This window comes from Aegilops tauschii, chromosome 7, assembly GCF_002575655.3.
Source record: "Aegilops tauschii subsp. strangulata cultivar AL8/78 chromosome 7, Aet v6.0, whole genome shotgun sequence".
In the NCBI taxonomy this organism is placed as follows: domain Eukaryota; kingdom Viridiplantae; phylum Streptophyta; class Magnoliopsida; order Poales; family Poaceae; genus Aegilops; species Aegilops tauschii.
Window position 1 is genome coordinate 7,523,113 of NC_053041.3, and position 72,089 is coordinate 7,595,201.

General features: G+C 44.4%; 1 long non-coding RNA gene and 3 pseudogenes across 3 annotated transcripts; 3 read left to right on the top strand and 1 right to left on the bottom strand.

Annotated features, from left to right (window-relative positions):
• Nucleotides 1-11,161: 11,161 nt before the first annotated feature.
• On the bottom strand, nucleotides 11,162-19,106 carry LOC109765130 (uncharacterized). 3 transcript variants are annotated; one of them, XR_012189078.1, is made up of 7 exons: nucleotides 18,437-19,106; nucleotides 17,222-17,557; nucleotides 16,575-17,128; nucleotides 13,375-13,450; nucleotides 12,793-12,852; nucleotides 12,552-12,717; nucleotides 11,162-12,411 (listed from the first exon to the last, which is right to left on the bottom strand). It is a non-coding gene; the product is annotated as an uncharacterized lncRNA (long non-coding RNA). The 3 variants fall into 3 exon arrangements; XR_006666804.2 differs by having other exon boundaries at nucleotides 12,552-12,852; XR_005762954.3 differs by having other exon boundaries at nucleotides 12,552-13,450.
• On the top strand, nucleotides 13,447-16,580 carry LOC109765129 (putative disease resistance protein RGA3; annotated as a pseudogene).
• A 4,124-nt stretch (nucleotides 19,107-23,230) lies between the features above and the next one.
• Nucleotides 23,231-28,395, top strand: LOC109765136 (disease resistance protein RGA2-like; annotated as a pseudogene).
• A 779-nt stretch (nucleotides 28,396-29,174) lies between these two features.
• On the top strand, nucleotides 29,175-43,535 carry LOC109765135 (disease resistance protein RGA2-like; annotated as a pseudogene).
• The last annotated feature ends 28,554 nt before the right edge of the window (nucleotides 43,536-72,089 follow it).

Genomic DNA, 72,089 nt, shown 5'->3' on the forward strand with positions numbered 1-72,089 from the left:
ATTGGACTGAGGAATGTGAAGCTAGTTTCCAAGAGTTGAAGAAACGATTGGTTACATCACCAGTGTTGATTCTGCCAGATCAACGCAAGGATTATGAAGTCTATTGCGACGCTTCTCGTCGAGGACTTGGAGCAGTGCTTATGCAGGAAGGAAGAGTTGTTTCATATGCTTCACGACAACTTAAACCCCATGAGAAAAATTATGCTACACATGATTTGGAATTAGCAGCCGTGGTGCATGCGTTGAAGACATGGAGACATTTTCTCATCGGAAACCATTGTGAGGTGTATACGGATCACAGGAGTTTGAAGTATATTTTCACGCAGAAGGAGTTAAATCTCAGACAGAGGAGATGGTTGGAGCTCATCAAGGATTATGATATGAGATTGCATTATCACCCTGGAAAGGCTAACGTAGTAGCAAATGCGTTAAGCCGCAAGAGTCATGTCAACACCCTCATGACAGGAGAGTTACCTCAGGAGTTAGCCGAGGATCTACGCGAGCTATGTTTGGAGATAGTCCCGAGAGGCTATTTAGCGACATTGGAGATTCAGTCTACCCTGATGGAAAGGATCAGAGAAGCCCAGAAGTCAGACAAGGAGATTAAAGAGATAAAGGAGAAGATGAGCAAAGGAAAAGCCAAGGGTTTTCGTGAGGATGAACACGATACTTTATGGTTTGAGGACCGCGTATATGTGCCAAATGATCCGGAGATCAGAAAGTTGATTTTGCAAGAAGCCCACGATTCACCGTACTCGATTCACCCAGGGAATACCAAGATGTATTTGGATTTGAAGAATACTTTCTGGTGGACCGGAATGAAGAAGGATATTGCGGAGTATGTAGCAGTTTGTGATGTATGTCAGAGAGTGAAGGCAGAGCATCAGAAGCCAGCAGGATTGCTACAACCATTGCCGATACCCGAATGGAAGTGGGATAAAATAGGCATGGATTTTATCACAGGATTACCCAGGACTCGTTCAGGCTATGACTCAATATGGGTTGTAGTTGATCGATTGACGAAAGTAGCTCATTTCATTCCAGTGAAGACCACTTATACCAGTGCTAAGTTGGCCAAGATATACATGACCAGGATAGTATGTTTGCATGGAGTTCCGAGGACCATTGTATCAGACAGAGGAACTCAATTTACCTCGAAGTTTTGGAAGCAGCTACATGAAACATTGGGAACCAGGCTGGAATTTAGTACAGCATTTCACCCACAGACAGATGGACAGACCGAGAGAGTCAACCAGATTTTGGAGGACATGATAAGAGCATGTGCACTAGATTATGGATCTAGTTGGGACGACAATCTGCCATATGCGGAGTTTTCATATAACAACAGTTATCAAACCAGTTTGAAGATGGCCCCTTTCGAAGCTTTGTACGGAAGGAGGTGTAGAACACCGTTGTTGTGGGACGAAGTTGGAGACCGTCAGTTGTTTGGACCAGATTTGATTAAGGAGTCTGAACAGAAAGTAAGGTTGATTCGCGATAGGCTCAAGGTAGCCCAGTCCAGGCAGAAGAGTTATGCGGATTCTAAACGAAAGGAGACAGTTCACGAAGTCGGAGACCGAGTGTATCTTCGAGTATCACCCCTTCGAGGAGTGAAGCGCTTTGGAGTTAAGGGAAAGTTAGCGCCCCGTTTTATCGGACCATACAGAGTATTGGAACGTATGGAAGAAGTTGCTTACAAGCTGGAATTGCCCGAAGGATTATCTGAAGTACATGATGTATTTCATGTTTCGCAATTGAAGAAGTGCCACGCAGAGATGGCTGAGATACCACTGAGAGATACTGTGCCACTGGAAGCGATTCAGTTGGAAAGTGATTTGACTTATGAGGAGAAACCAGTTAAGATTCTCGAGTATGCCAGCCGAGTTACCCGCAGCAAGGTTATCAAGTTTTGCAAAGTTCAGTGGAGTCACCACACAGAAGATGAGGCCACCTGGGAGCGAGGGGAAGATCTACGGAAAAACCACTCCCACCTGTTTTCTAGCCAACCCGAATCTCAAGGGCGAGATTCATCTTAAGGGGGGTAGGTTTGTAACATCCCAAATTTCCAATTTGGTATGTTATACATAGATCATCTTTGCATATCATGTTTTATTGCATTTTGACAAATCCTCGATAAATCCTAAGCAACTCAAGGACCCTCGGAGAGAGTTGGGGATTTTCTCAAATTTTCATATTTGAAATTTTCAAACGAGGATTGAGATTTTAATTATTTTTCTCTCCAGAAGAAAATATTTCATTCTTGAAATAAAAGAGAGGAGAAAACATGACTTCTCCAAAATATTGAAATACTGGAGGAAAAATGTTAAAATCATTAATTGAATTTATTTGGATTTTATTGCATTTAAAAATATGCATGTTTTCAAAATATTTATTTTTGGTTTTAAAAATGTTCACCCTATTCTAGATTTTCTAACTAGACGGGAAAAATTTATTTCATATTTTTCTGATTTTTTTTTTATTTTTCTACGCATTTTTCTTTGCGGAACTTTTTTTTTTAAAAAAATAATATGCCCGCGCGCCGACTGGGCCAAAGGCCCAGCCGACGGCCCGCCTCGCGGCTTCCTCTTCCCGCACGGCCGCCGGAGTCCGGCCGAGCCACGACGCCGCCGCCGCCTCGGTTGCCCCTCCCCCAAGCCGCCCTCGCCCCCCCTCCATATATATAGCCCCCCCCCTCGCCTCTTCCCCGAACCCGCCGCCCCTCGCCCGCCGAGTCCCGAGCCCCGCACCCCGCCCCGCCAGAGCCCCTCGCCGGAGCAGCCCCGACGAGGTACTGCCTCACTGCCGTTGACCGGTTTTTTTGTAAAAAAAACCCTTCGTTTAAAAAAACCTAGATCGGTTTTTTTCGGTTTTCTTATTTTACGAGCGTTCACCGAACCGTTCGTTTTAACGAACGCGTTCGTCGGTTTTTCTCTGTTAACGAACATCCGTTCTTTAACCGTTCGACCGTTTTTCTTTTTCGGCGGATTTTCTCGTTATTTTCTCAGATTCGATTTCTGATCGAATCTTCGTTTCTGTTTATCTTTTCGCTCGTTTATCGGAATCAGGTGATTCAAGCGCCTAGAGTTTCGTCTCGAAATTCTTTTTCCGTTTAACCTACTCAAACAAGTTTTTGCTACAGTAAAATTTGACCTAGATCCAGATTAGCAAACGAAGTTTCTTTCTTTCGCCGTTTGATTTTCGTTGTTTCTTTCGAGTTGATTCTTTTTGCAAACCGGAGTTCTTAAGTTGAACTATCTGGTTGGATCTTTCATTCGAGTTTTACCTGTGCATTAGTTGAGTACTGATTGTATGCCTGTTTGTTTGCGATAGAGTACCCGGAGTGTGCCGCTTGTTACTTCGAATCGCTTGGTTTGCGGATCATCAGCAAGGCAAGTAACACTTTGATCATACCCCGTTCATACCCAGTTTTTATTGCATTAGATCTATTCCCCAAACACATTGCATGATTAGGATCTAATAAACTGTGGGTATTGGGAAGTAGTTGATGAGGTAGGAACCTATTACCTGTTTTATTTTATCAAACCCTTGGGAGTTACTTCTACGTTGCTTTTATTATTGCCATGCTATGCTCGTAGACGTGGATTGCGTTTGAGTGATATCCATGACAGATGTGAGATTGTTAATAATGGTTCAACTTAAGGTGGCAACTAAAACTCACATCTGGGTGGATTGAGGCACCTGGAGAACCCAGTGTTGTCTGTATGTATAAGGTCCGCCACCCAGGCTCAAAGGGATCATAAGATTATTCATGCTAGAAACTTCCGTGTGCAGCCACAAGCTATTATGGGCTCTAGCATAGCTGAGTAGGTTACAGGATCTCTTGAAGAGGTGGACTAGCAGATGTAGGGGAAAGTAGGTGTACCGGTCCATCCAGAGTAGAGAGTGATTGTTTCTGAAAGACTGTGTCTCGGTCATCCGTTTCTCAAACATCATGCAGTGCGAGAATCAAGCGGAGGCGATCGAGTCTTGTGGGTAAAAGTGCACAAACCTCTGCAGAGTGTACAAACTGATCATGATTAGCCGTGTCCCCGGTTATGGACAACTTGAGTATCTAGTACCTGGATTATCCCGTTGATCTCATCATGTTACTATTAATTAATTTTGTTGGGTAATGATGACACTTAATTGGGATTGAGTTGGAGGTACCTTCTCAATGTTTCAACCACCATGATAGTTAAATAAAAATTTATTCCTTTTGCAGTAGGGAAAAACTGGCTTTACGCAAAAACCTTGTAACCATAGAGCTTTCCACCAGCCATATATGCATGTAGTATAGCATTATCATTGTTCATTGCTCTCTATGTGTTACTTTGCCAGCATATTCTATGTGTTGACCCGTTTTCGGGCTGCAACGTTTCATGTTGCAGACTTTTCAGACGACGAGTAAGGTGCTTTAGGTCGTGGTCTTATACTCAGTGATGCCGCTGGAGTTGATGGACTCACATATCTTCCAAGTCTTCCGCTGTTATCGTTATTAGATGGCCTTAAGCCATGTTTATCATACTTAATCTCTTCGGAGATATTCGATGTAATAAGTGTGTGATTGCTACTCTGTTATAAATCCTCCATTTGTACTGTGCGTGTCAGCATTACTGATCCAGGGATGACACTGGTGCACAGAAGCACAGGCCATTTGAGGTCTGGTCGCTACAAAGCTCCGTCGGTGGATCCAATCATCGGGGGTTTCCCCCTCCCACGCGTCTTGATGGACGGCGGCAGCGACCTCAACATCATCTTCCCCGACACCCTGGCCAAGATCGGGATCTCCCAATCCTGCCTCCAGCCTTCAACCACCGGCTTCCAAGGTTTCATACCAGGCCGCCCCGTCCAACCCCTCGGGTAGATAGAGCTCGAAGTCTTCTTCTTCAGTGATGAGGAGAACTTCAGATTGGAAATAATCCAATTCGAGGTTGCTCCCTTCCGAAATGGCTACAATGTGATCCTCGGCAGGCCGACATATGCTCGGTTCATGGTAGTACGGTCATACGCGTACCTACAACTGAAGATGCCAGGCCAAACGGCACGATCACAGTTGGTGGCAGCCCTGAGAGAACACTTTTTTTTATCATCGTATGCACGATCACAGTCCGTTATATATTTTAGTTTTAAACATGCAAATGGTATCTATGTAAATGTAATTCCAACATTTGATCTTATAAATTAAGTAACTTTGCTGTGTAAGTACTCCCTCCGTCCGGGTTTATTGGACCCCTTCGTATATTGGGCCAAACTTTGACCAGCCACAAAACTACCTAAATATAAATTATGATACAAAATGTATATTGTTGGATTTGTATTGGAAAGAGGTTTTCATAGTATAAATTTTTGTGGCATATAGTTTACATTTTATTAGTTAATTAATTGGATCAAACTTTAGCCCAAACTAAGAGGGGGCCTAATAAACCTAGACGGAGGTAGTACTATGTTTGTCATGGCAAAAAAGGAAGTACTATGTTTTAATTAATCGAACACGACTTCGCACACAACAAATTTTGAAGGATCGTATGTGATAGTACAAATCATAGCATACGGTTAAGGAGAGCCAACCGTGTGCCGGTATCGCACACGATGCACCCCTCTAAACTGTGCGATGTTTCCCATCATCGCACTCGATTAGATTCCCGGAACCATTTTTTAAACTTCACACATGATTTGCTTTTGCCAATCGTGTCCGATGATGCCAGTCGTCGCACAAGCTTCGCGCAAGGAAAACATGTGCAACACGGTTCAGCTAAGCCAATCGATCGCGATGAGTAAGCGATCACACAGATTTCTTTTACGTGCACATGGTTCAAATTATATATCATGTGTGATGTCGTTGTTGCACACAATTTAACGCTAGGATTTGTGATTGGGGCTTAAGGGCATCTTAAGGACTCTCAAACCGTTCGTAACCGTCAGGATTGTGTGGTTCGCATGTGTTTTGCCCTCGAACGTGGTCTCCTATATTCGTCCGCTCGGCAGTTCGGACGCACTTTTTTCCCCGTAAACTAGAAACAAAGTGAGGGGTGGGAGGGGAGAGGCTTTGCGGGCGGCCCGACCGTTGCGCCCGCACTGGAGCCGGCAATGAAGTGGCGCGCTAGCCGAGAACGTCGCCCGCGCCGCTTCTCAGTGCACGTAACGTCTCTCTCCATTCAAACGGCACCAATTCGCCTGCCTCCCTCCATTAAATGTACACAGTTTCCGAGGAACATACTCCAGCACCATCCATCTGTCCTTCTGCCGTCCACCATTAAGGATCTCGCCGCATGGCCTGCCCTCCGCCCGCTATTTAAACCCCAGGCCGGCAACACAACTGCAACTATCCACCCTCCTCCGCTCTCTACCTCCTCTCCGCACCACACCCGCTTCCAAAGCCTTGTGGGATGGCCTCTTGTCTGAATGGAAGAAGGAGATCGCCACCATTGCTGACGAGCTCATCGGAGGCTGACGTTACCGTCCGCGCCGGCTAATACCGGCATCACCATGGGCGATGCCCGTGCTCACCACACCAACATTGTGGTGGAGGAGCAGGAGGCCACGTTCTGGTAGGTGCAGACCGACCAGCCTACAAGCTCCACCTTCTTGGCAAGCACCGGTGCATGGAGGAGCTACTCGCCGCCGGCATGGGAATCACTGCGGACGTGGAGGTGGAGAAGGAGGAGGTGCTGCTCCGGTCCTATCACTCCGCCCACGACATGTTGGGGAACGCAGTAATTTCAAAAAATTTACTACGCACACGCAAGATCCATCTAGGTGATGCATAGCAACGAGAGGGGAGAATGTTGTCCACATACCCTCATAGACCGAAAGCGGAAGCGTTATGACAACGCGGTTGATGTAGTCATACGTCTTCACGATCCGACCGATCCTAGTACCGAAAGTACGGCACCTCCACGGGCTGCACTCGTTCAGCTCAGTGACGTCCCACGAACTCTAGATCCAGCTGAGGCCGAGGGAGAGTTTCGTCAGCACGACGGCGTGATGACGGTGATGATGAAGTTACCGACGCAGGGCTTCGCCTAAGCACTACAACGATATATATGACCGAGGTAGAAATCTGTGAGGGGGGCACCGCACACGGCTAAACAATCAACTTGTGTGTTCTAGGGGTGCCCCCCTCCCCCCTATATAAAGGAGCAAGGGGAGGGGGTCGGTGGCCTCATAGGGTGCGCCCCAAGGGGGGGAATCCTACTCCTACTAGGAGTAGGTTCCCCCTTTCCATAGGAGGGAAAGGAAAGAGGAGGGGAGAAGGAAAGAGGGGGCCGGCCCCCAAAGCCCTAAACCAATTCGGTTTGGGCCTAGGGGGGCGCCCCACAGCTCGCTTGCTGCCCTCTATTTCCACTAAGGCCCATTGAGCCCCCGGGGGGTTCCGGTAACCTCCCGGTACTCCGGAAAAATGCCCGAACCATTCGGAACCTTTCCGGTGTTCAAACATAGCCTTCCAATATATCAATATTTATGTCTCAACCATTTCGAGACTCCTCGTCATGTCCGATCACATCCGGGACTCTGAACAACCTTCGGTACATCAAAACACATAAACACATAATACCGATCGTCATCGAACGTTAAGCGTGCGGACCCTATGGGTTCGAGAACTATATAGACATGACTAAGACACATCTCCGGTCAATAACCAATAGCGGAACCTGGATGCTGATATTGGCTCCTACATATTCTACGAAGATCTTTATCGTTCAAATCGCATAACAACATACGTTGTTCCCTTTGTCATCGGTATGTTACTTGCCCGAGATTCGGTCGTCGATATCACCATACCTAGTTCAATCTCGTTACCAGCAAGTCTCTTTACTCGTTCTGTAATGCATCATCCCGCAACTAACTCATTAGTCACATTGCTTGCAAGGCTTATAGTGATGTGCATTACCGAGAGGGTCCAGAGATACCTCTCCGATACACGGAGTGACAAATCCTAATCTTGATCTATGCCAGCCCAACAAACACCTTCGGAGACACCTGTAGAGCATCTTTTTTTAATCACCCAGTTACGTTGTGACGTTTGATAGCACACAAAGTGTTCCTTCGGTATTCGGGAGTTGCATAATCTCATAGTTAGAGGAACATGTATAAGTCATGAAGAAAGCAATAGCAATAAAACTTAACGATTATTATGCTAAGCTAACGATGGGTCTTGTCCATCATATCATTCTCCTAATGATGTGATCCCGTTCATCAAATGACAACACATGTCTATGGTCAGGAAACTTAACCATCTTTGATTAATGAGCTAGTCTAGTAGAGGCATACTAGGGACACTTTGTTTTGTCTATGTATTCACACATGTATCAAGTTTCCGGTTAATATAATTCTAGCATTAATAATAAACATTTATCATGATATAAGGAAATAAATAATAACTTTATTATTGCCTCTAGGGCATATTTACTTCACGACATCCATGTGACCGTTGGTGCTACCGCTAGTGTCAGGTGGATTTGGAGCCCTCCTACAAGGAGATCGACAAGGCGACGGATGAAGTTTACGGGCCCGATGACGACGACAGGGGAAAGCTTGGCAGCTCTGTGACGGCCACGGCATGGCGCCAGGACAACAACGTCGGCGCGTCCATAGGCGCTGCCGGCAGTGAGGAAGAGTAGTGCATGGTAGGTTGCCGACGCTCGGATCTCAGGAAGTCCACCCCTCCCGCCCAAGCTAAGATTGGCGGACTCATCCTCGTCGGTCGATTAGCCGCTTGCAGGCTGCGGAGGCGGAGTTGTAGACCGCCGAGGCGGAGCTGGAGCTTCACTTCACGGGGCGCAAGGCCGGCCGTACATGGGGAACGGACGCCGGCGGTCATTTAGACTAGGTTTAGAATAGGTTTTAGTTTAAAAAATATCTAATATTTAATGAATTTCGTCTGGATTATATGAAAATCTGTCGGCTTGCAAGAATTTCATGGTTAGTTGAAATACTTTTTGAAATGTATGCAGATAGCATTGATTGGCCGGTTCCACCTACTAGTCCCCGAACCACGGACGAATGCATTGTTCATTTTAAGCGTTGAACATGCTCCAATAGGACCGATATACTTTGAGATAGTTTGACCCTCCAACAAAGTTGGAAATACACTCTTTTAAGGACGAAGGGAATATGCAATAGTGTTAAAAAGTATTTATTACTACATGATGCAGCTTGGTCAGGGTGCAGCTTTCATGCTGTTTATTTTTTCCGATATCCTTTCGGGTGGGGCACGGCAAGGAGGGATACCGGGGAAAAGAGGTAAAAAGACATGACATGCAGGAAAAGAAGAGCCACAATATTTCAGTGGCAGAAAAATAAATAATAATAATACTTCAGTGGAAGAATTTTGGAGCACAGAAGAAAAACCGTGCGTTGCCGTACAAGGACCGTTATTGCATTAACTAACTACTTTATATACTAGGACATTGATATGTGATTATTACAAGGCTCATTCATTAGCGTAGTGTCTTTTTTTTGTGAGAAATTAGCGTAGTGTTATGGTAAAGACGATTTCGTTAGTTAACAACCCAGATCTTGGTCGACCAGATAATCAATATACTGAAAAACTTATGGATAGTTCACTACCTGTATGAGCTGAAAATCAATACTCGTTCCAACCTGTGTGAGCTGTAAATCAATAATCGTTCCAACTACTTGAGCAAGATGGTTCTCGGCCTCTCTAATGAATTGGTGCACTAGACTGAAAGCGATACCTCATGAGATGTGTGGCCTCACTTCTTTTAAGAAATTGTGGATTTGGAGTTGTCCAGCCATAGAGGAATTCCCGCATGGTCTCCTGGAGCGGTTGCCAGCCCTTGACATCTTAAGAGCAACTCCAATGCGCCGACCTAAACGGACACGTGTTTTGTTTGCTTTTTGTCTGTTTAGGTCAGCTCGTCCATCCCCTTATCTGTTTGGGTCGGCCGTGCGCCCAACGCGCGGATGCATTTTCTTCCTCACGGCCGGCTGGCGTACATGCTTGAGCTCATTTTGCAACATATGAGACAAATTCCAAACAAAATCTAAATAAATATCTCATAGCTTGACAACCAAATAAATATCTCATAGTTTACAAGCTAAATAAAAATCAAATCGTCTCAAATACATTTAAAAAGATAGCCGATACATCTATTGGTTGCCAACTTGAGCCCTTATATACTCAACCAAACCATCTTGCTGTTGAATGTGCGTTTCCCAATCACGCATTTGATGATGAAATGCATTGAGCTGTGCAAAGGTTGCCGCTCCTCCATGCTCAGGCACAACATTGTCACCCTGAAATTGAGAGCCCTGGTAGCAGATATCATCCGAATGCTCATCCTCTGTGATCATATTGTTCATGATCACCCAAGTAGTTATCATCTCCCACAAGTTCTTGTTGCTCCAAGTTCTAACAGTATACTGAACGATGCCCCATCGAGATTGAAGAACAGCAAAGGCACGCTCCACATCCTTTCTAGCACTCTCTTACTCTTGGGAAAATCTCGTCCTCTTCTCTCCTACAGGGCTGGGGTTTGTCTTCACAAGAGTAGTCCACTAAGGATAGGTACCATCAGCTAGGTAGTATCCTTTGTTGTAGTGGTGGCCATTGATCTCAATATTGACCTCCGGAAAGTTGCTTTCTGCAAGCCTAGCAAACACCAGAGAGTGCTGAAGCACGTTGATATCGTTGTGAGATCCGGCCATGCCGAAGAAAGAGTGCCAAATCCAGAGAACTTGTGAAGCCACGACCTCGACTATGATAGTGCTAGCTTTGACATGACTCCTATACCGCCCCTGCCCCTCTTGACTATTGCAGACAGGGGCGGGGCCGATGAGTGGTGGCGTCGACGTCGGGGGGCTGTTGCGATGGCAAAAAATAGTATACCAAATGCCGGAGTGTGGCCGTTGGGAGGTGGAGTGCTGCGGTGGGAGGTATGTGGGTGCGGACGGCTGGCCTGGACACCGGAATTGGGCGGCGGTGGGTGGGGCGGCCGGGTATGCAAGCTATCGATGGGAGGAAGAGGGAATGACCAATGCGCCACCGACTGGCGGGCCAAGGGGAGGACAAAGGCGGGCGTCGCGCGCCCGTTTCTTGTCCACGCTGACGCAAACACGACCTAAATTTGGGTCTGAAATGGGTCGCGCACGGACAAAAAACGGACGCTTGTCCGTTTGGGTCGTTGCGTTTGGCCGATTTTTTCTGTCTGTATCGATCCAAACAGACACGCGCGACAGTTTGGGTCGGCGGGTTGGAGTTGCTCTAAGGATAAGTGGTTGCCCGAAGTTGGTAAGACATGCATAGAAGGTGGGGAGTATTTCCACTTGCTCTCGTCTATCCCACGTAGATATGGTGAACTTGATTTCTGATGATGGCGTCATGGAGTATAAATCAGTATACACATGACATGTTTGCCCTGGTGAATAATTAATCTCCCTTTTGTCGAAATAAATGTTTCTCACATCAAATTCGGTAATAACATGCGATGAATCGGTAATAACATGCGATGGATCGATGTACCTGCAGACTGCAGCTCAGAATTTCTCTTCAGCACAACGGCAGTGCTGTACTGATGATGAGATTGTACCAATTCCTACAATGCCCATAGCAATTAATGGCAGGAATAGTCTGAGCTCGTGTCTGCTCCTTCCTTGAGTTGGAGCCTTTGGGAGCCTGACATGAAGCATCCTGATATTACTACTACAGAGTATCAGACTAGAGCAGATTTATTCATCTGTTGTCCACAACTAATCATCACCAAATTCAGTATTACTCCCTCTGTCCCATAATATAAGAGTGTTTTTTACACCACAATCTGGTGTAAAAAACGCTCTTTTGTGTAAAAAACGCGAGGGAGTAGATGGAATCAATGATAGTGTCAGTAATGTCTGCCTGCCTGCCTGATTGGAAGTGTTCACTGGAATGTACACACACTGATTACGTCCTGGATCATCAGAGCGTGGCTACGTATGCGTACTGGATTATCATCAAAGCGTGGATATGTATGCGTCGGTGAGCATCTTGCCGAGCCGGACATGGGCCTGGGTGGTGAGGTGCGTGATGTCGTTGGCAATGGGGAGTCCCATGGCGTCCTTGTTCAAATATGGTTGAACTAAACTTATGATCCGTCTCAGGGATTCCATAACTGTTCTGCCTTGCTAGGACCGGCTGATAATATCTCTGAAGTAAATATTCCTGTAAGTGCTTAGTGTTAAGCTTTTGACTGCGCATGTGTGAGGAGTTCTGAACATTTGCGACTAACTGAGACAGAGCAACACGCATGTATGCCTGAATTCTGATGCCACCGTCTGATACTGCAGATCCATCGAGACCATGAATGACTCGGTGTTTCAGGTAAAAAATTCTGACGACAACCTTGTACTTTCCTCTTGCATAGCATAACCCACCCTCATAGTTGATGGAAGCAAATCAACTGAGCACGGTTCCTGCATAAATAAATAAATACTGAAATCGCTAAAATGACACTGCTACTGAATCTGAAGCAACAAAATAAATATGTCCGGCAAACACATTCCGCGGATGATAAGTTAATAACATGGATCAGGTCAGCATAACTCTGGCTGACCTGCGGGCCCCAACTTCAGTATCTTTATCTTCTGATGATTGCTTCTCCGAAGCTGGCACTGCCCTGGTTGACGGAGCTTCAGTTTCTTCAGTTCCAACCACCTGTGTTGCCGTTCAGCTTCAGCATGATTGGCCAGCGCATGCGCACGTCGCTTCTCCCATTTCGGCTGCATCTTGGTAGTTTCATATACCAAGAAATATAATGTTGGCGAATCTAATCCAATTCAGATTGTGCATGATACCTTAAACGCAGCGTGCCAGTACTGCATCTCATCAGTTGTACCAGACTAATGAGACTTGCACTGCAGCTCCCCCAACATAAATAAAGCAAAAAATCTCTGATTAGATATGTATTGGCAACATGATTTTGTTGTGTGTCGAGTATTGATCTGCGCCTCAGCGAGAACAATAAATTTTGTTGCGTGTACCTTTTATTTGTTCAGAAACTTTTTTTTCCAAAATAGTTCAGACTTCAGGCCATTGTTTCACTAAAAAAAATGATGTGTTAAAACCGTTCTCATCCATATGTTTGCAACCAATGCGATTATGATGGTTGTGTCATCTGTTTTTCCTCATGGAGGTATGTCCAGCTTCTCAATTATTTATTATTCAACAATCATAACAGCAGAAATTAATCCTGTTGGTACGAAGAAAGCTGGTGCAAAAATCCTTTCCATGCATCGTGTATAATCTAACTTTTCTCAAATTCAAAAATATGATTATCTCATAACTCTGGGTTCACTGAACTAATTTACCATAGTATGATTTTTTGTTGTATAATCTACAATTGTATTGATGTATAGCAAAAAAAAAAAAGGGATTACCAAGTCCGTGTGCCGCGTCTCCCGTCTAGTACGCCATAGAATAAGTGACAGATCGAAAACAATTTCGTGCATATTCCTGCTGAACCGTTAGTGACACAAGTGAGGAAAGTCTTCACAGTAACTATTGCTTATTGTGCTATCTAGAAGTTGGAAAATGATCCATTCTACCCAGCGGTTCAACATTATTTGGTTGACATTTGTGATGATGGTACAGACAACTTTTTCTATGTGCAAGTTGCAGGAAAAACACGGAGCTTAGCTTGACTATCGACATCTGAATATTTATCGAGTGAAAAGGAAGTGTTGTCGGCTTATACAATATTTGCACACGAATATACCAAACCTCACACGCTTTCCATCTTTTTTTCCTTCCACTGCCCTTTTCTATACAGCTGTTGAATTCCTTGATCTTATCTCCAGCAACCTCACAATCTCATAGCATACGAGACCAACACAGAGGCGGTGACGCAACGAGCAGTAGTACTGTTGCTCTTTCACCCATTTGCACAAGATCAAATTTGAGTGTTGTTGAGGTGAATTCTCTGCTCAATCCTTGATTTCGTTTTGCTCCTCTTCGGTTGTTCTGTTTTTTAGTTGTCTAGTAGGGCAAAGGCCCACTGGAATTTTTATCTATATGTATCAAAAAGTATGTATAAGAGGGCTGAAAAAGAGCTATACAGGCTAAGCTAGTGTGGAACTAAGAAATAAAGTAAAATAAAAGGAGGATTATATGGTTGTCCGTCTTCTGTCAGTGCTTAACCTCTTTTTTTCTCTTTCATATATGCAGCAGTTTCTTGTTCCTCCGGCCTGCAAGAACATGGCAGAATCGCTGCTTCTCCCTCTAGTGCGTCGTGTGGCCGGCAAGGCTGCAGACGCACTCATCAAGACAGTGACCCGTATGTGTGGTCTCGACGAAGACCGCCGAACGTTGGAGCGCCAGCTGCCAAGCTGGCCGACGGCGAGGAGAGGAGCATGACAAATGGCTATGTCAAGAGCTGGATGAAGGAGCTCAAATCCATCGCCTACAAGGCCGATGACGTGCTCGACGACTTCCAGTACGAGGCGCTGCGCCGCCATTCTAAGAACGGCAGGTCCACTTCCCGGAAGGTACATGGCTATATCACGCGCCGCAGCCCGCTGCTCTTCCGTTTTGAAATGAGCAGGAAACTCAAGACCATCCTCGAGAAGACTAATAAGTTGCTTGAGGAGATGAACAAGTTTGGTCTGGAGAATTCTGTCCATCGGGAGGAGCCACAACATCCTTGGCGGCAGACACACTCAAAACTGGACGACTCTACCAAAATCTTTGGAAGAGAATATGATAAGGAGGTGGTGGTGAAGTTGTTGTTGGACCAGCAAGATCAGCATAAGGTGCAGGTGTTGCCCATCATTGGGATGGGAGGTCTTGGCAAGATGACTCTTGCTAAGATGGTGTATAATGACCAAGAGGTTCAGCAACATTTCCAGTTGAAGATGTGGCATTGTGTGTCAGACAACTTTGATCCAATTGCTCTTTTGAAATCCATCATTCAGTTGGCTGAAAATAAAAGATCTGACATGCCTGACACCATTGAGATGTTGCGAAAGCAACTTGAGGGACTCATTGGCCAAAAAAGGTTTATTCTATTTCTTGATGATGTGTGGAATGAGAACAAAAGGATATGGGAGGATGAACTGAAGCCTCTTTTGTGTTCTGTTGGTGGACCAGGAAGCATAATAGTCGTCACAACTCGAAGCCAGAAAGTGGCCTCTATAATGCAGACCCTTCGACCCCATCAGCTAGAATGTCTAAATGAGCAAGATTCATGGGAATTGTTTGCACATAAAGCATTTAGCAATGGTGTAGAGGAGCAAGCAGAGTTAGCCAGCATCGGAAGGCATATTGTCAATAAATGCGGGGGGTTGCTCTTGCTCTCAAGACAATGGGTGGATTGCTGAGTTCAAAGGAAAAAGTACAGGAATGGAAGGCCATCGAAGAAAGTAACATTGGGGATAGTGATGGAGGCAAATACGAGATCATGCCCATACTAAAGTTAAGCTACAAATACCTATCATCTGAAATGAAGCAATGCTTTGCATTCTGTGCAGTTTTCCCCAACTATGGATGGCAAATGGCTTTATTCAAGAAGAGGGAGCAATGGATTTAATATAGAAAGGAGAATTCATTTTTGATGAGTTGGTTCGGAGGTCCTTCCTCCAAGATAAGAAAGTGGTAGTTAAATATGTTGTCTATGATGGTAACACACCATATAAGACAATAGTATGTAAAATGCATGACTTAATGCATGATCTTGCAAAAAACGTCACAAATGAATGTGCAAGTATAGGAGAACTGACTCGGCAGAAAGCATTGTTAAAAGATGTTTGTCACATGCAAATGTCAAAGGCCGAACTGAAACAAATCAGTGGGTTATGCAAACACAAAAAATACCTCCGCACTTTGTTATCTCCTTCAGAATTACACGGGCATTATTATTTTTTAAACAGGTCACATAAGGATTTTAAAGAGTTTCTACAGATATCAGCATCACTAAGAGCATTGCATTGCCCCCCTTCTTCAATTGACATTTGCACAGCCATAAATGCGAAACATTTACGATATCTTGACCTCTCTCAGTCTAACATCGTTAGGTTGCCAGATTCAATATGCATGTTGTATAACTTGCAAACACTGATTCTCAATGGTTGCGAGGAGTTGCAACAGTTATCAAAAGACATGGAAAGACTGAGAAAGCTCATCAATCTTTATCTTTTTGGTTGTTTGAGTCTCAAAAGTATGTCTCCAAACTTTGGTCTACTGAACAACCTTCACATATTAACAAAATTTGTTGTGGATACTGGAGATGGACTTGGAATAGAGCAGCTCAAAGACTTGCAACACCTTAGAAATAGGTTGGAACTGTTGAATTTGAACAAGATAAAGAGTGGGGAAAATGCAAAAGAAGCCAATCTCAATCAGAAGCAAAATCTAAATGAGTTGTTGTTATGTTGGGACCAAGGAATAGATCATGATAAGCCTAAAAATATGGACTGCAATGCAGAAGAAGTGCTTGAGGGTTTAGAACCTCATAGTAATATCCAAAATTTGGAGATATGTGGGTATGGTGGCCTAGAAATATCACAATGGATGAGAAAACCTCAAATGTTTAACTGCTTGAGAGTACTTGAAATGTCTGACTGCCCAAGATGCAAGAGTATACCTGTAGTATGGTTCTCGGTCTCTCTAGAAATTTTGTCCTTGGAGAAGATGGATAACATGACCACATTATGTAATAACCTTGATGTGGAAGGTGGATGCATTACCCCTCTGCAAATTTTCCCTGGCTTGAAGAGGACGGAGTTGATTAAGTTACCAAGCCTGGAGATGTGTGCGGAAAATATTGTGGGAGAGCCTTGTGATAGCTTTGTAAAGTTCCCGATGCTTGAAGTGCTAAGGATCGAAAATTGCCCCAAGCTTGCAAGTATTCCATTGATCCCCATTGTCTCGGTGTGAGTTTCTGCAGTGGCCTGGAAGCGCTGCTTGATGGGATGTGTGGCCTCACTTCTCTTAGGGAATTGAGGATTTATGATTGTCCAGCTATGGAGGAATTCCCGCATGGTCTCCTGGAGCGGTTGCCAGCCGTCGAACGCTTAGGCATAGTTGGCTGCCCAGAGTTGGTAAGAAGATGCAGAGAAGGTGGGGGGTATTTCCACTTGGTCTCCTCTCTCCCACATAAGAGGATTGGTTTTTGATGAGGCGTCATGAAAATCCAAGCTGTGAAATAAATTGGTAAATAAAAATCAATCTCCCTTGTGTCAAAATAAATTATGTGACACCATGCAATGCTAACGCGATGGATCAATGTACCTGCAGGTCGGGATCTCTGAAAGCCTCCACAGCAAGAAATCAATGGTTGAACTGTAAGAGAAAGGAAGCCTTGCCTCGTCTCTCTCGTCCGCTCCCATCTTGCCGCAGGGCGCGGGGGGAAGCAAGCAATGATCGAACTGCAAGAGAGGCCTCTGTGCGCAGCAGTGGCTGAATGGACCAACCAGCAGAGGGTGGGTTCGAAGTCCTCTGGGATTACCAGACTGGGTCATTTGTTTGCTGCGTTCGTTGCTTTAATCTGCTCTATAGCATAAGCATGTATGACTCTAGTAGATTTCTCATGTAAGTTTGTTATGCGGCTTAGCTTGATAGCTATTCCTGAAAAATAAAAGGAAACAATGTGCCAGTTATTCCATGGGATTGTTTGAACTGTAAATGAATCGTTCCATCAGCAATGATCAAAGAACATATAGCTGGGAGTTTTAGCTTCTGCATTTCATTTATTATGGTATATAGCTAGCGGCACCACTTGCAAATTGTGATTCTTCGAAGAAGAGAATCATTGTGGAAAAAGAGTTTATGTTCAGTCTTTTTGATCAAGCAGCATGTTATTCTTATTCGTCAGTAAATTGCCCATAAGAAGAATTGTCACCGGAGCACCTCTTCAAAACTTTCTTGGCATAATATAGTTAATGCATTCCACACAGAAAATTCTTCCGGGTTATGAGATTTTGGTTGTTAAACCCCCTCAAAAAGAGTTTGGAATGGTAATTGTGCAGGCTTTTTTTGTGGACTGACTACTAGGGAATTTTTGGCTTTTTACTTTTCCTCTTGCATAGCATAAACCACCACCCTCATAATCAACTTGATTACTTATCCAGCAACCTGCTTAGGCGGGACAAGCACAAGTCACCAATTCTTCTTCAACCGAAAATTTGGAAGGGACGCTCAATTTATCCCGGCCCCGACAGTGCTCAAATCAACTGAGCACACAGATAGATGCCGAAATTGCTACAGTGACACCACTGCTTAATCGGAAACCACGAATCTTTTATTGGTTCGGCCATATTTAAATTTGTGTTTGCTTCTTTTCTAATGGCCAGATAGGATAAATGCTTATTCAGACTAGATAGATAGTGAGTTGCGCCTAAGTGCCCTGGTAAATCAATCAATCAATCTCCCTTGTAACAAAAATGTTGCCACATCAAACTCGGCGGATGAAGGAAGTTGATAACATGAATTGCTAACGCGACGTACCTGCAGGTCGGAATATCTGAAATCCTCCACATCACGAAGGAAGCAGTGTTCGAAGCTCCCGTCTTGCCGCTGTGCGCGCCGCGACCTGGAGGGGCCAACCGCTATCCTCCTCGCCAGAGTGCACGCCGGGAGGGTGGGGTGGGGCTGGGCTGCAGCGGTTCCACGGTGGACCGCGAAGTGGGGCGTGGAGGAGAGGGAGCGAGATGCGGCGTCAGTACAGAGACGAGGAAGGTGTGGGCCTTGACTCACGTATGCGCCATTATTTCGGCCTGCCTGTCCTCCTCAATGTCACATGGCCACAAGGCACACACAAACCCCGCGTGTTAGCCGAACGAACAAATGACAGAGAAGCAATTTTTAGTCCCACATGGCTTAGCTTAACATAAGCATACCAATTCATAAGAGCGCCAGGTTGTTTAGGGGTGTGCCTAAAAGAGAGCACATCCACCCCAACCTGTGCGGTCTGCACATCGAGCAACCCCAACGGAATATTGAAATTGAATCCCTGCAGCGTATGACACATACGCCTGGTAAATATTTTATTTTTCGCCAATTTGTTATTTTAAACAATCTCACACATTTTTTTTATGGCTACATGTACGCCCAATTTGTTATTTTAAACAATCTCATACATTTTTTTATATGGCTACATGTACGCCTGGTAAATCACTCCTTTTATGTTAGTATATATGGCTGTTAAATAATTACTTTTATGTCGTACACCTGGTAAATAATTATTTTTATTTCATTTCTCGTAAACGAGTACTATTTTAAATAGGCAAACGCTTACCATCACCCGGCGGATCACAGTGGACACGTCCGCCTCCTTCCCTTAAACGTATCCTCATGGACAATTTTGCAACCAAATCTCCGTTGCAAAAAAAAGTTCAACAAAACGACAGTTGCAAAAAAAAGTTCAACAAACCTGTGCGGTCTGGATATTGAAATTGAATTCCTGCAGCGTATGACACGTACGCCTGGTAATATTTTATTTTTTGCCAATTTGTTATTTTAAACAATCTCACACATTTTTTTTGTATGGCTTACATGTACGCCTGGTAAATCACTCCTTTTATGTTACTAGTATATACCGCTGTTAAATAATTTCTTTTATATCGTACACCTGGTAAATAATTATTTTTATTTCATTTCTCGTAAATGGGTACTATTTTAAATAGGGAAATACTTACCATCACCGCTTGCGACCCAGCTGATCTTTTAGCCCGCGGACGCGTAGCACGCCCCTTTTAACTAACCTCAAACATTTGTTTTGTATCTACCAGGTAAATGACCATGGGCTGCAACGGGGAATATATATTCTAGTGGTTCAACATCAATCATGTTGTATATGTGTGGTTAGGATTCTTGTGTGCATCAAACAACATCGTCGGCTTCTTTTACTTTCAAATCACATAGATTCTTATGTAGTATGGTTCTCGATCTCTCTAGAGATTTTGTCCTTATAGAGGACGGATAATCTGACCACATTGATGGATAAGTACTAACTTGGATACCAATTTGATGACAGTGTCGTGAAAATCTATGCCGCGGAGCGAATTGGTATACACATGAGTTCCTTGGTAAAATATCCAGCTAATTTTGTCACATCAAATTCGGTGGAATTTACAAACTGATAACTTGAATGCTAGCTAGCACAGTGATTCGGCGTATTTGCAGGCTGCAGGTAAACAGGTTGGGATCTCTAAAACTGAAAGCCTCCACGGCATGAAAAGAACAACGACCAAACTGTAAGAGGAAACTCGGCCTCTCTCGTCCGCCCCCATCTCGCCGCAACTTGGGGTGGCAAATGCAGTCCTCCCCGACAGAGCGCGCGCCGGGAGGGCAGGGGGAGTGGTGCGGCTGCGGCTCTTCGACGGTGGACCAAGAAGCACGAGGCGGGCGTGGAGGAGAGAGATGCGGTGATGGATGGGATGGACGGCATGGGCAGAGCCAATAGACCCTCCAATTTGGGGTTTTTCAGCCTTTTCAACATTTCTTGGACAAAGAGGTGAAAAATTATTAATAACGTGACCAAATGTTTGGAAATCGTAAATTTGTTCGAATATTCATTTTTTAAATGTGAACATTTTCTAAAATTGTGAACAAAATTTGAAAATCTGAACAATTTTTTTGAACTGTGAACAATTTGAAAATAATAATTTAGCATACTCACTGAACATTTTATTAGTATACCGTGAACATTATTGAAATACACACTGAACATTTTGAAAAATATATGATGAACTTTTTTCAAAAGCACTTGAGAAAACTTTCTATACAGAATGAACATTTTTTATATAAGAGTGAGAATTTTTTTTAAATGTACGGTGAACACTTTTCTTCAATACAGTGAACAAAAAAGGAATTCTGAATATATTTTGAAACATGAATTTTTTTGAAAACGTCAACAAAACATTAAAAATAAAATTTGGAATTTCAAACATTTTCTGAAAATTCAGTTTCTTCAGTTCCAACCACCTGTGCTGCCGTTCAGCTTCAGCACGATTGGCCAGGGCATGCGCACGTCCCTTCTCCCATTTCGGCTGCATCTGGGTGTTACACTCTCACTATTGTAGTTTCATGTACCAAAAAATTCCGATGGTGTTGGTGAATCTAATCCAGTTGAGATTGTGCATGATACGTTAAATGCAGCGAGCCAGTACTGAATGGCATCAGTGGTACCAGAGTAATGAGTCTTGCACTGCAGCACCCCATATACATAAAGCAAATAAACCTCTGATGAGATATGTGTGTTGGCTACATGATTCTGCCGTGTGTTGACTATTGATCTGCACCTCAGCGAAAACAATAGATGATGTAGTTCAGAAACCCTTTTTTTTCAGAAATAGTTTAGAAACTCCAGACTATTGTTTCACCAAAAAAATGATGTTTTTAAATTTGTCTCGTCTATATGTTTGCAACCTATGCGATTATGATGGTCGTGTCATCTGTTTTTGCTCATGGAGGTATGTCCAGCTTCTTGATTATTTATCATTCAACGATCATAACAGCAGAAATTAATACTGTTGAACCAACAAAGCTGGTGCAAAAATCCTTTCGATGCATCGTGTATAATCTAACTTTTCTCAAATTCAAAATTCTGTTTATAACATAACTCTGGGTTCACTGAACTAATTCACCATAATATGATTTTTTGTATAATCTACAATTGTACTGATATATAGCAGAAACAAAAATGGCTTACCAGGTCCGTGTGCCGCGCCTCCCGTCTAATACGCCATGGAACAAGTGACAAGTCGAAAACAACGCCTTGCCTATTGCTGCAGAACCGTTAGCGACACAAGCGAGCACAAGTCTTCACAGCAGATGCATGCATCTCTTGCTTATTGTCCTACCTGACAAGTTGCAAAAATAATGCATGCCCAAAGTTGGTTATTGTTCAGCATTAGTTGGTTGGAGTCACTTATGATGATGGTACAAAAAAATTGTTTGTATATGCAAGTTGCAGCATCAACTCAAAGCCTAGACTGAATATTGATATTTCAATATTTACCGAGTGAAAAGGAAGTGTTGTCGGCCTGTACAACATCTCCACATGAATATACCAGATCTCACGCGCTTTCCACCTTTTTTTCTTTGACTGCTTTTTTCCCTGAGCAAAATGTTTCCTTCCACAATTATTTGCAGCAACTGAACAATTAGTCATCATCTACACACTGGATGGTCTAAAGAAGGTTAAACGGAAAAAAGTACACTTCAACCCACTAACATGATGGCAAATGTTAAAACTATCTAAAAACAGTTGCGTACAGGTAAAACAGAGTATTTGGAAGTATATATAATTAAGGAAAATCTAGAAATATTCAACAATAGTGATATACAATTATAAATAAGTGAGGTACACATATTTAGGGTCTCCGGTAGTGAATTATGTCTCCTCGTACATACTCTTGTCTAGCGTTAGGGTCTCCGATCTTTCCTGGTGCAGTGGCAATTGTTTATTGTCCTATCGACAAGTAGGAAAATCAAGTGGCAATTGTTTGTTTATGCAAGTTGCAGAACAAACTCAAAGCACTTGAATATCGGTATTCCAGTATTTATTGAGTGAAAGGGAAGTGTTGTCGACCTAAATATAACATCTCGACGCCCTTTCCATCTTTATTCCCTTCCACTGCCTTTTTTTCGGACCAAAAAATGTTTCCTTCCACAATTATTTGTACCAACTGAAGAATTAGACACCATGTACACTGGGTGGTCTTAAGAGGATTAAATGAACATAGAAAATATAATTCACCACACTAACACAATGGCAATGCTAAAGTTATCTAAGAAAAACAGTTGCGTGTAGGTAAAAGAGTTTTTGAAAGTATACAGCATTTAGAAAATTACAGAAATATTCAATAATAGTGATGTATGGTTGCAAATAAATGAGGGACCACCGGTACATGTATTAGTCAGTCAGTCAATATACAGCTCTTAGATTCCTTGATCTTACCTCCATGTGCTTCCATCCTCTCTCCAGCAACCACACAATTCCATAGAAGCCTTCACGCGTGAAGAGGTCTGCACGCTGCTCTTTCACCAATTTGGACAAGTCAAATTTGAGCGTTCTTGAGGTGAATCCCCTACTCAATAGTCAATTCTTGGGTTTGTTTTGATCTTCTTTGATTCTTTACTCAACCCCACTGGAATTTTTATGTATATGTATCAAAAAGTATGTACAAGATGGCTATACAAGCTAAGCTATTGTGGATTACAAGGTTGTTCATGTTCTGTCAGTGCTTAACCTCTCTTATTACTTCTGCTGGAGTTTCTTATCCTCCGACCTGCAAGATCATGGCAGAGTCATTGCTTCTCCCTCTATTGGGTGGCGTGGCCAGCAAGGCCACATGTGCACTCGTCGAGACGGTGACTCACATGTTTGGCCTCGAGAACGACCGTCAAACGCTCGAGCGCCAACTGCTAGCCATCGAGTGCAAGTTGGCCAACGCCGAGGAGAGGAGTGAGACAAATCGCTATGTCAAGAGCTGGATGAAGGAGCTCAAGTCTGTTGCCTACAAGGCCGACAATGTGCTCGATGACTTCCAGTATGAGGCGCTGCGCCGCCAGTCTAAGAGCGATGAGTCCACTTCCCGCATGGTACTTGGCTACATCACACGCCACAGCCCATTGCTTTTCCGTTTTGAAATGAGCAGGAAACTCAAGAACGTCCTCAAGAAGATCAATAAGTTGGTTGAGGAGATGAACAGGTGTGACCTGGAGAATTCTGTCAATAGGGAGGAGCGGCAAAATCCTTGGCGGCAGACGCACTCAAAACTAGACGAGACTACTAAGATCTTTGGGAGAGATGATGATAAGGAGGTGGTGGTGAAGTTGCTGTTGGATCAGCAGGATCAGCGGAGGGTGCAGGTGCTGCCCATCATTGGGATGGGAGGTCTTGGGAAGACTACTCTTGCTAAGATGGTCTATAATGACCAAGGGGTCCACCAACATTTCAAGTTGAAGATGTGGCACTGCGTGTCTGACAACTTTGATGTCATCGCTCTTTTGAAATCCATCATTGAGTTGGCTGTAAATGGAAGATGTGACATGCCTGACACGATTGAGTTGTTGCGAAAGCAACTTGAGAAGGTCATTGGCCAAAATAGGTTTATGCTCGTGCTTGATGATGTGTGGAATGAAGATGAGAGTAAGTGGGAGGATGTCTTGAAGCCTCTTTTATGTTCTATTGGTGGATCGGGAAGTGTAATACTCGTCACAACTCGAAGCCAGAAAGTGGCCTCTATAATGCAGACCCTTCGACCCCGTAAGATAACATGTTTGAATGAACAAGATTCATGGGAAGTGTTTGCACAGAATGCATATAGCAACGGTGGGCAGGAGGAAATAGAATTGACCAGCATTGGCAGACGTATTGTCAACAAATGCAGGGGGCTGCCTCTTGCTCTCAGGACAATGGGCGGATTGCTAGGTTCATATCAACAAGTACAAGAATGGAAGGCCATCGAAGAAAGTAATATTAGTGAAAATGTTAGAGGGAAATATGAAATCATGTCCATCCTAAAGTTGAGCTACAAACACCTATCATATGAAATGAAGCAATGCTTTGCATTCTTAGCAGTTTTCCCCAAGGACTATGAGATGGACAAGGACAAGTTGATCCAACTATGGATGGCAAATGGTTTTATTCAAGAGAAGGGAACAATGGATTTAACACGGAAAGGAGAAATCATCTTTGATGAGTTGGTTTGGAGGTCCTTCCTCCAAGATAAGCAGGAGTGCAAACACAGGTATGGTTATGTGACTGTTAACTGTAAGATGCATGATTTAATGCATGATCTAGCAAAATATGTCACAGATGAATGTGCAAGTATTGAAGAACTGACTCAGCAGAAAGCATTGTTAAAAGATGTTTCTCACATGCAAGTGACAGAGACTGAATTGCAACTAATTAGTGGGTTATGCAAAGGCAGAACATACCTCCGCACTTTGTTATCTCCTTCAGAATACTACAAGGATTATAAAGTGTTGCTCCAGGTATCAGCATCACTAAGAGCATTGCATTGCCCCCCTCCTTCAATTGTCATTCGCAAGGCCATAAATGCAAAAGATTTACGGTATCTTGACCTGTCTAGGTCTTATTTCGTTACCGCCAGATTCAATATGTGTATTGTATAACTTGCAAACCTTAAGGCTCATGGACTACCGGGAGCTGCAACAGCTACCAGAACACATGGCAAGATTGAGAAAGCTCATCTATCTTTATCTTTATGGATGTTATAGTCTCAAAAGTATGTCTCGGAACTTTGGTCTACTAAACAACCTCTACACATTAACAACATTTGTTGTCGATACTGGAGATGGCCTTGGAATAGAGCAACTGAAAGACTTGCATCACCTTAGCAATAGGTTGGAACTGTGGAACTTGAGCAAGATAAAGAGTGGGGAGAATGCAAAAGAAGCCAATCTCAGTCAGAAGCAAAACCTATGTGAGTTGTTGTTCTCTTGGGACCAGGAAATAAATGATGGGCATAAGGATATGGCTTGTAAGGTGGAAGAGGTGCTTCAGGGTTTAGAACCTCACAGTAATATCCAAAAGTTAGAGATAATTGGATATGGTGGCTTAGAAATATCACAGTGGATGAGAAAGCCTCGAATGTTTAACTGCTTGAGAGAACTCGAAATGTCCGACTGCCTAGAATGCAAGAGTATACCTGTAGTATGGTTCTCGACCTCTCTAGAGATATTGTCCTTACAGAAGATGGATAACCTGACCACATTATGTAATAACCTTGATGTGGACGCTGGAGCATGCATTACCCCTCTACAAAGTTTCCCAAGGTTGAAGAGGATGTACTTGAATGAGCTACCAAGCCTGGAGATATGGGAAGAAAACAGTGTGGGAGAGCCTTGTGATAGCATGGTAACATTCCCGATGTTTGAAGTGCTAATGATCCAAAAATGCCCCAAGCTTGCAAGTATTCCGGTGACCCCCAATGTCGACGAGTTGACAATAATTGGAGTATACAGTACTGTAGTCAGTTTAGTTTTTATGAGTATCTGTTTGGGCACTTGGCCATTTCTCGTCAGGTTAACTCTTTGGTCTTTGGAAGACATAGCCATGTTTCCTCTAGATGCCCAGCATCGCCAAAGTGAAAGTCCTCTTGAAAAACTCAAGTATTTGGGTCTGCGTGACCCCTACAGCTTGGACAGAAGCTCCCGATTGTCCATACTGCACCTTATGCCTTGGAAACGCTTTTCGTTCGTCGAAGAGCTGACAATTGGTGAATGGAACACTCTTGTCCGCTGGCCAACAGAGGAGCTCCGGTGCTTGGATCGCCTCCGCGTTCTGTCGATTGATAATTGTTACAACCTGGAGGGGAACACTTCACTGTCTGAGGAGGAGACCCTTCTGCTGACCCTGGAGGAACTGACGATTCTATACTGCGAAAGCATGGTTGCACTGCCTCCGAACCTTGGAAATCTTGCCAAGCTGAGGAGGCTCGTTTTTACATACTGCACTAGCCTGAAAGCGCTGCCTGATGGGTTGTGTGGCCTCACTTCTCTTAGGGAATTACAGATTGATTGTCCAGCTCTGGAGGAATTTCCGCATGGTCTCCTGGAGCGGTTGCCAGCCCTTTAAATCTTAAGCATATATGGACACCCAGAGTTGGTAAGACGATGCAGAGAAGGTGGGGAGTATTTCCACTTGCTCTCGTCTATCCCACATAGATATGGTGAACTTGATTTTTGATGACAGTGTCATGGACATTCAAGCTGTGAAGTAAATCAGTATACACATGACATGATTGCCCTGGTAAATAATCAACCTCCCTTGTGTCTAAATAAATTTGTCTCACATCAAATTCGGTAATAACATGCGATGAATCGATGTACCTGGAGCTTGGAATCTAGGAAAGCCTCCACGCATTGAAGGGGGAAATGGCCGATCCACCCCCTTCTTGCTGCTGCGTGTGCTGGGGGCGGCGCTTTGACCGTGGGCGCATGGAGTGGCAGTAGAGGCCCAACCAGCAGTTCGAAGCCCTCTGGGATTAGCAGGCCTAATTGTCATTACTTTGTTGCGAAGGCCAGAAGTAGTATTTAATACATTTAATCTGTACTTCTATATTTCTAACAATGCAAGTCAATGCCAAGTTAATTGCACGGCTTCGCTTGATAGCTGTCCCTGGAAAGTAGTAGCTCTTGCCGTGTTCTATAACCACATAGCCAATCAATTGTGCGGCTTGGCTTCTTTTCCTACGAGAAAACACGAGTCATTGCAAAGATTTTTTTTTCTTTCTCCACGGAGATTCTTATGAACCGCTTCCGATTCCAATCTATGTGTACATCATTGCATTTTCTCCATTTTTTTCTGAGTAGACAATCGGTTTGTCTTTTATCCAGGCAGAGAAACTTAACATAGCAAAGAATTTCTCTTCAGCACAAAACAGCAATGCCGTACTGATGATGAGATTGTTTTAATTCATACAATCCCCATATAGCAATTAATGGCAGCAATAATCTGAGCTTGTGTCTGCCCCACCTTTGGGAGCCTGACATGAAGTATCCTACTACTACTGCTACAGACTGAAACAGATTTATTCATCTGTTGTCCACAACTAATCTTCACCAAATTCTTCCGTGGAATCAATGATAGGGGTCCAGTGTACACTGGTACGAATCAAGCAGGCACATACGCTGATCGATTACTGGATTATCATTTATCAGAGTGTGGCGATGTATGCGTGAGCGAGCATCTTGCCTAGCCGGACCTGGGCCTGGGTGCTGAGGTCTGCATCTGCCCTCTGCGCTGAGGGAGACGAGATGAAGGAGCAGACATGCACGACATTGGCCGAGGGTTCAAGGCCTGACTATAACTGAGGTGCTTAATTATGCCCCATCCGACCCTGTTCCTTGTTCAAATATAACTGGTTGAAGTATCTTTATCTTCTGTCTCATGGATCCCAAAACTCTTTCGCATTCCTAGGATCCGATCATAATATCCCCCGAAGTAAATATCGTTGCTTCATCTCTACTACTTCCTGTAGCTGCTCAGTGTTAAGTTTTTAATTGTGAGTATGCAGGCAGCTCTGAACATTTGGTACTAACTGTTAGCAGGTGCCCATCTGGAGATGCCACGCACATCCAACTGTGGTTCGCTGCAGATTACCGACGCCATATTGCCAACGATTTCAGGTCTGCAAAAGCTGAAATTCGGATAGGCCTTCAAGGGAGCCTGGCCGAGGCAGAGAGGCACACGCGCGTACGCGTGGATTCTGATGACACCGGCTCATATCGCAGATCCGTAGAGGCCATGAATGGCCCAGTGTGTTTCAGGTAAAACAGAAATTCTGACCACAACTTTGTACTACTTTCCTCTTGCATAGCATATACCACCCTCATAATCAACTGTTGATTACTGGTCTGGTAAAGTTCGTATGCAGGACATCCATGAATCACTAATCCTCTTCTACAAATATGTATATTTCTTCCAATAGCTGAAAGCAATTGTTCCATTTGGAAGGTACGTTCGATGTCTTGACTCTCTGCTCAATTTAGCCCCAACAGTGCTTAAATCTCCTTCATCTCTGCTCAATTTATCCCCAAGAGTGCTCAAATCAACTGAGCACATCGTGCTCTGTTCTCCTGCATATAAATAAATAAGGGATAAGTATATTTTTGTCCCTTAATTCTTTTAAAAGTGTAGAAACAGTCACTTAATTTCAAAACCAGCAAAACCTAGTCCCTCAACTTTTCAAACCGGATAACTTTAGTCCCTCGTACCACTTTTGGTGGATTTTGTATGACATGGACATGGTTTTGACCGAATCTTGACAATCAGCGTACAGGTGATTGGATCATTCAGATTTTTTGGTACAGCTAACCAACCCAGCAAACTCCACTGAGTCTAAACTAAAGCTAGAGACTTACATCTTGACCCGATGAGATGACCTGCGACAGCGCCGGCGTCGGGAAGCTCTGCACGAGGCGGGACTGCAGCCACCTCACCTCACCATGTGTACCTGTGGCTCGCGGGGTCCTTCTCTACTCGGACGTGGAGGCCGAACGGCAGCGCTGCCACAAGCTGAATTGCCGGTTCTGCGACCTTCGCGTCGCCATGCCGACCGTGTCCGGGGAGCACCACCTACGTGTACTGCATGGTCAAATACGGGCAGAAGTGGGTGCGCACGTGCACCGTCGTCGACTCGTGTAGCCCACGGCGGAACAAGCAGTCCAAGTGGGAGCTCTACAGCCCTGCACGGTGATCACGCTGGCCATGTTCTACAACTGCCACAAGGGGTGCACTAACACGCTCCCACTCGTCGTGCTGCACCCGTCCGGCGTGCGCATGAACGGCGTGTTCTGCTTCGTCGTGCGCCTCGCCTCCGTCTCTCGCCAGCGTCTTTTTTTTACCGTCCTCCGTCCTCCGCAAGGTGCACTACGTCCAGTCGTTCGCCATCCGGCAGCCGCCTACACGTGCTCTCCATCATACCCACACTCCTCCGCACCAGCAACCTGCGGGACTCTCGCTTCGGCGATAATTACCGCGCGACCATCGAGCATCAGCTACGAGGACGAAGCAGGCGAACACAAGCGCCCCCGCAACGTCGGCAGCCATCGTCGATGTGTCGACATGCCAAGCCCCGGGCGACCATCGTCGACGACCAGCCATGGCGTGCAGGTCCGGCCTCCAGCAACGTGCTCTTAGCTCCCAACTCGCTCCCCTCTTGGAAGAAAAGGTTTAAGACGGATTTTGCTCTTCTAGCTCATAGAATCAAACCCTCCTTAGTGGGGTTCGTTGAGAGTTTTGTAAACTCCATCGTATAAGAGTAACTTTGTTCTAGTTGTAACGTATTGCTTCTCCTTATCACCCCCTCACCATGTGATTGGATGATAAGGATGTGGGGTCAGAGGATATCCCCTTGGATGTGCCTGTGTACCCCTACTAATGTATTTGGTGTGTAAATGAATGAAAAAAAGTCAGTAGGAGCCTCTCCTATTGTCTTTGATTGATAAAAAAAAATGTGCTCTTAGCTGGTGTTGCCTAGCCAGACAACGAAGTGGTGCCGGTGACGGAAGTGCAGGCTCGCACGCGAGTCGGTCGATCAAATGCCTACTAGAGAGATGAGACGAAGAAGAGATAGGATGAATAGGAGAGATGAATTTTGCCACCTCAGCGAAGACTGGTCAAAACCACGCTGAGTCAGCACTGATACCGGGTCAGTTGAGACGAGCGACTAAAGTTATCCGGTTTGAAGAGTTGAGGGACTGAGGTTTGCCGGTTTTGAAATTGAGGGACCAAATCTAGACTTTCAAAAGAATTGAGAGACGAAAAATATACTTTTCTCAATAAATAAATACCGAAATTGCTTAAATGACAATACTACTTAATCTGGAGCCATGGAAAAAACGTTTCATATCTAGACGAATTTAAGACAAGAATTTTGGGAGGGAGGGAGTATTTGCTTCCTCTTTAATGATTGGAGAAATGAAATTGTTTATTCAGACTACTACTCCCTCCGTCCCAAAATTATTGTCTTAAATTTGTCTACAATAATTTTAGGACGGAGGGAGTATTATTTTTTGTTTGCAGTGGTCTTCAGACTAGATAGTGAATCCGTGTCTGTGAGGATAACGCAGAGAGCTCCGCCAGCCATCATCGATTCGTAAACGGACACTGTGAGTAAGCAGCTAGCTAGTACTCGATTGTCTCATAAAAATTGATGCATTACTAAACAAATCGCCCTGTTTCCAGTGTACCTGCAAGTTGGAATTTCTGAAAGGGAAGCAATGATCGATCCGGCCCCATCTTGCCGTTGTGAGTGGGCGCCGCGAACCGGGGCAGTCCTCCTCGCCGGAGCGCACGGCCAAGGGGGAGGGGCGGCGGCGCTTCGACGGTGGACCACACAAAGTGGGGCGTGGAGGAGATGTGGATGGATGGAGTATGGACTCATGTACGGCGGGGCCCTGTGGGCAGCAAAGGCCCAATAGACCAGTACAGTGTTAGGCTCACGAGGCTGGGCTGGGCTTGATCGTTATTTGTTGTATTTTTTTTCTTCAAAATATGGGATATTCAAAATGAAGACTAAGCGCACGTGCTGTCACGCCCCAAAACAAGACTCGGACGTAACAGCCGCCACGCGTTTATAAACAAAAGCTTATAAACGTGTGAGGCCTAAACTAAAACATTTCACAATAATACACATATGTAGCATGTATTCTTTATTCTGGAGATACAAAGCTCTTGCTGAAAATAAACTCCTAAAGTACTTTAATTTATTCCCTCCCAACGCGTTCTACGCCTACTGCTCAAAGCCATGCTCAGGATCATTACCGCTTTGGGCTGCAAAAATAGAAATTAAGCAAGGGTGAGTATGATGATTCATACCCAACAAGTAGCATTTATTCAAGAGCATAAAAGGAGAAAGTGTTATGAATACCACAACTGTGTAATTCAATTTCAAGGAAGTGATACGGCAACAATGGAAAGATTTAGCGGTGAAAAGTAAAGTAAAGTAAAGGCTGAATTAAAATATAATATCGAACAGAGTTCAACGGAAATACTGAAAATATTTACGGCGGTGTATAAGGAAAATATTGGTATCACACGTGACCAGCAAGGTTCCCTACCCGGGACTCACAGGGGTGAATATTCACACTTTTACACTCTTAAGAGGGGTACTCCGACATCGACAGCCTCGACCAGAACGACGTGGTTTCCAGAAGAGCAGAGCCCTTTGATCCCCTGAGGCACGACAACTTGACTTACTAGTATGGGTCGTTCCCAAGGATCCATCACCGATACCCTGTTCGGAACAAGTATCGCCTCCAGCGGAGAACTCAAACAGTCCCATACTTGAAACCGTGACCGGTACAATATGTTTGCGGTCGTGACACCAATATAGATAATATGTGGATATGGCAATAAGGAGGTCAGTGGTATGATGAAACTTATGTAGTAATCCTCACGTCTCCGCGTAAGACCACATAATCATGACGATTACTTGCTCACCGGAACATATTTCTTTTCAACAGTACCGTGGCCAACGAATAGAGGACAGTTGCAGAAGAACTCATATATCACGGTACAGTGGCTAGCAAAGAGATACTAGCAGCAGTATATCTCTAGATCAGTGAAACAGAGTGCAAGTCGCAGAACAAAGCACAACAACGGAATAAGAACAAAGGAACGGCTACTTGCCTGACCAGCAGTACCTCTACCACGCGGTCGCTAGGAACAACACCAGCGAGAGCTCCAACTTCTTCTTCCAGCAGACGACTCTGACTAGTGTGTCGATGGCCCTACGCTACAGCACCTGGTCTCCAATATACTGGTAAAAAGTGAGTAGCTCCTTGTGAACGCATTAATCACCGTCGAGCTGCCTCCGTAACTCCTGCTCGCTCCAAAGGATAAGCTAGTGCCCCTTTGCTTCACCTAATGGCTGGTTCGATGCACCTACTAGCTCATGCATGCATATGTTTCTAACCAGAGCGAATGACACGTAACATTCTATCTCTCAAGGAAAAGACACGTAGCCATACAACAAGCCTTCTCATCACCGCATGCCAAAAATATCTACTGCCCTAGACGGCAGTATAGTGCAGCCCAAGAGCTAGCTGGCCTGTGAGAAGAAAATGCAGCTAACCTTACTGAGCTAGTCGGCAGGCTACGTGCATGCATTACGGTAATTGGGTGACTAAATGGATGCTACATGCATGCAGTGCGTCGAGCACAGACCATGGATGTGGTGCATGCCATGCATTGATGCATGCATGCAAGTGTACGTGGATTGCTCAAGCAAATGTAATACCCCACCATCTTCTAATACAACGAAAATCTCCTAATGATTGGCATGCACCTATTGGTCTTGAGATATTTATCTCCAAAATTATTTATAAATACTAGCATGCCCGAGTTATTAGAAAAATGATAGTTAAGCAAAATTTAATTCTAAATGACAATCAATGCATTTTACTTATCCTTAGGTAACACATGGGTGTTACACGTGCTCTCGTGTGAACCGTAATCTACTAATCTTAGAAAAAAAACCCTGTATTTTGCAGCATGCATGCGCATTTCTTCTATATGTGTGCAAAGTTCAAGTACAATGGAACTCTTTGCTGATCCAATTGTGGCTTTTGTTTTCCTCGTATAAAACTGGCCTTCTCAAAATTGGCCTAAATAAACGGTCAAATACAACTGGCCTTTTATTTTCCTTGATATTAATCAAATTTAAGATGCCCTTTGGGTGTCCTCATTCAAAAAATTATATATGTCCAAAGTTTATTTTACCAGTTGACATTTTTGGTCGGCGGTGAACCTAAAGAGGCCAACCCGGACTCAAGCGTCCAAACGTGGGATGGAAGGTGCCTAGCCCGTTGTTTTGCGTGGATGGCCGCTGAGGCACTAACTGCCATGTCTGCTGTCAAACCCTCAACCCCGCGCCGGCCCAGGACACTCTCCCCGTGCCTCGCGCCAACGATTATTTTTCCTTTATTCGTTTTCTGGCCAATTTTATTACTTCATCCAGTTTTCAATTAACTTACAATCCAAATTTTAAAAAGTCAGTGCTTCAAAATAACTTATAATTTAAATAACATATCGTGAAATTTAAAAAGAGATTGCGAATTTGGGAAATGTTTTCGAATTTGAAAATGTCAGGAACTTTCATAAAATGATCATGAATTCAAAAACAATCACAATTTCATTTTTCCCCAAATTTAGAAAATGATCGTGAATCCGAAAATGTACCCATATTTCAGACAATGATCCTGAATTTTAAAAAAATGTTCATGATATTAAAAAAAACCTGGATTCATAATATATTCAGGAATTTTCTATATCTCCAAGTAAGTAATTTATCTCAACATTCAAGTTTGCCACCTTATCATGTAACATACATTGAAAAGCCCATCCCAGCATGTATCCATGCATAGGAAAAATCCAGGGCAAGATGTTCAACTAATATTATGCATGATAATTTCCATTATATTATGCTATTTATGTTCACCTAATATTTTAAAATTATCTTGCAAAAATATTTTTTTACAATTATTGGATAATAATCAAACACAACAAATCATATGTATTTTCAGTTTTAGTTATCACCCAATAAATCATATGTATTCTCTGTCTTAGTTATCACATTATTACCTCAAATGTTCATGTTTCTACAACCAAATCTCATAGAAACATTCTGGTCGTCATATCCTAGTGTCAACACATCAGTTGTAACGCTTGGTTCACGTTGTACTAGTGCTCGATCTTGTCTCGGTGGTGCTCACGCCCTTCCGTGGTTGGTCGCGTTCTGCTAGGTATTGTCGTTGGTGTTACACACCAACATGCAACCATGCATGAGAAGCGACTCATTTTATTATGCTACTTATAATTAATGAATGTTTTATGGCTATAAAAATAATCAAAAATACAGTATGTCATTTGTATTTTTACTTGTAGTTTCTTTTTTCGTATTATTAATCTAATATTCATGTCCCATACAACTATATCTCACTGAACTTCTATATCGCTATCAATTCATCCATCAATGCGCGGGCATGACCCTACCCTTGTGCGGGTGCCCCTTCCTTCAGCGATGGCTGCTGATGACCCGCGTAATTTCCATATATATGCAGGATGGACCACTGATACGCACTACATTTACAGCATGCATGCAACTTTATGTGGTATGTACGCGTCGATCAGGAGTCTTGTCGTGTGTTGTGAAAGCTATAGATAACCAATCACAATTCTTTTGTCATATTTCGAAAGTAAGGGCATGAGTTTTAGTGAATGGTTTCATGACAAGATTTTGAAAGACTTGTGGCTATATGCATGTTTTTTAAAGAAAAAAACAACAACTGCCAAGCATGCTGTATAATTTAACCTTGAGTGAAAATGTAATGGTTTCAACTGCATTTTAGGCGTGTTCGGCTATATTCATTTTAGGAGATATTTTAGGGACGAGACTGAAAATATGTGGTGGTAGTTAGAGCATCTTCAGCGGCTTTCCCAAAAAATCATCCTCTATATGCATGGATCAGTTCGCTAGGTGTGCAAACCGCTCGGCGAAGAGCCGCACTTTAATTAACTTACTGATAAAATCAGAACGATCTAAAGGGTTGAAGGTCTTAACAACACACAATACTCAGGCCCCCTCCCCACCACATGTGCACACACACGGTTTTAAAACATTACATACCCACGTACGCCCGGGTATCACTTTTCAGATATAGGTTATTGCTCACCTGAATGGATTTTTTCGCAAAAATATATTTTTAAACCGTTTGATGAATCTCTTTATTTTTCCTCTTGCCATCATTGTTGCATCTTACTTTTTATGTTTGACACCACCCCACTCGATAAAGCCTTGTGTGTAGTGATGTAGACCTCTTCCTCTCTCCCCTCGCATCACTACCGGATTATATAGAGTAACTCATCATTGTGGCCTTAGCATACGGTCATTGAATTTAACTTCTTAAATGCCGAGCTAAAATATTCAGAAAAGAGTTGAAACTGGGCCTGGTTTTTGGGCTTAACACGATGCTAGCTTTGATGTTGGGCCTCTGGCAATTATAATGACTCTGGTCAGGTGAAGTTTGCAATTGCATGTTGGCTTCCTGCAAATAGTACGAAAACAGTCTTGGACCAAACTCTGCGGCACCGGTGCCGCCTTTATAGTTCAATCGAACCCTGACTAGTAATCAATCCAACAACCTGGACTAATCGAACCCTGCAAGTAGTACAAGAGTCCATAGGGAGGAGGGGCAATATCCTTGGCGGCAGCCACACTCAAAACTGGACGAGACTACCAAGATCTTTGGAAGAGATGCTGATAAGGAGGTGGTGGTGAAGTTGCTGCTAGACCAGCAGGATCAACGGAGGGTGCGGGTGTTGCCCATCATTGGGATGGGAGGTCTTGGCAAGACGACTCTTGCTAAGATGGTCTATAATGACCAAGGGGTCCAGCAACATTTCGGGTTGAAGATGTGGCACTGTGTGTCCGACAACTTTGATGTCATTGCTCTTTTGAAATCCATCATTGAGTTGGCTGGTGGAAGATGTGGCATGCCTTACACGTTTCAAGCTTCGAACGTCTTACTAGGCCACAGATGATGATGGGCCTGCTCGTGGGCTGCAGGTAATAAGCAAAAAACCAATATTGTACTGCTGAGATAACAGTACTGGACCGCCAAGAATGCTTTGGCGAAGAGGATGGAGACGGTCTGTAGTGACGTGAAAACTTTGTGTGAAATGCAAAAATAAATAGAAGAAATGTTGCAACCACAAAAGTAGGGGTACACTTAAGAGTTTTAAAGGGGGTGGGGTTGGGGGGCAATGGCCCCCTATTGCTCCCATGAAGCTCCGCCACTAGAAGATAATATACTTGGATTCAACTAGAGGTGGCCAGGGTGGGCCGGGGCCCACCCTGGGATTTTGCACCAGCCATATATACCTATGCAACAGAGATGGGCCAGAGAGAAGCAAGAAGCCCAATAACGCAAGCACGCACGCAGCCACCGCAATCGAGCATAGACCAGCCGTCCTGATTCCCCAATCCCCATCTACCCTCCAGTGCTCGCTGAGATGCTCCCGTCCGGCCGTCCGCTCCTGCCTCGCCACCGCGGCGTCGCCGTTCACCGCTCCTCCCCCTTCTACGGTGCCAATCCTGCCTCTCTGGCTCTCCATCCAGGTACATCGCAACTGGCGCTCGGAGCCAGCCACGCCCATCGCGCGTCCGCCCCTCCTGCCGATTGCGGGCTTGCGACCCTGCCCCGGCCGCTGCAAGCCGACGTCAGCCGCCCAAACGCCCAATTTGCACTCCAGCATTTTGTTAGCCTAAACTACGGACTAGCTAGTACCAGACTAAGGAAAGAGCACAATATCTGAACGAGGAACACTAGCATGAACACTACCAAGAACACACACTCACGTACTAGTGAGGAGACACGGTGGTGTACTACTAGTGGAAGCCGAATGCTTTTGCTTCTGAATTGGCTTGGTTACAAATGAGGGAGCCAGGTCCTTTTATAGGCCCGGGATGTGCACAGCACACACACGCACTGGAAATTACGTGGCTACTACCATGGCCATGCATAGCCATTTCATGACTACTATTAGGAAACTACCACGTACTTACCACACGAAGACTTCCGGTCAAGTCTCTTCTAGTCAAGTCTCTTGCACCGGCTAAGAAAACTTACTAGGAAATTGCTAGGTAACTACCTAGTCCTTGTACGCCAAGGAAGCTGTTGGTGTTGCATGCATTCAACCGAAGACCAAGGTTGACTCAACACATTTCCGGTGGTTGCCCTCTTGCACTATTTGAGGTACCAGCCCATTGGCCCCCATTCCCAAATTTAATATAGGGTTTCTTCTTTGTTGTGCTATACACTATCCTGTACACTAACCAATTAAAGATACACATTATTTTTTGTTTAATTATATCATATTTTAAGACCAAATTGATCTATGTTTATGTTGTATTGATAGTTAGAATGAGAATTTTAATGTGTTTGTAAGACCCTATTGATCTATTTCTATGTGGTATATAGATAGCTAGTTAAGTACAAAATTCACATGTCAAGTTTGTGGCAAAAAAAAATTTGGCGGACCACCCTGTTGTCAAATGCTAGCTCCGCCACTGCACATAACAAATATTGCAACCCGAGCTCCCCCTTGCTCGTCGCCCCATGTTTCCAGTTCAAGCCTCTCTCGCCGTCTCAGGCGTGGGCTGCTGGCGAGCACCGCTCTTATTCTACATTATGTGATGTGTGGTGCCGACCTCGCTGAAGGAACTGCCCCGAGCCTCAAGAGGCTAGATCTGGCCTTCGTCGGTATCACTACTGGTCGGCTCAAAGATGCGCCGCCTCCGTCCACAGCCACGTCGGAGCCGCGGCCGCTATCACATGCTCTCCCCACCACATGCAGCGTCATGTTTCCTCCAAGACACAGTGAAGTCTCGGGACCTACTTCCATCGGATACAGCGGCCAACATCTTGGCCGCAAGATCTGTTTGTTGCCCCCATTGATGCTTTCTTGTTTGTAGATGTGCAAATGCTCTTGAATATGTAGGCAACAAATCTTCCTTTTGGTGCATTGCCCCCGTAAAATCTTCCCCTTTTTTTTGTAAAACCTGAAGAGAACACTTCGATTATGTTTTTGTCCAGTAGAGCCTAGGAACAAAATTTATGTTTTGAAAACAAGAAGACACGCGTATTTAAAATATCTCAGTGGTGTTGTTCATTTTGCTTCAATGAAGTATACCAAACCATTTCTGTACGGAAGGATTTGTGTGTGTGTATGAAATCAGGTTATTCCATTAGCCAACTTTGGAAGTTAAATTAGTTCTCCAAACAATACATTATGAACAGCAAAAGAAAAATATGTAATGCTTTTGTAGATTCATATTTTATCTGCAATTTATATTCTGCAGATATTTTATTTCTCTACAGAAACAGGGGCTGCGTGTGGGGGGGGGGGGGGGGGGGGGGTTGTACCGAAGTTACTTCTCTACAGAAACAGGGGCTGCGTGTGGAAGGATATCACGAAAACAAGCATCATTTCTCGTCCTCCAAACCGACCACACTAGCGCTGGAGCTCCCACTGTAACCAGCTGAACTTCACTAATCCAAACCCAAAACAAATGCTGGACAATTTTTAACTTACAATTAAAACTAAAACCACAGCAAGGGACATTCCACGACAAATTGAATGATTTTGTGGTTTTTAACTGGTAGCACTGCATGCTCTATCTTGGCAACAACAACCTCAGACAATCCATCTTAAGTTTTACTCCAGCTATATTTTTGCGCTGCAGATGATTTACTTTACACCAGGTGCCCTTTATAATATTAGTTCACTTATGTGCTCCCACAGCCATCGTTAAAACTGATATATTTTTGGTGATCTAAACTCTAGAGGTATTGCTATAATATTAGTTCACTCATGAACAGAATTGATGCCAGAGCGCCTCTTTGGAATTTTCTTTGCATAACATAGGCAGTACATTCCACACAGCAATTCTTCCTGGTTATGAGATTTCTGGCTTTCTATTTGTCCTGGATCTATAGTCTACAGGGAAAAAATCAAGTACAAAAAAAGTTTAAATTATATAGCAAAACAAAAATATGATACTGATCAATTATATAGCTCTAGAGGTAGAGAATTTAGGTGTGGAATTTATTGCCTATGTTATTGTTTGGGCGCCTGCGTCATGAGAAGAATTGATGCAGGACCGCCTCTTCGGAATTTTCTGGGCATAACATAGGTAATAAAATTCCACACAGAAGTTCTACCTGGCTATGAGATCTCTGGGTTCAATTTTACCTGGAGCAGTATCCAACAAGAAAAAAATGAAATATGGAACAGATCAAGTTACATAGCAAAACAAAAAATATGATACAGATCAATTAGGAGGTCCACATCTAGTACGTCACAGAACAAGTGGTAAATCAAAAACAGTGTCTTGTCTATTCCTGCTGAACCCTCAGTGACACAAGTGAGAAAGTCTTCACAGCAGATGCATGCATGTCATGCTTCTCTCTTCAATTATTGTCCTATCAACAAGCTGGAAAGTGGTGCATTCTGTCCGCATTATTTGGTTGGAATCAATTATAGTAACTGAATCAGTGCAGGATGCAAAACACTTACACAGCGGGATTATTAAAGAAAGAAAAATAAACTTTGGACCAGAAAGATGTTGACAGGAAGAGGGTGGTGAAGATGTTGTTGGACCAGAAAGATGAACGGAAGGTGAACGTGCTGCCCATCTTTGGGATGGGAGGTCTTGGCAAGACGACACTTGCTAAGATGGTGTACAATGAGCAAGAAGTCCAGCAACATTTCCAGTTAAAGATGTGGCACTGTGTGTCAGACAACTTTGATGCCATTGCTCTTGTGAGATCCATCATTGAGTTGGCTACAAATGGAAGTTGTGACCTGCCTGACAGCATCGAACTATTACAAAAACGACTTGAGCAAGTCATTGGCCAAAAGAGATTTTTACTTGTTCTCGATGATGTATGGAATGAAAACAAGAGGATGTGGGAGGATGAATTGAAGCCACTATTGTGTTCTGTTGGTGGACAAGGAAGTGTTATATTGGTCACATGTCGAAGCAAGCAAGTAGCCTCTATAATGTGCACCGTTAAGCCCCATGAACTAATATTTCTGAGTGAAGAAGATTCATGGGAGTTGTTTTCAAACAAAGCATTTAGCAATGGTGTAGATGAGCAAGCAGAGTTGGTCACCATTGGAAGGTGTATTGTCAATAAATGTGGGGGGTTGCCTCTTGCTCTCAAGATAATGGGTGGATTGCTGAGTTCAAATAAAAAAGTACAAGAATGGAAGGCCATCGAAGAAAGTAACATTGGGGATAATGATGGAGGCAAATATGAGGTCATGCCCATACTAAAGTTAAGCTACAAACTCCTATCATCTGAAATGAAGCAATGTTTTGCATTCTGTGCAATTTTTCCCAAGGATTATGAGATGGAGAAGGATAGGTTGATCCAACTATGGATGGCAAATGGCTTTATTCAAGAAGAGGGAGCAATGGATTTAGTACACAGAGGAGAATACATTTTCGATGAATTGGTTTGGAGGTCCTTCCTACAAGATAAGGAAGTGGTAGTCAAATCTGTTGTCTATGCTAGTAACACAAAATATGAGATAATTGTATGTAAAATGCATGACTTAATGCATGATCTAGCAAAAGATGTCATGGATGAAGGTGCAAGTATAGAAGAATTGTCTCAGCAGAAACTATTGTTAAAAGGTGTTTGTCACATGCAAATGTCAAAAGCTGAATTGGACCAAATCAGTGGGTTACGCAAAGGAAGAACATACCTCTGCACGATGTTAGCTCCTTCAGAATCATTGATGGATCATAATTATAAATTTCGAAGCAGATCTCACAAGGATATTAAGGTGTTCCAGGAGGTATTGGCATCACTAAGAGCATTGCATTGTTCCCCTTCTCCAGCTGTCATTTGCAAGGCCATAAATGCAAAACATTTACGGTATCTTGACCTCTCTGGGTCTAACATCGTTAGGTTGCCAGATTCAATATGTATGTTGTATAACTTGCAAACACTGAGGCTCATAGATTGCCAGAAGTTGCAGCAGTTACCAGAAGACATGGCAAGATTGAGAAAGCTCATCCATCTTTATCTTTCTGGTTGTAGTAGTCTCAAAAGTATGTCTCCAAACTTTGGTCTACTTAACAACCTTCACATATTAACAACATTTGTTGTGGGTACTGGAGATGGCCTTGGGATAGAGCAGCTCAAAGATTTGCAACAGCTTAGCAATAGGTTGGAACTTTTGAATTTGAGCAAGATAAAGAGTTGTGAGAATGCAAAAGAAGCCAACCTCAATCAGAAGCAAAATCTAACTGAGTTCTTCTTCTCTTGGGACCAAGAAATAGGTGATGGGCCTAGAGATATGGCCTACAATGTGGAAGAAGTGCTTCAATGTTTAGAACCTCATACTAATATCCAAAAGTTGGAGATACGTGGATATAGTGTCCTAGAAATGTCACAATGGATTAGAAAGCCTCAGTTGTTTAACTGCTTGAGAGATCTCAAAATTTCCAACTGCCCAAGATGCAAGACTATACCTATAGTATGGCTCTCAGTTTCTCTTGAGTTTTTGTCCTTACAGAAGATGGATAACTTGACAACATTATGTAATAACCTTGGTGTGGAAGCTGGAGGTCACACTACTCTTGTGCAAATTTTCCCTGGGTTGAAAAGAATGGAGTTGATCGAGTTATCAGCCTAGAGATGTGGGCAGAAAACATTGTGGGAGAGCCTAGTGATAGCTTGGTAACGTTCTCGATGCTTAAAGAGCTAATGATCGAAAAGTGCCCCAAGCTTGCAAGTATTCCAGTGAACCCCATCATCAAGAACTTGAGAATAGTTGGAGTACATAGTACTGCAGTCGGTCTAGTTTTTATGAGAATCCGTTTGGGCTCCTGGCCATTTCTCGCCAGGTTAACTCTTGGGTCTCCAGAAGACATACCTATGTTGCCTCTAGACAGCCAACAAAGCCAAAGTCAAAGGCCACTTGAAAAACTTAAGAGTTTGACTCTGGAAGGGCCCAACAGCTTGGTCAGAAGCTTCGGATTGTCTAGCTCACAACTTATGGTTTGGAAATGCTTCTCGTTCATGAGATCTCTGAAGATTAGCAGTTGCAGCGGTCTTGTTCGCTGGCCAACAGAGGAGTTCCGGTGCTTGGATCGCCTCCGCTTTCTACGGATACAAGATTGTGACAACCTGGAGGGGAACATTTCATCTTCTGAGGATGAGACCCTTCCAATGTCCTTGGAGGACTTGTTAATTTCAGATTACAAGAGTCTAGCCAAGCTGCCTTCTAACCTTGGAAATCTGGCCAAGCTGAGGAGTCTCAGTGTGCTTGGCTGCAGTGGCCTGAAAGCGCTGCATGGGATGTATGGCCTCACTTCTCTTAGTTCATTAATGATTTTGAGTTGCCCAGCTATAGATGAATTCCCGCATGGTCTCCTGGAGCGGTTGTCAGCCCTCGAACGCTTAACCATATATGACTGTCCGGCGTTGGAAAGACCATGCAGAGAAGGTGGGGAATATTTCCACTTGGTCTCCGCTGTCCCACGTTTGATGATTTAGATGAGGGCGTCATGAAAAGTCAAGCTGTGAAGTAAATAATCAATCTCCCTTGTGTCTAAATAGATGTTGCTCACATCAAATTCAGTGATACCATGCGATGCTAACGCGATGAATCGATGTACCTGCAGCTTGGAATATTTGAAAGCCTCCACAACATGTGAAGGAAGCCTCGCCTCTCTCGCCCGCCCCCGTCTTGCTGCTGTGCGCGCCGCTGGAGTCTTGATGTGACTGGATGCCATGGCCGGAAAGGCTGCCTGATGGGATGTGTGGCCTCACTACTCTTAGGGATTGTTCGGTTGCAACAAAATTGAAGGGGATTGAAGTGGATTAAATCCCATACAAGTCAAAATCTCACTCAATCCCCTGGAGGAGAGGTTTAACTGAATAAGGCCTTAGGCAATTGTGGATTTGGAGTTCTCCAGACATAGAGGAATTTCCGCATGGCCTCTTGGATCGGTTGCCAGCCCTCGAACGCTTAACCATATATGACTGTCCAGGGTTGCAAAGACGATGCAGAGAAGGTGGGGAGTATTTCCACTTTGGTCTCTGTCCCACATAAATATAAATACATTTAGTGATGACGGCGTCATGGAAATCCAGAATAGTAGCTGCAAAGTAAATCGGGTATGCGCATGAGTGCCCCGGTAAATAATCAATCTCCCTTATATCTAAATAAATGTTTCTCACATCAAATTTGGTGATAACATGCGATGCTAACGCGATGAATTATAATGTACCTGCAGGTCGCAATTTCCAAAAGCCTCCACAACATGAAGGAGGCAATGATCGATCCGCCCCCATCTTGCCGCTGTGCGCACGGGGAAGGATGGCGCTGTGCGTGCCGCGTCCTGAGGCAACCTCCGCCCTCCTGGCCCAGGGCAGCTCTTCGACGGCGTGGGGCCTGGAGAAAGAAGCGAGATTGGCTGCGCTGACGAAGCGTCTCCGTCAGCAAAGGAATGTGGGTTCAAACTTCAAAGCCCTCTGGAAGTAGTATTTCATACACATGTAAGTTCGTTGCTTTAATCTGTACAGCTTCTCTAAAATAAAAATCTGCACAGCAGAAGAAGCAGGTGTCGCTCTAATATATTAATGTGTTTCTCCGAAAGGCTCCTGCCATGTTTGTGTCATACCTTATATTGCTAGGCATCTTGCAAGCATTTGAAACATTTCAGTTCTTCCTTTTCCTTTTTTTCCTTTTGGCTACAGACGACTGAGTTACAAACATGAGGCTTCTGATAGAACTTTGGATCGGAGTAGGCTAGTAGATCCGGTGAACCTACCTTGTCCAGCAGCGGATGAACTCGAGCCGGAGGCCATCGTGATGCTAGGGCACACGGCGATGGCAGAGAGTAGGCGACGGTGGTGGAGCTTCCCGTGAGCACCGCGCTAACCCTAGATCGGTAGGGATTGTAGGTGGGGATTGTGGCAGCGATTAACCTCGTGAGTCGTGTCCCGGCCCCCACCTCTTTTTATATAGCGCGGGTCACAGGGGCCCACCAACCATGGTTTGGTTGGGCGCCCCCGATCAGGGCGCGAGTCAGGGGCCCGTTCGGGTCCGGGTCGAACGGGAGAGAGATCAACCTAACAGCTTCATCTTTCTTTTTGCGAGAAAGCATGAGGCTTCATTGCAAAGAATTCATTTTTGCCTTTCTACAAAGAGTTTCTTATGAACTGCGTCTGACTGACTCCAACCTATGTGTACAACATTGTATTTTTTCTGTGTGTACACAATCAGTCTGTGTTGTAACAAGTCGTCTTGCCAGGTAGATGAAACTTAACAGAGCGAATAATTTTTCTTCCGCACAACGGCGATATCATACTGGTGATGAGATTGTTCCAAATCCTACAATGCACATAAGAATGGCAGTAATAATCTGACCTCGTGCCTGCTCCTTCCGTGAGTTGGAGCCTTTGGGAGCCTGACATGAACTATCCTGATGCCTATTACGACAGAGTATCAGACTAGAGCAGATTTATTCATCTGTGGTGTCCACAACTAATCATCACCAAATTAACTCTTCCATGGAACCAATGATAGTAGTATTCCAGCGAGCACTTATAATCAGGCAGGCAGGCACACACACTGACTGATTACGTACTGGATTAATATCAGAGCAAGGATATGTATGCATCGGCGAGCATCCAGCCACTTACCCTGCCTCTGCCATCTGCGCTGACGCTGACGGAGACGAGAGGATGCACGCCGTGGGCAGCAGAGGCCCAATGGACCCACCACCAGCAGAGGGTTGGAAGCCTGACTACAACTAAGGTGCTTAATTACGCCCCACCCAAGTCTCTTCCTTGTTCAAATATGGTTGAACCATCTTTATCTTCTGTCTCATGGATCCCACAACTCTTTTGCATTGGTAGGATCGGTTAATAATGTCCCAGAAGTAAATATTGTTGCTTGCTTCATGTCTACTACTTTCTGTTTCTGTAACTGCTTAGTGTTCAGCTTTTGACTGTGCATGCGTGGGGAGTTCTGAACATTTGCTGCTAACTGACGCAAGGCACGTCCAATTCCGGTTCGCAGCAGATTGCCGATGCCAACATGTCAATGATTTCAGGTTTGCAGAAGTTGGAATTCGGACAGGCTTTCAAGACCATGGCCGGGACAGAGGAGCACATACAATTCTGATTGGCAGCAGATTGCCGATGCCAACTTGCCAATGATCTCAGGTTTCCAGAAGTTGGAATTCGGATGTATGCCTGAATTCTGATGCCACCATCTGACACTGCTGCAGATCCATACAGACCATGAATGACCACAACCTTGTACTACCTTTCGTCTGACCTTGCGTCTGCTCCTTCCCCTGAGTTGGAACTTTTGGGAACCTGACAAGAACCATCCTAATCATTACCAAATTAACTCTTCCATGGAAACAATGATAGCATTCCAGTGAGCAGTACCAGTCAGGCAGGCACGCACACTGGTTACCTAGTGGATTATCAGAGCGTGGCGACGTATACTGCTTACAGAACTCAGATACTACCGTACTAATTTTTCGACAGTGCGTACCTGTACCTGTACCTGCAGCTGCAGAGGAAGGAAGCCTCTCTCGTCCGCCCCCATCTTTGCCGATGTGCGCGCCGCGACCTGGGGAGCAACTGCAGTCCTCCTCGTCGGAGCGTGGACACGGGAGAGGGAGGGGGGTGCGGCAGCGGCAGCGCTTCCACGTTGGACCACGAAGTGTGGCGGCGAGCGTGCAGGGGAGCGAGCGAGAGTTTTTTTCTTTCCAGGTGCGCTAGCGAGATGCGCTGGGCACCCTAGCGAGCACATGAGACGCCTCGCGTCGGTTGGAATGGAGACCAGATGAGCCGGCCCAGCCGCGCGGGAGGCAAAGGCTGGTTTTTTTGGTTTTGGTTTTGGTTTTCTGTTTTCTGTTCTCGCTTTTTGCTTTATTTTTATACCTTTCTTTATAATTTAAAATATTCTAAAGAAATATATTAAAAAAATGCTCTTCAAAAACATTTAAAAAATGTTGAACAAGTATTTGAAAAATATAGAGTGAAAATAAAAACAAATATAAAAAACAAAAAATAAGATGAAAATGAAAACGAAACAAAAATGAAGATGTAAAAGGGCAATGAAACAAAAATGAAGAAATATTAAAAAAAAGGAAAAATAGAAACAAACCGTGAAAACCAATGAAAAAGGAAAATAAAAAACTGAATAAACAAATGAAAAAATGGAGAAGAAAAAAAACAGAGAAAAACCGCTTGCGTACGTCACGGCTCCTTTAATAAACATGAATAGTAGCGTTGTGTGGTGGCCAGCATCCCTCATTTCTTCGCCGAGCTCTAGGTATCGATTCCTTGTCCACCCCTTTAGAGCATCTCCAATAGCATGTATATATTTGGATGTCTATATATTTATATAGACAATGGTCTAAAAAGATTCCTTCATATACACGTTCAGTTTTGCTTCAGAGTGTCTATATACAGGGACCATGACAGGTGCGCCGTCGCTGGGGAGAGGAAGAAATCATGACTGCAGCTGAGTTTAGACAACACCTTCATATTGTCCAGGCCTGGACATTGTTGAGGTCGATTTAGAGGATGCGTATATTTAGACGACCATATAGACAAGTTGTTGGACGCCTGTTTGGGGCTCAGGTCGTGGAAAACGAGTATAGACATCCATATAGACAAGCTATTGGAGATGCTCTTAGATCACTCCCACCTTTTCAGGTTATTATGACAAGTGGCGCACTGCATATGCTTCACTTGTCGCAACCCGAGAGTTTTCTTTTTTTTCGTAGACTCGTTTATTCAAACTGTTTTATCTCTTAAACCGTGCGTCCAAATCTCGAACATTTTTTATCGTTGGATTCCTCGTGTCGAGATCTTCAAAATTAGATCTCATGTTGATAGGTTTTGACAAACTTTTTTTCACGAAAAAAACCGGACGAAAAAACCGAACCGGTAGCATGGGTTTTTTTCCCTTTCCGAAAGTCGCACGGCCGTGCCTCTCGCAAAATGACAACCGTGCCTCTCACGAAAGGAAAAAAAACAGAAAACGTGTTTTTTCCGTTTCCAAGAAGGCACGACCGCCTCTCGCGAAAGCACAACCGTGCCTCTCGCAGAAGAAAAAAACAGAAAACACGTTTTTTTTCCGTTTTCGAGAGGCACAGTCGTGCCTCTAGCGAAAGCAAAATAGTGCCTCTCGCAGAAGAAAAAAAAACAGAAAACACGTTTTTTTCATTTCCAAGAGGCATGCATGGCCATGCTTCTCGCGGAACCAAAACCGTGCCTCTCGCATAAGGAAAAAAGACAGAAAACGTGTTTTTTCCGTTTCCGAGAGGCATGGTTGTGCCTCTCTCAAAAGCAAAACTGTGCCTCTCGCGGAAGCAAAATTGTGCCTCTCGCGGAAGAAAAAAAAGAAATGTATTTTCTCACGCAAATATGTTTTAAAAAAAAAAATTGGTCCAAAAGCTAAGGAAGACCAATGAAAAACGGAAACGTCAAAAAAATAGAAAAAAACGTTTAAAAACCATAAACGTGTGTGAAAAAATAATGGTGGCGCATGATTATTGGTGGCGCATATGGATGGAGCGAAATGAGCGCATTTTCAATCCCAAAGCTTTGACGTTCCTGCATGCATGCGATTCCATCGTTCTGGAGCTGCGTACTCGGCGGACGGCTGGCATCAAGGGCGTCCAGTGGCTGGGTGATCACCTCTAAGAAAAGTTTAACCCCTCCATGCCTTTGCTGTTTTGCAACTTTCAATCACTAATCCACCTGCTATAATTTCATCCTTTATTTCCTTTTGTCGATCTTGCACATTGGTTTTCTAACTGAGAGGGTGCTTGGATACGTTTTAGTCGTATGACTAAAAGTAGTGGGACTAAAATTTGCTAGCCTCATCCATGCTTGGATCCAAATACTAAAGAGACTAAAATCAAGTTAATGAGCATTTATTATCTTCCAAACCCTCCAGTCCAGAACTCGCCTGTGTTAAAGGAGAGGAGTTAAATGAGGAGAGAGAGGGCTAATCCACATTTTAGTAGGGGTATCCCTGACTAAAAAATTTGAGTCTCAAAACTAGTTTTAGCCCCTATTTAGTCAGGGGTGCTTGGAACTTTAGCCTCTTAAAGAGACTATTTTTAATCAGACTAAAATAAGTCCTTTGGATCCAAGCACGCTATGAAGCTTTTCACCTCATTTTGAGGTTTGCTCCCCTTCTTAATGAATGAACGCATGGATCTAGCTGCATGTCGTAAAAATAATAATAGACAAGGGCTATGTTTGAGCAATTTGATGACGTGTGGCGCATACCAAGTCAAGGAAGTCGATCGAGAAGAACAGGGTACACTACCTCGGGGAAGAGAGGGAGAAGTCGGCATAGAAACTACAACTACTTTCTCTGTAAAGAAATATATAAAAATGTATACTACTTTAGTAATCTAATTAAACACTTGTATATTTTTTTATAGAATGAGTATTAATTTATACTCTCTCTATTCTGAATTACATGTTGGAGAAATAAATGTATTTAGATGTATTTTATTTCTAAATACATCTATTCCTATTTATTTCTGTGACAAGTAATTAAGACGAAAGGGAGTAGTAGTTTCGTCTTCGAGTAATGCTAGGCCTAGAAAGGCTTCTCTACAAATTTATTGGACCTGCAAACGCAAAGGTTTAGAGCATCTATAATCGGGCACCACAAATCCCCCTCAAATGCCCGGGCCCACGGCCGGTCAGTGACTGGTCCAAAAAACCTCACCTAGACAAGCGCTTCAAACGCCCGGACCGACTAGCACTCCTCATATTCAGCCCAAATGTAGGGCGGATATGGGGAGGTTCAGGCGCGACCGGGTGCATCCGCCACATCAGACTAATGATGGGGTCCCGCTGGAAAACACCATGATAACCGATGGTCCGACGGACATCTCGTTCAATGGGGTGTGAACGTCGCGTGGCGCCGCTCCGGCTCTCTGTCCAAGGGCCAAAGTGTGGCTATTTAAGCCGAACAACATCCCCCAGCCCTAGCCACATCCACTTCCTCCCTCTCTGCATCGCCATCCCGGACCCATCCACCTCTCCCCCGCTTCGCCTCACTCTTCCCATGTCGTCCGGCTTCTGGATGGCTTGACAAAAGAAGACGACATATGCTATGCTCACGCCGGAGCGCCAGTTCCAGATTGAGGAGATCCGGGCGAGGCACGCCACCCGCATCGCAGTCGTCCTGCCTCCGGACTCGCCGGAGCCGGAGAAGGAGGAGGAAGAGGAGCAGTCGCCGTTCCGACGGAGGTGGCGGATCTGGAAGAGGACGAGGCGGAGCAGCCGGAGGAGGAGCTATTGCCGGCTGTGGGCTTCGACATGGATGACACAATGGTGGAGTTCGCGGTCGCCCAAGCGGTAAAGATGGCGGAGCAACATGCCATCCTGGAGTCCATTCAGGAAGAGGCCTATGTTGAGGCGAACCGGCAGTTCATCCGGCAGGAAGGGGCAGCGACCGACGTGCTTTTCGCCGGGCTTGACGCGGAGGAGACACAGTTGCGACTGCCGCCCATGTACCCAGAGTTGGGCAAGGAGATAGTGGACATCTCCAACGTGGATTATTGTAGTATAGGTTATTTGATCAACGTAGTACATGGATTTCCTTATTCGCATGCTTTGTAAGGATTCAAGGTTTCAAGTACGAGGGGTTCGGATGTAGAAAAACAAATTTAAGATGTGATCGGTCACTGCCAACCTAGGCATGTCCACTGGCATTTGCGTGCCCAGATTTATTGTCACTAGTAGAAAAAGAGCCTAATGTGAAGCACATTAGTCCCGGTTTGTAACTGAACCGGCACTAATGTGCTCATTAGTGTCGGTTCCAACGGCTAGGCGGGCAGCAATCATTAGTACCTGTTTGTGGTGAACCTTTAGTACCGGTTCGTCCCATGAACCGATACTAAAGACATGGTGGAAGGCTTGTGTCAGGCTGGGGCCCCACCAGCACCATTAGTACCAGTTGATTATATGAACTGGGACTAGAGATGCACCTAGTCCTGGTTCGTATAACCAACCGGTACTAATGGTCATCCTATATAAACCCCTTCGTCGAGCCAGAGCGCTCTGTTCTTCCCCTTTCCTCTGTTTTCTTCCTCTTTCTCTCGAGCTCACACTCCATTTTTGCCAAAATTTGTGAAGATTTGAAGGCACCCCATCCATCCAAGTGATCACAAAGGTTAGCAATTTTGTCCTTTCATCTCTCATTGCTAGATTAGCTCTTGCAATGCTCTATAAGTACAGTGATTTGTCTAACTTCCCGGCCAGTCACCCATCCTCTCACTCCCCCAGCCTACCGTAAGAAAGAGCATGCCAAATTGATGCGATGGCACAGAGAAGACCGTAAGAAAGACGGGAAGTTGAGAGTACCCGCTGATGGGTCGCAGTGGACAAAAATCGATAGAAAGTACTGGGAGGACTTTGTAGGTGACGCAAGGAACCTATGGTTTGGTCTAAGCGCAGATGGCATTAATCCTTTTGGGGAGCAGAGCAGCAACCATAGCACCTGGCCTGTGACTCTATGTATGTATAACCTTCCTCCTTGGTTGTGCATGAAGTGCAAGTTCATTATGATGCCAGTGCTCATCCAAGGCCCTAAGCAACCCGGCAACGGCATTGATGTGTACCTAAGGCCATTAGTTGAAGAACTCTTACATCTGCGGAATGGAAAAGGTGTACGTGCATGGGATGAGCTCAATCAGGAAGAATTTGACCTACAGGCGTTGCTGTTCGTGATCATCAATGATTGGCCTGCTCTCAGTAACCTTTCAGGACAAACAAACAAGGGATACCGCTCATGGACGCACTGTTTGGATGATACCGATAGTATATATTTGAATAACTGTAAGTAGGATGTGTACCTGGGACATTGTCGATTTATTTCGAGCAGGCATCCCGTAAGAAAGAAAGGCAAGCATTTCAAAGGTGAGGAGGATCACCGGACGAAGCCTCTCCACCGTACTGGTGCTGATGTACTGAAGGAAATATGCCCTAGAGGCAATAATAAAGTTATTATTTCCTTATATAATGATAAATGTTTATTATTCATGCTAGAATTGCATTAGCCGGAAACATAATACTTGGGTGAATACACCACTACTTGACTAGCTCGTTGATCAAACATGGTTATGTTTCCTAGCCATTGACATGGGTTGTCATTTGATTAACGGGATCACATCATTAGGAGAATGATGTGATTGACTTGACCCATTCCGTTAGCTTAGCACACGATCGTTTAGTATTCTGCTATTACTTTCTTCATGACTTATACATGTTCCTATGACTATGAGATGGTGCAACTCCGTTTACCGGAGGAACACTTTGTGTGCTACCAAACGTCACAACGTAACTGGGTGATTATAAAGGTGCTCTACAGGTGTCTCCGAAAGTATTTGTTGGGTTGGCATATTTCGAGATTAGGATTTGTCACTCCGATTGTCGGAGAGGCATCTCTGGGCCCACTCGGTAATGCACATCACTATAAGCCTTGCAAGCATTGCAACTAACAAGTTAGTTGCGGGATGATGTATTACAGAACGAGTAAAGAGACTTGCCGGTAACGAGATTGAACTAGGTATTGAGATACCGACGATCGAATCTCGGGCAAGTAAAATACCGATGACAAAGGGAACAACGTATGTTGTTATGCGGTTTGACCGATAAAGATCTGCGTAGAATATGTAGGAGCCAATATGAGCATCCAGGTTCCGCTATTGGTTATTGAACGGAGACGTGTCTCGGTCATGTCTACATAGTTCTCGAACCCGTAGGGTCTGCACGCTTAAAGTTTGATGACGGTTATATTATGAGTTTATGTGTTTTGATGTACCGAAGATAGTTCGGAGTCCCGGATATGATCACGGACATGACGAGGAGTCTCGAAATGGTCGATACATAAAGATTGATATATTGGAAGCTATATTTGGATATCGGAAGTGTTCCGGGTGAAATCGGGATTTTACCGGAGTACCCGGGGTTACCGGAACCCCCGGGGGTTTAATGGGCCAACATGGGCCTTAGTGGAGAAGAGGAGGGGCGGCCAGGGCAGGCCACGCGCCCCCTCCCCATCTAGTCTGAATTGGACAAGAAGGGGGGCGGCGCCCCCCTTTCCTTCCTCTCTCCCTCCTCCTTCCCCCTTCTCCTACTCCTACTAGGAAAGGTGGGAGTCCTACTCCCGGTGGGAGTAGGACTCCTCCTGGCGCGCCTCCTCCTAGCCGGCCGCCTCTCCCCCCTTGCTCCTTTATATACGGGGGCAGGGGCACCTCTAGATACAACAATTGATCTCTTGGATCTCTTAGCCGTGTGCGGTGCCCCCCTCCACCATAGTCCACCTCGATAATATCGTAGCGGTGCTTAGGTGAAGCCCTGCGTCGGTAGAACATCATCATCGTCACCACGGCGTCGTGCTGAAGGAACTCTCCCTCAAAGCTCGGCTGGATCGGAGTTCGAGGGACGTCATCGAGCTGAACATGTGCTGAACTCGGAGGTGCTGTACGTTCGGTACTTGATCGGTCGGATCGTGAAGACGTGCGACTACATCAACCGCGTTGTGCTAACGCTTCCGCTTTCGGTCTACGAGGGTACGTGGACAACACTCTCCCCTCTCGTTGCTATGCATCACCATGATCTTGCGTGTGCTTAGGAAATTTTTTGAAATTACTACGTTCCCCAACAGTGGCATCCGAGCCAGGTTTTATACGTAGATGTTATATGCATGAGTAGAACGCAAGTGAGTTGTGGGCGATATAAGTCATACTGCTTACCAGCATGTCATACTTTGGTTCGGCGGTATTGTTGGATGAAGCGGCCCGGACCGACATTACGCGTACGCTTACGCGAGACTTGTTCTACCGACGTGCTTTGCACACAGGTGGCTTGCGGGTGTCAGTTTCTCCAACTTTAGTTGAACCGAGTGTGGCTACGCCGGGTCCTTGAGAAGGTTAAAACAGCACTAACTTGACAAACTATCGTTGTGGTTTTGATGCGTAGGTAAGAACGGTTCTTGCTTAGCCCGTAGCAGCCACGTAAAACTTGTAACAACAAAGTAGAGGACGTCTAACTTGTTTTTGCAGGGCATGTTGTGATGTGATATGGTCAAGGCATGATGCAATATTTTATTGTATGAGATGATCATGTTTTGTAACCGAGTTATCGGCAACTGGCAGGAGCCATATGGTTGTCGCTTTATTGTATGCAATGCAATCGCCCTGTAATGCTTTACTTTATCACTAAGCGGTAGCGATAGTCGTAGAAGCATAAGTTGGCGAGACGACAACGATGCTACGATGGAGATCAAGGTGTCGCGCCGGTGACGATGGTGATCATGACGGTGCTTCGGAGATGGAGATCACAAACACAAGATGATGATGGCCATATCATATCACTTATATTGATTGCATGTGATGTTTATCTTTTATGCATCTTATCTTGCTTTGATTGACGGTAGCATTATGAGATGATCTCTCACTAAATTATCAAGGTATAAGTGTTCTCCTGAGTATGCACCGTTGCGAAAGTTCTTCGTGCCAAGACACCACATGATGATCTGGTGTGATAAGCTCTACGTTCACATACAACGGGTGCAAGCCAGTTTTGCACACGCGGAATACTCGGGTTAAACTTGACGAGCCTGAAGGAAATATGCCCTAGAGGCAATAATAAAGTATTATATATTTCCTTATATCATGATAAATGTTTATTATTCATGCTAGAATTGTATTAACCAGAAACATAATACATGTGCGAATACATAGACAAACAGAGTGTCACTAGTATGCCTCTACTTGACTAGCTCGTTAATCAAAGATGGTTATGTTTCCTAGCCATAGACATAAGTTGTCATTTGATTAACGAGATCACCTCATTAGGAGAATGACGTGATTGACTTGACCCAATCCGTTAGCTTAGCACTCGATCGTTTAGTATGTTGCTATTGCTTTCTTCATGACTTATACATGTTCCTATGACTATGAGATTATGCAACTCCCGTTCACCGGAGGAACACTTTGTGTGCTACCAAACATCACAACGTAAATGGGTGATTATAAAGGTGCTCTACAGGTGTCTCCAAAGGTACTTGTTGGGTTGGCGTATTTCGAGATTAGGATTTGTCACTCCGATTGTCGGAGAGGTATCTCTGGGCCCACTCGGTAATGCACATCACTATAAGCCTTGCAAGCATTGTGACTAATGAGTTAGTTGCGGGATGATGTGTTACGGAACGAGTAAAGAGACTGTAGCGACCAGACCTCAAATGGTCTGTGCTGCTATGCACCAGTGTCATCCCTGGATCAGTAATGCTGACACGCACAGTACAAATGGAGGATTTATAACAGAGTAGCAATCACACACTTATTACATCGAATATCTCCAAAGAGAATAAGTATGATAAGCATGGCTTAAGGCCATCTAATAACGATAGCAGCGGAAGACTTGGAAGATAAGTGAGTCCATCAACTCCAGCGGCATCACTGAGTATAAGACCACGACCTAAGGCACCTTACTCGTCGTCTGAAAAGTCTGCAACATGAAACGTTGCAGCCCGAAAACGGGTCAGCACATAGGATATGCTGGCAAAGTAACACATAGAGAATAATGAACAATAACAATGCTATACTACATGCATATATGGCTGGTGGAAAGCTCTATGGTTACAATTTTGCGAAAAGCCAATTTTATCCTACTTCAAAGGAATAAATTTTATTTAAATATCATGGTGGTTGTGAAACATTGAAATGGTTGACAGCATCTCAATCCCAATTAAATGTCATCAATAACCCAACAAAATTAATTAGAAGTAACATAGTGATGAGATTCACATGATAATCCAGGTACTAGATACTCAAGATGTCCATAACCGTGGACACGGCTAACCATGATTAGTTTGTACACTCTGCAGAGGTTTGTGCACTTTTCCCCACAAGACTCGATCGCCTCCGCTTGATTCTCGCACTACATGATGTTTGAGAAACGGATGACCGAGACACAGTCTTTCAGAAGTGTTTGCACCTTACGTATGGGTAGACAGTTACACCTACTTTCCCCTACATCTGCTAGTCTACCACTGTAAGAGTTCACACAACTTAGTCAACTATGCTAGAGCCCATAATAGCTTGCGGCTGCACACGGAAGTTTCTAGCATGAATAATCTCATGATCCCTTTGAACCTGGGTGGCGGTCCAAAAGAAAAACAGGCAATCCCGGAATACCCGGGTACCTCAATCCACCCAGATGTGAGTTTTAGTTGCCACCTTAAGTAAACCATTAATTAACAATCTCACATCTGTCATGGAAATCTCTCAAACCCAATCCACGTCTACGAGCATAGCATGGCAATAATAATAGCAAACGTAGAAGTAACTCCCAAGGGTTTGATAATAAACAGGTAATAGGTTCTACCTCAACTACTTCCCAATACCCACAATTTAATTAGATCCTAATCATGCAAGTGTTTGAGGAATAGATCTAATGCAATAAAAACTGGGTATGAAAAAGTATGATCAAAGTGTTACTTGCCTTGCTGATGATCCGCAAAACCTAGCGATTCGAAGTAACAAGCGGCACACTCCGGGTACTCTATCACAAACAAACAAGCATACAATCAGTACTCATCTAATGCACAGGTAAAACTCGAATGAAAGATCCAACCAGAAAGTTCAACTTAAGAACTCCGGTTTGCAAAAAGAATCGACTCGAAAGAAACAACGAAAGTCAAACGGCGAAAGAAAATAGCTTCGTTTACTAATCTGGATCTAGGTCAAATTTTACCGTAGCAAAACTTGTTTGAGTAGGTTAAACGGAAAGAGAATTTCGAGACGAAACTCTAGGCGCTTGAATCGCCTGATTCCGATAAACGAGCGAGAAGTTAAACAGAATCGAAGATTCGATTAGAAATCGAATCTGACAAAATCGCAGAATAAATCCGACGAAAAGAAAAACGGACGAACGGTTAAAGAACGGACGTTCGTTAACAGAGAAAAAACCGACGAACGCTCGCAAAATAATAAAACCGAAAAAAACCGATCTAGGGTTTTTTTTTGAAACGAAGGGGTTTTTTTTTTAACAAAACCGGCAAAGTCAAACGGGGCAGCGAGGCAGTACCTCGTCGGGCAGCTCCGGCGAGGGCTCCGGCGGGGCTCTGGGCTCTGGGCGGCGAGGGCGGCGAGGTGCGGGCTCTAGGGGGGGGTGCGAGGGGGCGGCGAGGGGCGGCGGCTTCGGCGACGAACGCGGCGGCGGCGGCTCGGGCTTCCGGCGGGCGGCGGCGAGGCGAGTGCGGGCGGCGGCGGCGACTTGATGAGAGGAGAGAGAGGGGGGGTATTTAAAGAGGGGGGTCCGAGGTGGCTTGGGGAAGGGGGCGGCCGAGCGGGAGGCGAGGTCGTGGCCATGGCGGACTCCGGCGGCGGCGGGCGCCGTGCGGGAGAAGGAGAGGGGCGCGGGCGGGCCGGCGCTCGGCTGGGCTGCGGCCCAGCGGGCGTCGCGCGTTTTTTTTAAATCGTTTCGCGGAAAATAATTCACAGAAAAATAAATAAAAATCAGAAAACTATAAAATAAATTTTCCCCGTCTAGTTAGAAAATCTAGAATAGGGTGAACATTTTTTTAAATCAAAATAAATATTTTGAAAACATGCAATATTTTTAATGCAATAAAAATTGCAAATAAAATCCGAATAAATCCAATAAATGATTTTATCATTTTTCCTCCAGTATTTCAATTGTTCTGGAGAAGTCATATTTTCTCCTCTCTTTATTTTTAAAAATGAAATATTTTTCCGGAGAGAAAATAATTAAAACCAAAATCCTCGTTTTATAATTTGATGAAAATCAAATATGAAAATTTCGAGAAAATCCCCAACTCTCTCCGAGGGTCCTTGAGTTGCTTAGGATTTATCGAGGATTTGTCAAAGTGCAATAAAACATGATATGCAATGATGTTCTATGTATAACATTCCAAATTGGAAATTTGGGATGTTACAAACCTACCCCCCTTAAGATGAATCTCGCCCTCGAGATTCGGGTTGGCTAGAAAACAGGTGGGAGTGGTCTTTCCGTAGATCTTCCTCTCGCTCCCAGGTGGCTTCATCCTCCGTGTGGTGACTCCACTAGACTTTGCAAAACTTGTTAACCTTGCTGCGGGTAACTCGGCTGGCATACTCGAGAATCTTCACTGGCTACTCCTCATAAGTCAAATCACTTTCCAACTGAATCGCTTCCAGTGGCACAGTATCTCTCAGTGGTATCTCAGCCATCTCTGCGTGGCACTTCTTCAACTGAGAAACATGAAATACATCATGTACTCCAGGCAATCCTTCGGGCAATTCCAGCTTGTAAGCAACTTCTCCCATACGTTTCAAAACTCTGTATGGTCCGATAAAACGGGGTGCTAACTTTCCCTTAACTCCAAAGCGCTTCACTCCTCGAAGTGGTGATACTCGAAGATACACTCTGTCTCCGACTTCGTGAACGGTCTCCTTTTGTTTAGAATCAGCATAACTCTTCTGCCTGGACTGGGCTACCTTGAGCCTATCGCGAATCAACCTCACTTTCTGTTCAGACTCCTTAATCAAATCTGGTCCAAACAACTAACGGTCTCCAACTTCGTCCCATAACAACGGTGTTCTACACCTCCTTCCATACAAGGCTTCGAAAGGGGCCCTCTTCAAACTGGTTTGATAACTGTTGTTATAAGAAAACTCCGCATATGGCAAATTATCGTCCCAACTAGATCCATAATCTAGTGCACATGCTCTCAACATTTCCTCCAAAATCTGGTTGACTCTCTCGGTCTGTCCATCTGTCTGCGGGTGAAATGCTGTACTAAATTCCAGCCTGGTTCCCAATGTTTCATGTAACTGCTTCCAAAACTTCGAGGTAAACTGGGTTCCTCTGTCTGATACAATGGTCCTCGGAACTCCATGCAAACATACGATCCCGGTCATGTATATCTTTGGCAACTTAGCACTGGTGTAAGTGGTCTTTACTGGAATGAAATGAGCCACTTTCGTCAAACGGTCGACTACAACCCATATTGAGTCATAGCCTGAACGAGTCCTGGGTAATCCTGTGATAAAATCCATGCCTATTTTATCCCACTTCCATTCGGGTATCGGCAATGGTTGTAGCAATCATGCTGGCTTCTGATGCTCGGCCTTCACTCTCTGACATACATCACAAACTGCTACATACTCTGCAATATCCTTCTTCATTCCGGTCCACCAGAAAGTATTCTTCAAATCCAAATACATCTTGGTATTCCCTGGGTGAATCGAGTACGGTGAATCATGGGCTTCTTGCAAAATCAACTTCCTGATCTCCGGTTCATTTGGCACATATACGCGGTCCTCGAACCATAAGGTATCGTGCTCATCCTCACGAAATCCCTTGGCTTTTCCTGTGCTCATCTTCTCCTTTATCTCTTCAATCTCCTTGTCTGTCTTCTGAGCTTCTCTGATCCTTTCCATCAAGGTAGACTGAATCTCAAGTGTCGCTGCCTCTTGGGACTATCTCCAAACATAGCTCGCGAAGGTCCTCGGCTAACTCCTGAGGTAACTCTCCTGTCATGAGGGTGTTGATATGACTCTTGCGGCTCAACGCGTCTGCTACTACGTTAGCCTTTCCTAGGTGATAATGCAATCTCATATCATAATCTTTAATGAGCTCCAACCATCTCCTCTGTCTGAGATTTAACTCCTTCTGCGTGAAAATATACTTCAAACTCTTGTGATCCGTGCACACCTCACAATGGTTTCCGATGAGAAAATGTCTCCATGTCTTCAATGCATGCACCACGGCTGCTAACTCCAAATCATGCGTAGCATAATTCTTCTCATGGGGTTTAAGTTGTCATGAAGCATATGACACAACTCTTCCTTCCTGCATAAGCACTGCTCCAAGTCCTCGACGAGAAGCGTCGCAATAAACTTCATAATCCTTGCGTTGATCTGGCAGAATCAACACTGGTGAGGTAACCAATCGTTTCTTCAACTCTTGGAAACTAGCTTCACATTCCTCAGTCCAATTGAATTTGGTGTCCTTCTACAATAGCTTAGTCATGGGCTTAGCAATCTTTGAAAAATTCTCGATGAATCTCCGGTAGTATCCTGCAAGTCCAAGAAAACTCCGGATTTCTCCAACCGTCGTGGGTGATTCCCAACTTGCCACTGTGTCAACCTTGGCAGGGTCTACTGCTATTCCTTCTCCAGAAATAACATGTCCAAGGAATCCAACTTCCTTCAGCCAAAACTCACATTTGCTGAACTTGGCGTATAATTGATGTTCTCTGAGCTTCTCAAGTACCAATCGTAAATGCTCCTCATGCTCTTCCTCATCCTTGGAAAAGATTAAAATATCATCAATGAACACCACGACGAACTTATCCAAAAACTCCATAAACACCTTGTTCATCAGGTTCATGAAATAGGCAGGTGCGTTAGTCAGACCAAATGACATAACGGTATACTCATACAATCCATATCTGGTGGTAAACGCCATCTTGGGTATATCCTGCTCTCGAATCTTTAACTGATGGTATCCTGATCGTAGATCGATCTTGGAAAATACTTTAGCTCCTTGTAGACGGTCAAACAAATCATTGATCATCGGCAGTGGGTACTTGTTTTTGATGGTCACTTAATTCAATCCACGGTAATCAACAACCATCCTCAGCGATCCATCTTTCTTCTCCACTAGAAGTACTGGTGATCCCCAAGGTGACGAACTTGGGCCAATATAGCGTTTATCCAGTAACTCCTTGATCTGCTTCTTACTTTCCTCCAAATCCTTTGCGGGCATCCTGTACGGTATCTTAGATATTGGCCCTGTGCCTGGCAAAAGTTCAATCAAGAACTCAATGTCTCTATCTGGTGGCATGCCTGGCAACTCTTCTGGAAATACATCCGGATAATCCTTCACCATTGGTACTTCCTCCTGTACAACTCCTGATATGGAATTTACTTGAGTCCTCTTCGGCATATGCCGGGATACATACTTGATCCTCTTTCCTTCCGGGGTGGTAAGCAAAATCGTCTTGCTGGCACAATCGATGTTTCCTCCATACAACGATAGCCAATCCATTCCCAAAATCACATCCAAACCTTGCGATTCCAAAACAATGAGGTCTGAGGGGAAAACATGCCTACCAATGGCCAATGGTATCTGAAAACATCCTTGGGTGGCCATATACTCTGTTCCTGGCGAGGTTACTAACATAGGGTTTCTGAGAACTTTGGTGGACATCTTAAACTTATTCACAAATCCCCTTGATATGTATGAATGCGATGCACCAGTATCAAAAAGAACGGTTGCAGTAAATGACTTAACCAAAAACTTACCTATTACTGCATCAGGCTGAGCTTCAACCTCCTCCACGCTCACGTGGTTCACATGTCCTTTGTTGAACGGGTTCGGCTTCTTCCCAGAGCTTCCATTGCCATTTCCATTTTGGGCTTCAGGACATTCATTGGCATAATGTCCATTCTTCTGACACTTAAAACAAGTGACTTGGCTCAGGTCCCTCTTGGCTGGGGTAGATGGGTTGGTGCGGTTCTGTCCGTTGCTTCCTCCATTCCCATTACCATTTTTAGAGCCATTATGGTTGTGCGAACTACCTCCTCCATGGGTATGCTGAAACTGTCCTCCTGGCTTTGGGGTAAATCGAGGCTTCTGCTGAGCTCTTGAGTTATACTTCCCTTGTCCATACTTCCTCTTACGGTTTTCAATCTGCTGTTGCTTCCCTTCAATCATGAGAGCTCTATCTACCAGCTCCTGGTTGTTGTTGAAGGTTGCTACCATCAACTGCATACTCAGCTCATCATTCAGTCCTTCCAAAAACTTCTCCTGCTTGGCTGCATCCGTAGCAACGTCATCTGGTGCATAACGTGCTAACTTACTGAATTCCTCAACATACTGGCCTACGGTGCGTCCTCCTTGGCGTAGGTTGCGAAACTCACGCTTCTTCATAGCCATAGCTCCTGCTGAAACATGTGCTGTACGGAAAGCTTGCTGAAACTGGTCCCATGTGACAGTGTCAATAGGGTGCGTGGCTGTATAATTCTCCCACCATGATGCTGCGGGTCCATCCAGCTGATGTGCGGCAAAACGCACCCTTTCCGCATCTGTGCATCCTGTAGTGGTCAACTCCCTTCCAATTTGTGGAGCCAATCATCTGCAACAATCGGCTCGGTGCTACTGGAAAATACCGGCGGGTTTAGCCTTAAGAAACGGGCTAAGTGATCAACAGGTGGTGGTGGCGGTGGGTTGTTGTTGTTGTTGTTGCCTTGGTTCTGCACTAACACTTGCATCAGGGCATTCTGTTGCTGAATCAACTGGGTGATCTCTGGCGGGAAAACAAATCCGGTGTCGCGTCTCGGAGGCATCTGATAGGTTTAGAAAAGATGAGAGTTAAGAATAGAATGAGGTCTAGAGAGAAAACACTACCCATATGCTCATGAGAAAAATTCAATCAATAACACTCAATCAATTCAAACAAGGCAAGACAATCGATCTAACTAGCGTTACAAAGTGCTTGAACTATACTATTAAATGGGGGAAAACTACTACTGATATGGTGGTCTACTAGAAATTCTGATCCGTTGAAGACTCCATGATGTCTGCTCCAGCTTCATCAACCCAGTCGTCTTCACTTGGTTCTGAGTCGGTGTCGTCGATGATGATGTAGTTATCCGGACAAGTGCATTCGTCAACTTCTGCTTTTGGCACCGGATTTCCCATGAATACTCCAATCTTCTTCTCCAGGTCGTCATTCTTCCCTACTAGTGCGTTGATCTCCTCCAAATAATCTTCGCGTATAGCCTTGAGTTCTTCTTGGAGCTCCTTGATCTTGGTTAATGCCTTCTTCAGTTCTTCCTTGTCCGTGCACATCTAGTTCTCCTGGTGACGAATATGCTGGTTTTGCTCCTGGATGAAAGTTGCAATTGATCCATCCTTCTTGGTTCTGATCATCTCCCATTGCTTGTCTCGGCGTCCACAAATTTGGTAAATTGTATCCTTAAGCTCCTGGTGATAGACTTCTCCAGTGCGTCCCATGGCGATGTGTGCGGCCATGCTCTTCCCTAAACTCCAAGTTGGTGCTTCGAAAACCAATCTTATGGGTTCAGTAACTGGCACAAACGTCCTTCCTGGAATAAGAACTTGAATCTTCCAGCTCTCCTCTTCAGGTAATGTGGCGTTGTAGGTTCCGGTGATGCTTGGTATTCCTATGTTCATGTACTTGGTGACTTCCTTCAAGTGTCGACCAAACGGCGTGTCTTCTTCTGGTTGCATGAACTTGCTCCTTGCATTCGCCATTCCTAAAAGAGTAGAAAAAGGAGAGGGGTCAGAAATGAGAAGAGAGAAGCTTTCTAGGGCTTAAGCTTAGTGGTCGTGTCCTACAGTCAGCGTGTGCTCTGATACCAACTTTGTAGCGACCAGACCTCAAATGGTCTGTGCTGCTGTGCACCAGTGTCATCCCTGGATCAGTAATGCTGACACGCACAGTACAAATGGAGGATTTATAACAGAGTAGCAATCACACACTTATTACATCGAATATCTCCAAAGAGAATAAGTATGATAAGCATGGCTTAAGGCCATCTAATAACGATAACAGCGGAAGACTTGGAAGATAAGTGAGTCCATCAACTCCAGCGGCATCACTGAGTATAAGACCACGACCTAAGGCACCTTACTCGTCATCTGAAAAGTCTGCAACATGAAACGTTGCAGCCCGAAAACGGGTCAGCACATAGGATATGCTGGCAAAGTAACACATAGAGAATAATGAACAATAACAATGCTATACTACATGCATATATGGCTGGTGGAAAGCTCTATGGTTACAATTTTGCGAAAAGCCAATTTTATCCTACTTCAAAGGAATAAATTTTATTTAACTATCACGGTGGTTGTGAAACATTGAGATGGTTGACAGCATCTCAATCCCAATTAAATGTCATCAATAAACCAACAAAATTAATTAGAAGTAACATAGTGATGAGATTCACATGATAATCCAGGTACTACATACTCAAGATGCCCATAACCGGGGATACGGCTAACCATGATTAGTTTGTACACTCTGCAGAGGTTTGTGCACTTTTCCCCACAAGACTCGATCGCCTCCGCTTGATTCTCGCACTACATGATGTTTGAGAAACGGATGACCGAGGCACAGTCTTTCAGAAGTGTTTGCACCTTACGTATGGGTAGACAGTTACACCTACTTTCCCCTACATCTGCTAGTCTACCACTGTAAGAGTTCACACAACTTAGTCAACTATGCTAGAGCCCATAATAGCTTGCGGCTGCACACGGAAGTTTCTAGCATGAATAATCTCATGATCCCTTTGAACCTGGGTGGCGGTCCAAAAGAAAAACAGGCAATTCCGGAATACCCAGGTACCTCAATCCACCCAGATGTGAGTTTTAGTTGCCACCTTAAGTAAACCATTAATTCGCAATCTCACATCTGTCATGGAAATCTCTCAAACCCAATCCACGTCTACGAGCATAGCATGGCAATAATAATAGCAAACGTAGAAGTAACTCCCAAGGGTTTGATAATAAACAGGTAATAGGTTCTACCTCAACTATTTCCCAATACCCACAATTTAATTAGATCCTAATCATGCAAGTGTTTGAGGAATAGATCTAATGCAATAAAAACTGGGTATGAAAAAGTATGATCAAAGTGTTACTTGCCTTGCTGATGATCCGCAAAACCTAGCGATTCGAAGTAACAAGCGGCACACTCCGGGTACTCTATCGCAAACAAACAAGCATACAATCAGTACTCATCTAATGCACAGGTAAAACTCGAATGAAAGATCCAACAAGAAAGTTCAACTTAAGAACTCCGGTTTGCAAAAAGAATCGACTCGAAAGAAACAACGAAAGTCAAACGGCGAAAGAAAATAGCTTCGTTTACTAATCTGGATCTAGGTCAAATTTTACTGTAGCAAAACTTGTTTGAGTAGGTTAAACGGAAAGAGAATTTCGAGACGAAACTCTAGGCGCTTGAATCGCCTGATTCCGATAAACGAGCGAGAAGTTAAACAGAATCGAAGATTCGATCAAAATCGAATCTGACAAAATCGCAGAAAAAATCCGACGAAAATCAAAACGGACGAACGGTTAAAGAACGGACGTTCGTTAACAGAGAAAAAACCGACGAACGCTCGCAAAATAATAAAACCGAAAAAAACAGATCTAGGGTTTTTTTTAAAACGAAGGGTTTTTTTTAACAAAACCGGCAAAGTCAAACGGGGCAACAAGGCAGTACCTCGTCGGGCAGCTCCGGCGAGGGCTCCGGCGGGGCTCCGGGCGAGGGGCGGCGAGGGCGGCGAGGTGCGGGCTCGGGGGGGGGGGGGGCGAGGGGGCGGCGGCTCCGGCGACGAACGCGGCGGCGGCGGCTCGGGCTTCCGGCCGGCGGCGGCGAGGCGAGTGCGGGCGGCGGCGGCGACTTGATGAGAGGAGAGAGAGGGGGGGGTATTTAAAGAGGGGGGGGGGGGGGTCCGGGGTGGCTTGGGGAAGGGGGCGGCCGAGCGGGAGGCGAGGTCGTGGCCATGGCGGACTCCGGCGGCGGCGGGCGCCGTGCGGGAGAAGGAAAGGGGCGCGGGCGGGCCGGCGCTCGGCTGGGCTGCGACCCAGCGGGCGTCGCGCGGTTTTTTTTAAATCGTTCCGCGGAAAATAATTCACAGAAAAATAAATAAAAATCAGAAAAATATAAAATAAATTTTCCTCGTCTAGTTAGAAAATCTAGAATAGGGTGAACATTTTTTTAAATCAAAATAAATATTTTGAAAACATGCAATATTTTTAATGCAATAAAAATTGCAAATAAAATCCGAATAAATCCAATAAATGATTTTAACATTTTTCCTCCAGTATTTCAATTGTTTTGGAGAAGTCATATTTTCTCCTCTCGTTATTTTTAAAAATGAAATATTTTTCCGGAGAGAAAATAATTAAAACCAAAATCCTCGTTTTATAATTTGATGAAAATCAAATATGAAAATTTCGAGAAAATCCCCAACTCTCTCTGAGGGTCCTTGAGTTGCTTAGGATTTATCAAGGATTTGTCAAAATGCAATAAAACATGATATGCAATGATGATCTATGTATAACATTCCAAATTGGAAATTTGGGATGTTACAAACCTACCCCCTTAAGATGAATCTCGCCCTCGAGATTCGGGTTGGCTAGAAAACAGGTGGGAGTGGTCTTTCCGTAGATATTCCTCTCGCTCCCAGGTGGCTTCATCCTCCGTGTGGTGACTCCACTAGACTTTGCTAAACTTGTTAACCTTGCTGCGGGTAACTCGGCTGGCATACTCGAGAATCTTCACTGGCTTCTCCTCGTAAGTCAAATCACTTTCCAACTGAATCGCTTCCAGTGGCACAGTATCTCTCAGTGGTATCTCAGCCATCTCTGCGTGGCACTTCTTCAACTGAGAAACATGAAATACATCATGTACTCCAGACAATCCTTCGGGCAATTCCAGCTTGTAAGCAACTTCTCCCATACGTTTCAAAACTCTGTATGGTCCGATAAAACGGGGTGCTAACTTTCCCTTAACTCCAAAGCGCTTCACTCCTCGAAGTGGTGATACTCGAAGATACACTCTGTCTCCGACTTCGTGAACGGTCTCCTTTCGTTTAGAATCAACATAACTCTTCTGCCTGGACCGGGCTACCTTGAGCCTAACGCGAATCAACCTCACTTTCTGTTCAGACTCCTTAATCAAATCTGGTCCAAACAACTGACGGTCTCCAACTTCGTCCCATAACAACGGTGTTCTACACCTCCTTCCGTACAAGGCTTCAAAAGGGGCCCTCTTCAAACTGGTTTGATAACTGTTGTTATAAGAAAACTCCGCATATGGCAAATTATCGTCCCAACTAGATCCATAATCTAGTGCACATGCTCTCAACATTTCCTCCAAAATCTGGTTGACTCTCTCGGTCTGTCCATCTGTCTGCGGGTGAAATGCTGTACTAAATTCCAGCCTGGTTCCCAATGTTTCATGTAACTGCTTCCAAAACTTCGAGGTAAATTGGGTTCCTCTGTCTGATACAATGGTCCTCGGAACTCCATGCAAACATATGATCCCGGTCATGTATATCTTTGCCAACTTAGCACTGGTGTAAGTGGTCTTTACTGGAATGAAATGAGCCACTTTCGTCAAACGGTCGACTACAACCCATATTGAGTCATAGCCTGAACGAGTCCTGGGTAATCCTGTGATAAAATCCATGCCTATTTTATCCCACTTCCATTCGGGTATCGGCAATGGTTGTAGCAATCCTGCTGGCTTCTGATGCTCTGCCTTCACTCTCTGACATACATCACAAACTGCTACATACTCTGCAATATCCTTCTTCATTCCGGTCCACCAGAAAGTATTCTTCAAATCCAAATACATCTTGGTATTCCCAGGGTGAATCGAGTACGGTGAATCATGGGCTTCTTGCAAAATCAACTTCCTGATCTCCGGTTCATTTGGCACATATACGCGGTCCTCGAACCATAAGGTATCGTGCTCATCCTCACGAAATCCCTTGGCTTTTCCTGTGCTCATCTTCTCCTTTATCTCTTCAATCTCCTTGTCTGTCTTCTGAGCTTCTCTGATCCTTTCCATCAAGGTAGACTAAATCTCAAGTGTCGCTAAATAGCCTCTTGGGACTATCTCCAAACATAGCTCGCGAAGGTCCTCGGCTAACTCCTGAGGTAACTCTCCTGTCATGAGGGTGTTGATATGACTCTTGCGACTCAACGCGTCTGCTACTACGTTAGCCTTTCCTGGGTGATAATGCAATCTCATATCATAATCTTTAATGAGCTCCAACCATCTCCTCTGTCTGAGATTTAACTCCTTCTGCGTGAAAATATACTTCAAACTCTTGTGATCCGTGTACACCTCACAATGGTTTCCGATGAGAAAATGTCTCCATGTCTTCAATGCATGCACCACGGCTGCTAACTCCAAATCATGCGTAGCATAATTCTTCTCATGGGGTTTAAGTTGTCGTGAAGCATATGACACAACTCTTCCTTCCTGCATAAGCACTGCTCCAAGTCCTCGACGAGAAGCGTCGCAATAAACTTCATAATCCTTGCGTTGATCTGGCAGAATCAACACTGGTGAGGTAACCAATCGTTTCTTCAACTCTTGGAAACTAGCTTCACATTCCTCAGTCCAATTGAATTTGGTGTCCTTCTACAATAGCTTAGTCATGGGCTTAGCAATCTTTGAAAAATTCTCGATGAATCTCCGGTAGTATCCTGCAAGTCCAAGAAAACTCCGGATTTCTCCAACCGTCGTGGGTGATTCCCAACTTGCCACTGTTGGCAGGGTCTACTGCTATTCCTTCTCTAGAAATAACATGTCCAAGGAATCCAACTTCCTTCAGCCAAAACTCACATTTGCTGAACTTGGCGTATAATTGATGTTCTCTGAGCTTCTCAAGTACCAATCGTAAATGCTCCTCATGCTCTTCCTCATCCTTGGAAAAGATTAAAATATCATCAATGAACACCACGACGAACCTATCCAAAAACTCCATAAACACCTTGTTCATCAGGTTCATGAAATAGGCAGGTGCGTTAGTCAGACCAAATGACATAACGGTATACTCATACAATCCATATCTGGTGGTAAATGCCGTCTTGGGTATATCCTGCTCTCGAATCTTTAACTGATGGTATCCTGATCGTAGATCGATCTTGGAAAATACTTTAGCTCCTTGTAGACGGTCAAACAAATCATTGATCATCGGCAGTGGGTACTTGTTTTTGATGGTCACTTCATTCAATCGACGGTAATCAACAACCATCCTCAGCGATCCATCTTTCTTCTCCACTAGAAGTACTGGTGATCCCCAAGGTGACGAACTTGGGCGAATATAGCCTTTATCCAGTAACTCCTTGATCTGCTTCTTAATTTCCTCCAAATCCTTTGCGGGCATCCTGTACGGTATCTTAGATATTGGCCCTGTGCCTGGCAAAAGTTCAATCAAGAACTCAATGTCTCTATCTGGTGGCATGCCTGCAACTCTTCTGGAAATACATCCGGATAATCCTTCACCATTGGTACTTCCTCCTGTACAACTCCTGATAAGGAATTTACTTGAGTCCTCTTCGGCATATGCCGGGATACATACTTGGTCCTCTTTCCTTCCGGGGTGGTAAGCAAAATCGTCTTGCTGGCACAATCGATGTTTCCTCCATACAACGATAGCCAATCCATTCCCAAAATCACATCCAAACCTTGCGATTCCAAAACAATGAGGTCTGAGGGGAAAACATGCCTACCAATGGCCAATGGTATCTGAAAACATCCTTGGGTGGCCATATACTCTGTTCCTGGCGAGGTTACTAACATAGGGTTTCTGAGAACTTTGGTGGACATCTTAAACTTATTCACAAATCCCCTTGATATGTATGAATGCGATGCACCAGTATCAAAAAGAACGGTTGCAGTAAATGACTTAACCAAAAATTTACCTATTACTGCATCAGGCTGAGCTTCAACCTCCTCCACGCTCACGTGGTTCACATGTCCTTTGTTGAACGGGTTCGGCTTCTTCCCAGAGCTTCCATTGCCATTTCCATTTTGGGCTTCAGGACATTCATTGGCATAATGTCCATTCTTCTGACACTTAAAACAAGTGACTTGGCTCAGGACCCTCTTGGCTGGGGTAGATGGGTTGGTGCGGTTCTGTCCGTTGCTTCCTCCATTCCCATTACCATTTTTAGAGCCATTATGGTTGTGCGAACTACCTCCTCCATGGGTATGCTGAAACTGTCCTCCTGGCTTTGGGGTAAATCGAGGCTTCTGCTGAGCTCTTGAGTTATACTTCCCTTGTCCATACTTCCTCTTACGGTTTTCAATCTGCTGTTGCTTCCCTTCAATCATGAGAGCTCTATCTACCAGCTCCTGGTAGTTGTTGAAGGTTGCTACGATCAACTGCATACTCAGCTCATCATTCAGTCCTTCCAAAAACTTCTCCTGCTTGGCTGCATCCGTAGCAACGTCATCTGGTGCATAACGTGCTAACTTACTGAATTCCTCAACATACTGGCCTACGGTGCGTCCTCCTTGGCGTAGGTTGCGAAACTCACGCTTCTTCATAGCCATAGCTCCTGCTGAAACATGTGCTGTACGGAAAGCTTGCTGAAACTGGTCCCATGTGACAGTGTCAATAGGGTGCGTGGCTGTATAATTCTCCCACCATGATGCTGCGGGTCCATCCAGCTGATGTGCGGCAAAACGCACCCTTTCCGCATCTGTGCATCCTGTAGTGGTCAACTCCCTTCCAACTTTGCGGAGCCAATCATCTGCAACAATCGGCTCGGTGCTACTGGAAAATACCGGCGGGTTTAGCCTTAAGAAACGGGCTAAGTGATCAACAGGTGGTGGTGGCGGTGGGTTGTTGTTGTTGTTGTTGCCTTGGTTCTGCACTAACACTTGCATCAGGGCATTCTGTTGCTGAATCAACTGGGTGATCTCTGGCGGGAAAACAAATCCGGTGTCGCGTCTCGGAGGCATCTGATAGGTTTAGAAAAGATGAGAGTTAAGAATAGAATGAGGTCTAGAGAGAAAACACTACCCATATGCTCATGAGAAAAATTCAATCAATAACACTCAATCAATTCAAACAAGGCAAGACAATCGATCTAACTAGCGTTACAAAGTGCTTGAACTATACTATTAAATGGGGGAAAACTACTACTGATATGGTGGTCTACTAGAAATTCTGATCCGTTGAAGACTCCATGATGTCTGCTCCAGCTTCATCAACCCAGTCGTCTTCACTTGGTTCTGAGTCGGTGTCGTCGATGATGATGTAGTTATCCGGACAAGTGCATTCGTCAACTTCTGCTTTTGGCACCGGATTTCCCATGAATACTCCAATCTTCTTCTCCAGGTCGTCATTCTTCCCTACTAGTGCGTTGATCTCCTCCAAATAATCTTCGCGTATAGCCTTGAGTTCTTCTTGGAGCTCCTTGATCTTGGTTAATGCCTTCTTCAGTTCTTCCTTGTCCGTGCACATCTGGTTCTCCTGGCGACGAATATGCTGGTTTTGCTCCTGGATGAAAGTTGCAATTGATCCATCCTTCTTGGTTCTGATCATCTCGCATTGCGCGTCTCGGCGTCCACAAATTTGGTAAATTGTATCCTTAAGCTCCTGGTGATAGACTTCTCCAATGCGTCCCATGGCGATGTGTGCGGCCATGCTCTTCCCTAAACTCCAAGTTGGTGCTTCGAAAACCAATCTTATGGGTTCAGTAACTGGCACAAACGTCCTTCCTGGAATAAGAACTTGAATCTTCCAGCTCTCCTCTTCAGGTAATGTGGCGTTGTAGGTTCCGGTGATGCTTGGTATTCCTATGTTCAAGTACTTGGTGACTTCCTTCAAGTGTCGACCAAACGGCGTGTCTTCTTCTGGTTGCATGAACTTGCTCCTTGCATTCGCCATTCCTAAAAGAGTAGAAAAAGGAGAGGGGTCAGAAATGAGAAGAGAGAAGCTTTCTAGGGCTTAAGCTTAGTGGTCGTGTCCTACAGTCAGCGTGTGCTCTGATACCAACTTTGTAGCGACCAGACCTCAAATGGTCTGTGCTGCTGTGCACCAGTGTCATCCCTGGATCAGTAATGCTGACACGCACAGTACAAATGGAGGATTTATAACAGAGTAGCAATCACACACTTATTACATCGAATATCTCCAAAGAGAATAAGTATGATAAGCATGGCTTAAGGCCATCTAATAACGATAACAGCGGAAGACTTGGAAGATAAGTGAGTCCATCAACTCCAGCGGCATCACTGAGTATAAGACCACGACCTAAGGCACCTTACTCGTCGTCTGAAAAGTCTGCAACATGAAACGTTGCAGCCCGAAAACGGGTCAGCACATAGGATATGCTGGCAAAGTAACACATAGAGAATAATGAACAATAACAATGCTATACTACATGCATATATGGCTGGTGGAAAGCTCTATGGTTACAATTTTGCGAAAAGCCAATTTTATCCTACTTCAAAGGAATAAATTTTATTTAACTATCATGGTGGTTGTGAAACATTGAGATGGTTGACAGCATCTCAATCCCAATGAAATGTCATCAATAACCCAACAAAATTAATTAGAAGTAACATAGTGATGAGATTCACATGATAATCTAGGTACTAGATACTCAAGATATCCATAACCGGGGACACGGCTAACCATGATTAGTTTGTACACTCTGGAGAGGTTTGTGCACTTTTCCCCACAAGACTCGATCGCCTCCGCTTGATTCTCGCACTACATGATGTTTGAGAAACGGATGACCGAGACACAGTCTTTCAGAAGTGTTTGCACCTTACGTATGGGTAGACAGTTACACCTACTTTCCCCTACATCTGCTAGTCTACCACTGTAAGAGTTAACACAACTTAGTCAACTATGCTAGAGCCCATAATAGCTTGCGGCTGCACACGGAAGTTTCTAGCATGAATAATCTCATGATCCCTTTGAACCTGGGTGGCGGTCCAAAAGAAAAACAGGCAATCCCGGAATACCCAGGTACCTCAATCCACCCAGATGTGAGTTTTAGTTGCCACCTTAAGTAAACCATTAATTAACAATCTCACATCTGTCATGGAAATCTCTCAAACCCAATCCACGTCTACGAGCATAGCATGGCAATAATAATAGCAAACGTAGAAGTAACTCCCAAGGGTTTGATAATAAACAGGTAATAGGTTCTACCTCAACTACTTCCCAATACCCACAATTTAATTAGATCCTAATCATGCAAGTGTTTGAGGAATAGATCTAATGCAATAAAAACTGGGTATGAAAAAGTATGATCAAAGTGTTACTTGCCTTGCTGATGATCCGCAAAACCTAGCGATTCGAAGTAACAAGCGGCACACTCCGGGTACTCTATCGCAAACAAACAAGCATACAATCAGTACTCATCTAATGCACAGGTAAAACTCGAATGAAAGATCCAACCAGAAAGTTCAACTTAAGAACTCCGGTTTGCAAAAAGAATCGACTAG